The 72,089-nt window shown below is 38.0% G+C and overlaps 2 protein-coding genes and 1 pseudogene across 3 annotated transcripts; 1 reads left to right on the top strand and 2 right to left on the bottom strand.

The window, feature by feature from the left end:
- The first annotated feature begins 9,645 nt into the window (after positions 1 to 9,645).
- LOC140862336 (uncharacterized) lies at positions 9,646 to 10,179 on the top strand. Its single transcript, XM_073265349.1, has one exon. The coding sequence runs from the start codon at positions 9,646 to 9,648 to the stop codon at positions 10,177 to 10,179; it is 534 nt and encodes a 177-aa protein (XP_073121450.1).
- A 25,557-nt stretch (positions 10,180 to 35,736) lies between these two features.
- Positions 35,737 to 40,117, bottom strand: LOC140861741 (glutamate receptor 3.2-like). Of its 2 annotated transcripts, none has more exons than XM_073264758.1 (7): positions 39,968 to 40,117; positions 39,246 to 39,508; positions 37,807 to 39,143; positions 37,445 to 37,722; positions 37,166 to 37,197; positions 36,689 to 37,083; positions 35,737 to 36,400 (listed from the first exon to the last, which is right to left on the bottom strand). In XM_073264758.1, the coding sequence occupies exons 1-7, from the start codon at positions 40,015 to 40,017 to the stop codon at positions 35,921 to 35,923; spliced, it is 2,835 nt and encodes a 944-aa protein (XP_073120859.1). In that variant the 5' UTR covers positions 40,018 to 40,117; the 3' UTR covers positions 35,737 to 35,920. The 2 variants fall into 2 exon arrangements, with proteins under 2 accessions (XP_073120859.1, XP_073120860.1); XM_073264759.1 differs by having other exon boundaries at positions 39,246 to 39,505.
- Positions 40,118 to 55,807: 15,690 nt separating this feature from the next.
- Positions 55,808 to 58,659, bottom strand: LOC140862335 (WD repeat-containing protein LWD1-like; annotated as a pseudogene).
- Between the last annotated feature and the right edge of the window lie 13,430 nt (positions 58,660 to 72,089).

Raw genomic sequence — 72,089 nt, 5'->3', positions numbered from 1 at the left:
AAGCGTTCCTTCCATGCTCCCAAAAAGAACGTGCCCTTGAAGAGGCAAGCTCCGAGTCCCGTTGTGGTAGCCACACCAGTTAAGGCTAACAAGACTAATGACGTATGTCATCACTGTAAGAAACCTGGACATTGGAAGCGTAATTGCAAGGAATATCTTGACCAGAATGGTTCTGGAAAAGGTATGTTCTACATTGAAGTAAACATTTCACTTAACTCTTCTTCTTGGGTATTGGATACCGGCTGTGGCTCACATCTCTGTAATGATTTGCAGGTGATGGCAAGAAGTAGGAGACTCAGAGATGGTGAGACCTTCTTGAGGATGGGCAATGGGGCAAGAGTTGCAGCCAAAGCTATTGGAGATGTTTACTTATTGTTGGACAATGATTTTAAATTATGTTTGAGAGATGTTTTGTTTGTACCAGATTTGGTGAAAAACATTGTTTCCATTTCTATGCTTGATAAAGATGGATATTCTTGTTTATTTGGCAAAGGTGTTTGCAATATTTACAAGAATGAATGTTTAATTGGTACAGGACAATTGGAAAATGATCTCTATAATTTAAAATTAAAAGATATTCCTATGTATAATGTCCAAGAGATATCAACAACATCCAAAAGAAAACAAGATACTCTAAATCCAGCACACTTATGGCATGCTCGATTAGGTCATATATCTTTTAAAAGGATGAACAAGCTAGTGGGAGAAGGCATGTTTGATATGTCTGATATTAATTCTCTTAATACTTGTGAACCCTGTCTAAAAGGAAAGATGACCAAAATTCCCTTTAAGGGCCATGTGGAGCGAGCCAAGGAACTGTTGGATTTGATCCATACAGATGTGTGTGGTCCACTTAGCATCACCACTAAGCACGGACATTCTTACTTCATTACCTTTACCGATGACTTCTCTAGGTATGGGTATGTGTATTTGATGAAATACAAATCTGAAGCTTTTGAAAAGTTCAAAGAATTCAGAAATGAAGTAGAAAAACAATTGGGACAAAGCATCAAGGCACTTCGATCGGATCGAGGTGGTGAATACTTGAGTACTGAATTCCAAGAGTATCTTAGGGAGAATGGGATTCTCTCACAGTGGACTCCTCCTGGTACACCTCAGTTGAATGGTGTTTCAGAACGTCGTAATCGAACTTTGATGGACATGGTTCGGTCTATGATGGGGTTCACGGAGTTGCCGCCATCCTTTTGGGGATATGCACTTGAGACAGCGGCACTGTTGTTGAACAATGTCCATTCAAAGGCAGTTGATAAGACACCATATGAGATATGGATGGGAAAATCTCCAAAGTATTCTTATCTAAGAATATGGGGATGCCCTGCTTATGTAAAACAGATAGTGGGAGATAAATTGGATGCTCGATCCATTTTATGCTACTTCGTGGGATATCCAAGGAATTCGGTTGGATATTATTTCTATCATCCCAAAGAAACAAAGGTGTTTGTTTCTAGGAATGCAACCTTCTTGGAGAAGGAATTTCTATTGGATAGAAAATGGGAGATGATAGAACTCGAAGAAGTTCGAGAAACACCCACGATTGTGAAACCCACACCCGAACAGCCAAGAGAGGAGACACTAGCTCCTAGAAGATCCGAGAGGATCTCAAGACCACCTATGAGGTATGGTCTGCTTCTTGAAGAGGGCCAAGATGAGCCTGACCATGGATGTGATCCAAGGACCTTCAAGGAAGCATTGTCTGATGCCGATTCATCCAAGTGGCTTGAAGCTATGGAATCTGAGATGAATTCCATGTATTCGAACCAAGTGTGGAATCTTGTGGATCCACCTGAAGGAATTGTTCCTATAGGGTGTAAATGGATTTACAAGAGGAAGCTTGGGACGGATGGAAAGGTTCTGACCTTCAAGGCTCGATTGGTGGCAAAAGGTTATACTCAAAGGCAAGGAGTTGACTTTGAAGAAACTTTTTCTCCAGTCGCAATGTTCAAGTCCATAAGGATATTGCTTGCCATTGCCGCATGGTATGACTATGAAATATGGCAGATGAATGTGAAGACAGCTTTTCTTAATGGGGATATTAAGGAAGAAATTTACATGTCTCAACCTGAAGGGTTCACATCTATCGAAAGTGAGCATAAAGTATGCAAACTTCAGAGATCTATCTATGGTCTCAAACAGGCATCTAGGAGCTGGAACCTCAGATTTGATGGTACAATCAAAGAGTTTGGGTTTACTAAGAATCCTGAGGAACCATGTGTGTATAAGAAGGTCAGTGGGAGTGCTGTGACATTCCTAATACTTTATGTTGATGACATTCTACTCATTGGGAATTATGTAGGAATGTTGCAATCAACTAAAGTATGGTTATCGAGTAAGTTCTCGATGAAGGACTTGGGTGAAGCATCTTTTGTATTGGGAATACAAATCTATCGGGATAGATCGAAAAGATTGCTTGGTCTCACCCAGTCCACATACATTGATACCATCGTGAAGAGGTTCTCGATGGATGAGTCCAAGAGAGGACATCTACCAATGTGTCATGGCGTGTCTCTATCCAAGTCCATGTCTCCCAAAAATGATGCAGAGATAGAGACGATGACACGCATTCCATATGCATCTGCAATTGGTAGTATCATGTATGCGATGATATCTACACGTCCTGACGTGGCCTTTGCACTTAGTGTTACAAGTAGATATCAATCGAACCCTGGTCTTCCACACTGGAAAGCTGTGAAAGACATTCTCAAGTATTTGAGAAAGACTAAGAATATGTTCTTGGTTTATGGGGGTGGAGAACTAAAATTGGAAGGCTATACCGACTCTAGCTTCCAAAGCGATGTTGATGATTCGAAGTCAACTTCCGGTTTTATATTCATGCTCAATGGTGCTGCTGTTTGTTGGAAGAGTTCCAAGCAAAATAGCACTGCGGATTCAACCACTGAGGCAGAATATATTGCTGCATCCGATGCTGCAAAGGAAGCTGTTTGGATTAGGAATTTCGTCCAAGAGTTGGGCGTTATTCCTAATGGAGTTGATCCAGTCCCGGTGTACTGCGACAACACTGGTGCAGTTGCTCAGGCAAAAGAACCAAGGTCTCATCAGAAATCCAAACATGTACTGAGAAAATATCACATCATCCGGGAAATTGTGGAACGAGGAGATGTCTTGTTAGACAGAGTCGCCTCCGCAGATAATGTTGCTGATCCACTAACTAAGCCTTTACCAGGACCATTGTTCGAAAAGCATCGCGAATCAATGGGTTTGAAGAATATGGGTAGTTGGCTCTAGTGCAAGTGGGAGATTGTTAGAGTAGGTGCCCGTCGAGCCAATGTGTTGGCCGATGGTCCTTGAGAGAACTCTTGTATGACAATCTTTGTTTTAATAATATTTGACATTATTTTATTTGGCACATCTTTATCTTTATACCCATGCAAGCTGCATAGATAAAGCCCTTGAATATACAAATAGTAGAAAGAATATGAGATGGTCATGTGATGACTATCATGAAACTCATATTTGGAATACTGTATATTCTAAACTGTTCCTAGTCAATTCAGCCGCCATAAAGAAGGATAAAGGCCGCTCGAGCTTGAGACTAGTATTTGCGATGTGAGTACCATGTTTCATTGGTAGGGGACATGGAGATGTCCAAGCATGCAAATAGGTGCTCCTTGTAGAGTGCACTGAACAACCCTCCCTAAAGGATTTTCCAAGTGGTTCTCACTTATCGAGTGGATAAGTCCTAGTTTATGGTTGTACACCATTAGTCCTATAACCCGGGACAACATGGAGACTTTATATGCTAGTGCTTCACTTTGACTTGTTTACCGACTCATCCGGGGTCATCAGGTGGCAATGTTGGGTGTTGTGACGAAACATATAGGAGTCAATGCATTGTAGTCGGGGATTCACCGCTTACCTACGGGTATGGATATCCTATGTTATATCATGCATACGTAGCTTGAAATCTCTGATCAGAGTAAGTGGTAATTAAGAAAGGAGTTTCTTGAATTACACTTTCGATGCAACTACGGCATGACACATAGTTATCGATTCAATGACAACTCTCGATAAACCAATGGTTGTCGAATCGGTCGGGATATATGAGTTGAAGGGACCGTACTGTACGCTAACCATAATTGATTGGTTCTTGCAGGCACTATCATTTGATACCTAGGGAGTCATGTAAGCAATGCTGCTAGATGTTTACATGACTGGTTGGGTACTATCAGACTTGAGTTTTCTGACGTTCTTATTGTCAATGTGTTGATTAATAAGAATGGAGCTATCTAGGGTATGCTCATATAAGGGACTTGTTGATCCTGAATCACATGGAGATGTGAACCCACTGCTAGTTGTATCAGTGAACCATTGAGGGTCACACAAGTACTAGCTTTCTAGATCCCGTTGAGATTAAAATTAGTTCATTGTGTTGAATAACTTATAAAGGAGTTTATAAGTAAAATAAATTAGAAGTTTGACTTCTAAATTGGAGAATGAATGGAATAAGTAACTTTTAATTTGTGAATGTGTTCCAAGATTAAAAGTTGACTTAAAATAATTAGTTTATGAAAATGGTGATTTTCTAAACTATTATTTTGAACTTAGTTAATTAATTCAAGTGTTGAATTAATTTAACACTAGTAGACATTTTAATGTACAAATAATTAAATTAATTCAAGTGTTGAATTAATTAAACACTATTGAGTCTAGTAAAGCTCAAATTAATATAGTGTTGTATAATTATTGATACTAGTGGACTTGAATGGGTTCAAGTGAAATTTAATTAATTGATTAAACTTAAATGGGTTTAAGTTTAATAATTAATTAAAAATAAGTTCAAATTACATTTAAATATATATATTTATATATGTATATATATATAGGCGTGTATATATATATATATATATATATATATATGATATATATATGTGTGTGTATGGAATTTGAAGGGTTGTAAGATGGTTTGAATTTTTCCATGCATGCCTTGCAATTTTTCATGCATGTTTAATTGTACCCATTAAATCCTTAACCATTAATATATTATTATGAATAATATATACATATAACACACAATATTCCATTCCAATTCAACCATAGTGGCCAAACACTCCTTGGCAATTTTCTCCAAATTTTTCTTTCATTTTGAGGAAGAATTAAAATGATATCTCAATGAAAAATCCTCTAAATATTCTAGTGCATATTTAGAGTGGATTTAGATCGTCTAGTCGTGGACCTAATTCGGAGGCTCGAAGAGTTGAATCCATTTTGAGCAAGGAGTGCTCTTGGAAGCTTGTAGATTGAGTCTACCATTTTTCAAGAGCCTAGTTGTTTATCAACTTGGTTGGAGCCATAAATCAATCTTTGAGATTGATAGGTAAAATTCTAAACACCCTATGGTTGTTTGAGTTTTTTGAATACTACACAAGTGCTCGGATTTCTTTTATTAAAAATTTTATATTTCCGCTGCGTTTCCGGGCACGAGTTAACCGATCCCATTCACTCGATTAATAGGAGTGGGCGCACCGTCTGCTCGAATTTTAGATTCTGGATCCTGAAACAAAATTGAAAATTAACAAAAATTAAGCTACAAAAATTGATAAAAAAAATACTTAAAAACATCTAAATAACAAAAATCAAAATAAAATGAAAATAAAAGCAAATAAAATAAAAGAAAAAAGCTTGAGTTGCCTCCCAAGTAGCGCTTGGTTTAAAATCGTCAGCCCGACTTTCACCCGTATTAATTCTTCCCTTTCTCTTTTATGCGCCAAATAAATTCCACGAACCGCCTTTTAAATTTTGCTCTCTTCTCAACCGGCTCAATCAAACACAATTCCTCGATGGGTGAAGTAGGTGTCTTCATGAATAGATTGAAAATTACTCGTTCGCATTCTGCACTCATCGACAATTCACCCTTCTTCACTTCAATTTTTGCATCCACAGTGGCCAAGAATGGTCTCCCAAAAATCAGTGGAGCACCATGATCTGCTTCAATGTCCAAGATCACAAAATCCTCTGGGAAGATGAATTTATCCACCTTAACTAGCACATCTTCAACAATACCCAATGGATATGTGATGATTCTATCCGCCAACTGGAATGAAGTGATAGTAGATTTCATATCTCCCAACTTCAAGGCCCTGTAAATAGATAATGACATTAAATTAATACTGGCCCCTAAATCACATAGTGCAGTAGTAAAATGAGATCCACCAATAGAACAAGGAATATTAAAACTCCTTGGATCCTTAAGATTTTGTGGCATCTTCTTTTGTAGCACCGCACTGCACTCTTTTGTTAGATTGACCTCCTCGTTCTCTAGCAGCTTCCTTTTCTTGGACATCACCTCCTTGATGAACTTAGCATAATTCGGCATTTGCTCCAAAGCATCAGCAAAGGGGATGTTGATATGAATTTTCTTGAAAATCTCCAAGAATTTGGAGAACTGCTCATCAAGAGTCTTCTTTTTGAACCTTTGGGGATATGGAAGTGGGGGTTTGTACATCGGTTTCTGTTTAGGTTTAGGCTCCTTCTCTTCGACCGCTTCCTCAATTTTCTTCTCTTAAACAGCAAGTTCTTGGACTCCAACTTCTTTCCCACTCCTCAGCTCTATGGCATTACACTGCTCCTTTGGATTTACCTCAGTATTGCTAGGGAACTGGCCTCTGTTATTATCTTTCAGTGCGTTCGCCAACTTTTCAATGCTAGTCTCCATAGATTGAAGTACAGCACCCATGTTGGCCATGTGCGTCTCCAAGCTATCCAGGCGAGTCTGAGTCCTCGCCATCCTCTTACCAGATTCCTGCACAAAAGTACTAACCACATCTTCCAAAGAAGGCTTACCCTCATCCTTGTTTGTATTGAACCACGGAGGAGGATTCAACACATTTTTGTTGTTAGAATAAGAAAAATTTTCATGATTACGCAAGCTAGGATGGTTAGTATTAGGTGGAGGATTACCTCGATAATTTCCATAGCCTCTGGGATTTATGTACTGAGCTTCCTCAGGTGGATGATATTTGTGCAGTGATGGAAGTGAGAGGATCAACACTATACACTCCCTTCTTGACTCCCATACGTTCAGATGGCCATTGATAACTATTGATAGTCATTTGTTCCAACATCTCATAGGCCTGAATGGGGTCCTTGGAAAATATGGTACCACCAGCAGCACAGTCCACGAACATTCTTGTAGGCGTGTTCAACCCATTGTAGAAAAGCTCTATTTCTTCCCAATCTACAAAATTATGATTAGGACAACTGTAACACCCCGTTTTTATCTTAATTGATGTTATTTGAGATAAACAGTGATTTCAAATTTCAAGAGCCGACTTTTTAGAGAGCAGGGTCTAATTTGCAGTTTTCGGAATTTTAAGGGACTGAAATGCAAATATGGGTTTTGTTATATTATCTACTTTGACTTAGTCTTTTTTAATCATCTCATCTTCTTCTCCAAACCGTGTTCCATCCATTGAAGCGACCGAAAGCTTTTCCCCAAGCTTTGTGATTTCGATTCTAGCTCAATCCGTCCGTTAGAATTGATTTCTGACTTGATATCTACGATCACAGCGACGAGTGCTCCGTTTGGAAGTAAGTTTATCTTATTTCTGAGAAGTTTGAATTTATCGATGTTGTCAAAATTTGTTTATATTCGGAGAGGATGATTATGAGTTAGCAGTGATCGTATATCTAAGACGGTTCGAAGATCTAACGACGATCGGAATTGTTATGATTTTTCTTGTCATTTTCGAAAATCTTGATTTTGAGATGTGTTGATATTGTGTTGGGTTTGATGTTTGAGGATTGGAATGAGTTTGTTGAGTTGTTGTTTTGCGGTCTGCATTTTCGGTTTGGTCAGTTTACAGCCGTTATGCCGTCAGTTTGAGTTTTGGATATCATTTCGATGTTTTGAGTTATACCGAGCTTAATATGAGTTTTGATATCGATTTTGATCGCTATGACTTCTTCTGATAGATTGAATTGAAGTTCTTGGAGATTGTGATCCTTGCAGTCTTGATCAGTTTGGAAGAGTTGAGCCGGTATAGTATCGATGTCCTTATTTATCGATTGATTTAACTTGACTTGGATATTGATTGAGGAATTTTTGTTTTCAGATTGAAGTTTTGGAACGACAAAGAAGAGGTATAAGATGACTTTGGAATGGAATAGGACGATTAACTCGAATCCGGATTGATTTGAGTGTCCTAGAAGAAATCACATACTGCATGTTTTGACTGCTTATTTGATTATATGATTGAATTTATAGTGAGTGCATGAGATTACATATGCATTCATATTGAGCCTTGATTTATTCAATTTGAATTAGACGATCTAGGGATTGTGGTTGAGTGGCTTGGTAGGCGGATTTACTACCTTGTCGAGTAGCTCACTGTAATGCCCTGGAGTCTAGAGGATTAAAACATGCCATGTCCATCTCGAGAGGGGAGTCGGTGTGATCGTTGGATGTTTTAACCTCGGGATCCCAAACCAAAGAAAGAAGGAAAGAAAGAAAGAAAGAATAGAATAATTGCATTCGATTATCTGAGTCTGATAATCCCGAAGTTTTAAAGACATGCATATCATTTTAATTCAGTTCTTGATTGGATTAATTGATTATTTGAAGAATGAGTTCATATTATGATTTGATATGTTTACTTGATAGCATGTTAGTCTCTTTTACTGGGAATTGTATTCTCACCGGATTATCCGGTTGTTGTCTTTGTTTGTATGTGTACTTGGCAACAGGTGGGGCAGGAGCGAATCAGAGATCGCATGGATAGGTGGTCGAGTTGTAGAAGTGAGACTCGGTCTAGAAGTCGAATCCAGCATGTCAATCTAGTTTATGTTAGAACATGTTTAGTTATCGAACTTCATCGTTTTATTGTTGTTGCATGTTCTCGACTTTGGTTTGGTTGTTGGACTCCAGAACTCCTGTTTTAAATGGAGGAATCAAGTTTGTAACGCATGTTTATGTTTCGGAGTATTGTATGGCTTGATGTTCTTGTTTTTGGTGATTCTAGCACCGGAGCAGCCAGGGAGGCGCGACCGTGCGTCCTAGCATGCACCCACGCCCTGCGCCCCTTTTCGGGCAGGGCGTCATGCGCGCCCTCGCCTCGAAAGGGCGTGGCCGCGCATGAGCCAGGGCGCCGTTCGTGCCCGCGCGGGCCCTTTTATAAAAAAAATGTGTTGGCTTTTAATGCTTTCTTATTTTTAATTACTCCTTTAATTGATGTTTAGAACCGAGGTCTCACATTAAGTGGTATCAGAGCGATAAGTTCCTGGAATTTGTTCTAGAAGTGAGCGGGATAGATCGAGTCCGCTTGACCCTAATTCCTCGCATGTGATTGATTAATTCTATGATTACAGAATATGCGAGCATGCTTTATTGATTGAAAATTTGTTTGAATTTCGTGACTTGATGATTCAAATTAATAAAGCATGACTTGATTGAAATATGAACTGTATTCATGCATTGATCTGAGTTCCATCTATCGAATTGGGAAGATGATCAGAGGTTCGTGACACTGAAATGGTGAGATGTGTATTGAATTATCCATGTTCTAACCCCTGTCAATTTAGATGGGTAATCGAAGAAGGCTAGACATTAATACTCCACTGATTATTCCTACGACAGAAACTCCTCCGGTTATGACTCCTCCGGTGGTATAGATGGATGACACAATCACGCCTATGGAAGCCTTATTGAAGAGGTTCCAATCATTTAGGCCGCCGTATTTTAATGGGAAGGAAAATCCGGTCGATTGCGAGAGTTGGTTGGAAGATATTGATCAGCTCTTTGAGTCGCTTGACTACTCGGATGACCGCAGAACGAGACTGGTAATTCATCAACTTCAGGAAGTGGCAAAGAGTTGGTGGATGACTATCAAAAGAGCCAAAGAGAATAAAGGTACGGCAATTACTTGGGCACTTTTTAGAGCAGAGTTCTATAAGAGATTCTTTCCAGTTTCCTATCGAAAGGATAAAGGTGCCGAGTTTGCAAATTTGAGGCAAGGTAGTATGAGTATCGAGGACTATGTTGCGAAGTTTGACAGTTTATTGAGGTTCGCTCCGCATATTGCCGACAATGAGGAGGCAAATGCAGAACAGTTCATTAACGTTTTGCACCCTGACATCTTTATTCTGGTGAATACTGGGAGGCCAGATAACTTTTCTGATGCGATGGATCAGGCAATGGGAGCATAAGCGGGACTGTTGAGGAAGAGGGAGAATCAATACCAGCCTCAACAGCAACAGCAGAGGCAGTATCAGAATCAACCGCCGATGAATGAGGGTAGTAGCAGTGGTGGTAGCAAGAAGAACTATTTTCGTCCCAAAGGGAAATAGTTCAAGAAGTCGGGAAGCACTTATTCGAGCTCGAGTGGCTCGAGACAGTACAGTTCTGGACAGGGTTCAGGTTCCTCGGGAGCTTCATGTAATAGGTGTGGAGGAGGACACTCCAGCGACCAGTGTAGGGGATTCTTTGGGAACTGTTACATCTGCCAGCAGACAGGGCATTATGCTAGACTGTGTCCACATAGAGGTTCTGACCAATCTCAGAGTGGGAATACCTCTCGACAGTCATCTCAGCCTCAGAGGCAATCGACTGCAGTTCACTCGTTCCAACCTCAACAGCAAAATCGTCAGGGAGGTAACCAAAGTTCGAACCAACCTTCCCGACCGCAGGCTAGAGTGTTTGCTCTGAATGAGGATCAGGCTCAGGCAGCACCTGATGATGTGATTTCAGGTAACTGTAAGATTTTTGCATATTCTGCTTACATTCTAATAGATACAGGTGCATCTCACTCGTTTATATCAGAGAAATTTGTTTTGATGCTTTACCTGTTGAGCCTTTACCTTCATTTGTTTCAGTTACTTCACCTTTGGGTGGAGGAATTGTGTCGAAGAATTTGGTTAGAAACTGTGAGTTGAAGTTTGGAGAAAATTCGATCGAGTTTGATTGTATTGTACTTAGTCTGTCTGATTTTGATTGCATTATTGGGATAGATGTTTTGACTGAGTACAGGGCTACAGTGGACTATTTTCATAAAGTAGTTCGGTTCAGACCAGATATGACAGATGAATGGAGATTCTTCGGTAAGGGTTCTCGTTCTAAAATTCCTTTGATATCTGTCTTATCTATGACTAGATTATTACAGAGAGGAGCCGAAGGATTCCTTGTTTATGCGATCGATATTCTGAAGTCTAGCCCTGAACTGAATGATATACCAATGGTTAGTGATTTTTATGATGTGTTTGCAGATGAGATTCCGGGATTACCGCCTACTCGTGAGATTGAATTTGGCATCGAACTGACGTCAGGTACTCAACCGATTTCTAAAGCTCCGTATAGAATGGCTCCGATCGAATTGAAAGAACTGAAGGAGCAATTGGAAGATTTAATTGCCAAGAGATACATTAGACCGAGTGTGTCGCCTTGGGGTGCTCCTGTTCTGTTTGTGAGGAAGAAGGATGGCTCTATGAGACTCTGTATTGACTACCGTCAACGGAATCAAGCGACGGTGAAGAACAGGTATCCTTTACCGCGCATCGATGACCTTTTTGACCAGTTGCAGGGTTCTTGTATCTATTCGAAGATAGATTTGAGGTCTGGGTGTCATCAACTGAGAGTTCGTGAAATAGATGTTCCTAAGACTGCGTTTCGAACGAGGTATGGCCACTTTGAATTTCTTGTCATGCCGTTTTGTTTGACCAACGCCCCAGCAGTCTCTATGGGATTGATGAACCGAATCTTTCAGCGTTTTCTTGATGAGTTTGTGATTATTTTCATTGATGATATCTTAATCTATTCTAAGAGTCGTGCCGAGTATGCAGAGCATCTGAGAACTGTTTTGCAGATTTTGAGGATAGAATAGTTATTCGCCAAGATTTCGAAGTGTGAGTTTTGGCTTGACAGAGTTGTCTTTTTGGGGCACATTATTTCAGGAGATGGGATTGCTGTTGATCCCAGCAAGATAGAAGCAGTGATGAACTGGCACAGGCCGACTTCTGTGCCAGACATCCGCAGTTTTATGGGTTTGGCAGGGTACTATCGCAGATTTATCCAGGATTTCTCTTCTATTGCGAAGCCGATTACCCAGCTGACTCAGAAGAATGCGCCTTTTGTTTGGACTGAAGAGTGTAAGGCCAGTTTCATTGAGTTGAAGAAGAGATTGACTAGTGCTCCGATACTTTCTATTCCATCTGGTTCTGGAGGTTTCACAGTTTATTGCGATGTTTCTCATCTTGGTCTCGGATGTATTCTTATGCAGAGGAAGCACGTGATAGCATATGCATCGAGGCAGTTGAAAATACACGAGACTCGTTATCCAGTTCATGATCTTGAACTCGCTGCTATTGTTTTTGCCCTGAAGATCTGGCGTCACTACTTGTACGGTGAGTCTTTTGAGATCTTTTCGGATCATAAGAGTCTTAAGTACTTATTTTCACAGTTTGAGTTGAATATGAGGCAGAGGATATGGCTAGATTTATTGAAGGACTTCGACTGCGAGATTAAGTATTACCCGGGGAAGTCGAATGCAGTTGCCGATGCTTTGAGTCGTAAGCTTTGCTCTTTATCTCTTTCAACGATTGGTGTTTCTCGATTGATCGACGACTATTGCACTTCTGGGTTGGAGTTTGAGTCAGATAGAAATCCAATCAGAGTTTGTGCGATTCAGGCCAAGCCAGAGTTGTTTATATCGATCAGAGAAACACAGAAATCAGATGAGAGTATTCAGAATTCGATAGAGAAGGTGAGATCTGGACACCAGTCTGAGTTTCAGGTCAGGGATGATGTTTTATTTGTGAATAGCCGTATCGTTGTGCCTGAGATTGATGAGTTAAGATAGCGTATTCTGAGAGAGGCGCATTGCATTCGGTTCAGTGTTCATCCAGGAGGCCGAAAGATGTATAACGACTTGAAGAGTCAGTTCTGGTGGAAGAAGTTAAAGACGGATGTGGTGAGGTTTGTATCCCATTGTTTGAACTGTCAGCAGGTTAAAGCCAAGAGAAAGAGACCAGGTGGGCTTTTGCTCAGTCTGTCTATTCCGGAATGGAAGTGGGATCATATTTCGATGGATTTCGTCACGAAACTACCCCGATCTATTCGAGGATGCGATTCCATTTGGGTAGTGATTGACCGTTTGACGAAGTCTGCTTGTTTCATTTCGTATCGGATGACATACCGACACGATTAGATGGCAGAGTTGTATGTTAAAGAGATTGTCAGATTGCACGGTGTGCCAAGATTGATTGTTTCAGACCGAGATCCTCGGTTTACTTCTCATTTCTGGAATAGTCTACAAGAAGCCCTTGGTAGTAGATTGCACTTGAGCACAGCATATCATCCTCAGATCGACGGTCAATCAGAGCAGACGATTCAGACTCTAGAGGATATGCTGCGAGCAGTGGTTCTTGACTTTTGGCACTACTTGGCAAGATTCATTGTCTCTCGTTGAATTTTCGTACAACAACAGCTTCCAAACGAGTATAGGAATGGCACCATTCGAAGCGTTGTATGGAAAGAAGTGCAGATCTCCTCTGTACTGGGATGAGATGTCTGAGTCCCCAGACTTGGGACCAGATATGATTCGTGATATGGCTGAGTAGGTAAAGATTATTTGATTGAGAATGAAGACTGCTCAGGACCGACAAGCGAAGTATGCAAATATCCGACGCAGACCTCTATCTTTTGATCAGGGTGACCGAGTATTCTTGAAGATTTTTCCGTTTAGAGGTACTGATAGATTTGGGAAGAGAGGGAAGTTGGCACCGAGATTCATCGGTTCGTACGAGATTTTACAGAAGATAGGCGATCTAGCCTACAGATTAGCACTTTCTCCTTCTTTATCTGGTATTCATGATGTCTTTCACGTCTCGATGCTGAGGAAATACCATCCCGATCCTTATCATGTGCTTCAGCCTGACGAAGCCGAACTTGATGAAACTCTGAGTTACTTTGAGAGACCGATACAGATCCTTGACAGAAAGGAGAAGCAGCTCAGAACCAAATCGATTCCTTTGGTGAAAGTTCAGTGGAGTCGTCACGGAGTCGAAGAAGAGACTTGGGAGACAGAATCTGACATGAGACAGAGATTTCTTGATTTATTCATCTGATGTGAGTTCTTAATTCTGTTCTTGAATTCTTAATTTTCTTCTTATGAGTTGATATCGATGATTTCGAGGACGAAATCTTTTTAAGAGGGGGAGAATTGTAATGCCCCGTTTTTATCTTAATTGATGTTATTTGAGATAAACAGTGATTTCAAAATTCAAGAGCCGACTTTTTAGAGAACAGGGTCTAATTTGCAGTTTTTGGAATTTTCAGGGACTAAAATGAAAATATGGGTTTTGTTATATTATCTACTTTGACTTAGTCTTTTTTAATCATCTCATATTCTTCTCCAAACCGTGTTCCATCCATTGAAGCGACCAAAAGCTTTTCCCCAAGCTTTGTGATTTCGATTCTAGCTCAATCCGTCCGTTAGAATTGATTTCTGACTTGATATCTATGATCACAACGACGAGTGCTCCGTTTGGAAGTAAGTTTATCTTAATTCTGAGAAGTTTGAATTTATCGATGTTGTCAGAATTTGTTTATATTCGGAGAGGATGATTATGAGTTAGCAGTGATCGTATATCTAAGACGGTTCGAAGATCTAACGACGATCGGAATTGTTATGATTTTTCTTGTCATTTTTGAAAATCTTGATTTTGAGATGTGTTGATATTGTGTTGGGTTTGATGTTTGAGGATTGGAATGAGTTTGTTGAGTTGTTGTTTTGCTGTCTGCATTTTCGGTTTGGTCAGTTTACAGCCGTTATGCCGTCAGTTTGAGTTTTGGATATCGTTTCGATGTTTTGAGTTATACCGAGCTTAATATGAGTTTTGATATCGATTTTGATCGCTATGACTTCTTCTTATAGATTGAATTGAAGTTCTTGGAAATTATGATCCTTGCAGTCTTGATCAGTTTGGAAGAGTTGAGCCGGTATAGTATCGATGTCCTTCTTTATCAATTGATTTAACTTGACTTGGATATTGATTGAGGAATTGTTGTTTTCAGATTGAAGTTTTGAAACAACAAAGAAGAGGTATAAGATGACTTTGGAATGGAATAGGACGATTAACTCGAATCTGGATTGATTCGAGTGTCCTAGAAGAAATCACATACTGCATGTTTTGACTGCTTATTTGATTATATGATTGAATTTATAGTGAGTGCATGAGATTACATATGCATTCATATTGAGCCTTGATTTATTCAATTTGAATTAGACGATCTAGGGATTGTGGTTGAGTGGCTTGGAGCTCACTGTAATGCCCTGGAGTCTAGAGGATTAAAACATGTCACGTCCATCTCGAGAGGGGAGTCGGTGTGATCGTTGGATGTTTTAACCTCAGGATCCCAAACCAAAGAAAGAAGGAAAGAAAGAAAGAAAGAATAGAAGAATTGCATTCGATTATCTGAGTCTGATAATCCCGAAGTTTTAAAGACATGCATATCATTTTAATTCAGTTCTTGATTGGATTAATTGATTATTTGAAGAATGAGTTCATATTATGATTTGATATGTTTGATAGCATGTTAGTCTCTTTTACTGGGAATTGTATTCTCACCGGATTATCCGGTTGTTGTCTTTGTTTGTATGTGTACTTGGCAACAGGTGGGGCAGGAGCGAATCAGAGATCGCATGGATAGGTGGTCAGGTTGTAGAAGTGAGACTCGGTCTAGAAGTCGAATCCAGCATGTCAATCTAGTTTATGTTAGAACATGTTTAGTTATCGAACTTCATCGTTTTATTGTTGTTTCATGTTCTCGACTTTGGTTTGGTTGTTGAACTCCAGAACTCCTGTTTTAAATGGAGGAATCAAGTTTTAACGCATGTTTATGTTTTGGAGTATTGTATGGCTTGATGTTCTTGTTTTTGGTGATTCTAGCACCGGAGCAGCCAAGGAGGCGCGCCCGCGCATCCTAGCGCATGCCCACGCGCCTGCGCCCCTTTTTGGGCAGGGCGTCATGCGCGCTCGCGCCTCGAAAGGGCGTGGCCGCGCACGAGCCAGGGCGCCGTGCGCGCCTGCACCTGATGAGGCGCGGCCGCGCGGGCCCTTTTATAAAAAAAATATATATATGTGTTGGCTTTTAATGCTTGCTTATTTTTAATTACTCCTTTAATTGATGTTTAGAACCAAGGTCTCACAACAAAGCCTTAACAAATCTTTGTACCTTTCCCATGCCTCATATAGTTGTTCTGAATCATGCTGTTGAAAGGTAGTGATCTCAATCTTCAACTGGGTGGACTTGGCCGATGGAAAATACTTTGCTAAAAATTTCACAGCCATGTCCTCCCAAGTTGTTATGCTTCCTAGCGGCAATGACTGCAACCAACTACGTGCCTTGTCCCTGAGAGAAAAAGGAAACAAGTGTAAACGTATTATATCCTCAGAAACACCATTTATTTTTACCGTATCAATAATCTCTAGGAAGGTGTGCAAGTGTAAGTAAGGATCAGTCGTGGCGCTTCCATTGAATTGATTTTGCTGAACCATGTAGATTAATGTCGGCTTCAACTCGAAGTTGTTGGCATTTATTGTTCCTCGAGCGATTCCAAAATAGTGAGCCTGGATCGTCGGCCTGAAATGATCTCTGATTGTCACCAAGGGCAATTCATTGACATTTTCTTCAACAATATTTTGTTGTTCTTCTCTCCTAGAACTTCTCAAAGCACGTGCAGTTCTTTCGATCTCCGGATCAAATAGTAAAGAGTTTGCACTTTGAGATCTTCGCATAAACTGCAATTAAGAACACAACAATTTATTAGTACTTAAAATAAAATAAATAAAAGCTCTAAATTAAAACTTAGACTAATTGGTAACAAGACTAAACAAAATCAAAAATTACTTCCCGGCAACGGCGCCAAAAACTTGTTGTGAAAAATGCTCGCAAGCGTACGAGTGTCAAGTTTTAATATAGTGAAAAATCAAGTATCGTTCCCACAAGGAGTAAAATGAAAATATTCAGTACTTGTAATTAAAATAGTCTAAACTTTATCTAGAAAATCAAAATCTCAGAATTTTGCATAAAAATAAAATAATCAAATGAGTTTTTAATAGCACGCACACAACTTTCAGAAATAATCAATCAGAGAAAAATGGTTTAGATGTTTATATTTCACCTGGTTTCAACAACAATCAATCCTAATTAATTAATCTTCATGAATTTCAATCAATTAATAGCCAAGAACACTAAAGTATATTATTCCCTCTCCCGAGTGCCGAATAAAATATATCAACTACAATTCAATTCCAATATCCCTATTAAGAATCTACTTGCAGTGATCTATGTAAAACAATGTTCTTTTTAAAAGCTCTGTTAAAATTATATACTCTCCCGGGCAATATAAATAATTAACAGTTATTTTCTATTGGTCCTATTCAAAATCTCCTCTCCCGAGTGCCAGATTTCAAATAAATATTACAATTCAATTAGTGATCAGATAATTGAAAAGACAATCAATTCTAGAAAAACAATTAATCTAGAAAAAACTTAATTCAATAAAATCAAAAATTCATGAAAGCGTCTACACCAGGTTCCATCCGACTCTAGACTATAAAAATTAGTTCATAATAAAATTCTGAATAAAACAAATCATGTTCAAAAATCCAGACATAAATTCTGAAATAAATAAATAAAAGTAAGTAAACAAATCTGTCGTCGACGCCGTGTCCGGTCAATTGATCTCCGTCTTCGTTCTTCAATTTTCTGCCCAGAATTCCTTCAGAAATCACACGTTCAAATCTATGTTCTCTGATGTGTGTATTGTGGCGGCTCCTCCAATCTGAAGCTCAATAATCCCTTTTATACATGGCAAATAAAAGCCCAATTCAAAGCCCAATAAATTATTTGCCGAAATAATTAAAACGCTGAATTGCGACGGGCGGGCACTCAGTTGAGCTAGGCGGGCGCGCATACTTCTCTGGCTCCAATTCTCAAATCTTCACCTCACAAGCGCGATTGCTCTTCAATTTCTCTCTTTAGCGCTAACGTAAAGCCCATCTAAGAAGCCCATTAACGTCATGTTCATTCCTTTCTTCTTTCTTCTTTTCTTTTTCCTTTTTATTTTCTTTTCTCTTCTAAATTCTTCTTCTTTCACAATAATTCAATAATTCTCTGCAAGCACAAAAACAAGCATAAATCTGCTCGAAACAAACATTTAACAATTAAAATCATATATAAATTAATTGTATAAATACACTTATCAATAGCTCAAGAAACGAGTATCTGTGTCAGACACAATACTCCTAGGCATGCCATGCAATCTCACAATTTCATTAAAGAACAAATCCGCAACATGAGAAGTATCATCAGATTTATGACACGCAATGAAATGAGTCATCTTAAAAAATCTATCAACCACGACAAAAACATAATCCCTCCCCTTCTTAGACTTTGGTAGTCCTAAAACAAAATCCATAGAAATGTCTACCCATGGTTCACTAGGAACAGGAAGTGGAGTATACAATCCATGTGGTTGTTGTTTAGACTTAGCCTTTTTACAAGTCACACATCTCTCACAAATATTCACAACATCATGCTTAATGTGAGGCCAATAAAAATGTTTATGCAAAGCTTCATAAGTTTTAGCCACACCAAAATGTCCCATCAAACCACCCCCATGTGATTACCTAACAAGTAATTCACGAATGGACGATTTAGGAACACATAACTTATCTTCCTTAAACAAATACCCATCATGCACAAAAAATTTATCTTCTGGACCATGCAAACATGACGCATAAATCTCACCAAAATCAAGATCATTAGCATACAACTCTTTTACATACTCAAATCCCAAAAATTTAGAATCTAAATTAGATAAGGGCACGTACCTTCGTGATAGAGCATCCGCTATCACATTTTCCTTCTCTTGCTTGTAATTGATAATTTAGGGAAAAGTCTCCACAAACGCCACCCACTTGGCGTGTCTCTTGTTCAACTTTTGTTGTCCTTTGAGATGCTTCAAAGATTCATGATCCATATGAATCACAAAATTCTTTGGCCTCAAGTAGTGTTGCCACGTTTCAAGCACAAAAACCAAGGCAGAGAATTCCTTGTCGAGGTAGGATAGTTCAACGCTGCTCCACTAAGCTTCTCACTGAAGTATGCAACCGGCTGTCCACCTTGCATCAAAACACCTCCGATCCCTACACCTGATGCATCACATTCAATTTCCAAAGTATTATTAAAATCCGATAAAACAAGTAAATGAGCATTAATTAATTTTTTTTTGATAATATTAAAATAATTCTCTTGCTCCTCGCCCCAATGTAATGGAACATTTTTCTTGATCACCGCAGTCATAGGAGCCGCCAAAGTTCTGAAATCTTTCACAAACCTCCTATAAAAACTTGCAAGACCATGAAAACTTCGAACTTGACCAATGAAAGTAGGCGTTGGCCAATCTCGAATTGCACTTACCTTGTTCTCATCAACTTTGACACCTTGAGCACTCACAAAAAAAACCAAGAAACACAAGCTCTTTTGTACAAACACACACTTTTTCAAGTTAGCATACAAGTGTTCAGCTTTTAGTGTGATTAGCACAATTCTCAAGTATTCAACATGATCATCCAAATTTTTTCTATACAACAAAATATCATCAAAATACACCACAACAAATTTTCCAATATATACACGCAAGACATGATTCATTAATATCATAAATGTACTAGGTGCATTAGTTAATCCAAAAGGCATAATCAACCACTCATATAAGTCATATTTAGTTTTAAAATCAGTTTTCCACTCATCACCCTTTCTCATCCTAATTTGATGATATCCACTTTTAAGATCAATTTTACTAAAAATACTAGAACCATGCAATTCATCTAACATATCATCTAGTCTAGTATAGGATGCCTATACTTGATGGTAATGTTATTAATGGCTCTACACTCCACACAAATTCTCCATGAACCTTCTTTCTTAGAAACTAACAAAACAGGCACAACACAAGGAGACATAGACTCACGCACAAATCCCTTATCTAAAAGATCACTTACCTACCGTTGTAGCTCTTTAGTTTCCTCCGGTTTGATCCTATAAGCTGGATGATTTGGCAGCGCACTTTCGGGCACTAGATCAATTTGATGTTCAATTCCCCTCAAAGGTGGTAATCCTTGAGATAAGTCCTCCGGAAATAAGTCTTCAAATTCTTGCAAAAGAGAGACAACATTGCTCGGAAGATTTTCGACTTTATCACTTGTGTCAAGGAGTAACTCCTTATAGAAAAATCAACACAAGTGGAGCATGTATGCAAAATCTCTCGCAACTCACTCTTTTGGGCCATACATATTTTTTATCGGCATGTTTCCTCTCAATTTTTTTTCATCTTTTTTTCTTTCATTATTTTTTTCTAAGGTCATCTTACTTTTTTATCACTCTTTTTTTTTGGCCTCTTTTCTCTTTTTCTTTTTCAAAAGATCCTCTAACACTTGCTTTGGAGTCATAGGTAACAATACAATAGGCTCTTTTTTCAAAGTAAAAGAATAACGATTTTTAAAGCTATCATGTACCACCCTCCTATCAAATTGTAATGGCCTACCCAACAAGATATGACAAGCTTGCATAGGCACCACGTCACACAACACTTCATCCACATACTTCCCAATAGAAAACAGTACCACAACTTTCTTGGCTACCCTTACCTCAGAGCTATCATTGAACCACTATAATTTATAAGGTTGAGAATGCTTTATAGTAGGCAAACTCAACTTCTCCACAAGCTCATAACTCGCTACATTAGTGCAACTAGCACCATCAATAATAACACTAAACACTTTATTATTCACAAAGCATCTAGTATGAAATAAATTTTCTCAATGATTTTCTTCCTCCTCTTTTAGTTGCACATTCAAAATTCTCCGTCAAAAGAGGTCAAGAAAGTGAAGAAAATGAAGGCCTTTTTTGAAGCTTTGATGTGTGTGCGCCTATATCTTGGCGTGCCCGCGCCTTGTTATGCGAAAGTCCAGCGTGCCCGCGCCCTTCAAGATGCGCGCCCACGCTGCCGGAAGTTGAGTTGACGAAGATGATGCAAAACTCGAGCGCCCCCGCGCTGTGTCCTGAATATTGTTAATAGGAGAATGCGAAACCATCGCACTCCCGCGCCACCTTCTTGATCGCCCGCGCGTGCAAATTTTACACACACTTCGACATGTTTGTGTGTGTTCGGGAATTTGTCTTATTTTGTGATATATTTTCCTATTTTGAGTTTTTTAAGCTTACTAGGAAACTTTTAGGAGATATCTTTGATATCTTTAGTTATATTTTGCATTATTTTGCGATATCTTTTATTATTTTGTAGTTGTATTATAAATACAACAAAGACATTCATTATTGAATAGAATCCATATTTTGATTATTCAAACCATAAAATTCTATCTAGAATTTTGTTGAATCTTTTGCTTTGCCTAAAATCAAACATATCAAAGTGTCAAAACTTTGTGGAATTTGTCGATCGATTTTCACTTGGGTTGTCAAAGACAGGTTCCTTTGAAGGTCCAACTGAATTATTGGTTGTTTTCTATCGTGATTGTTTGTTGCTAGTTTCAAGTAAACTATAGGTGAATAATCCAAAATTCGTTACTTGTTTCAAGATCGGGAAACTTCTTTGATTTCTTTTTGTTATCGGATTTGAGGATGCAATTCAATATAATCGTGTTTGCCTTCCATACAACGAGAATTCATATCATTTTGTATCAAAGCCAAAGTTTTGAATCAAGTAAGTATCCTATCTTTTTGTTCTTCGTGTTCTTCGCTCTTCATATTTCGTTCTTCATATGAGTCTATTATGTTTCAAATTTCCAAGTTATTTCCGTGTCAATCTTGTCGCCCAAGTTTTCGTGTCTTGTGCTACAAGTTATCTCGAAAAAGAAAAAAAAATCGGTAAAAAAAAACAGAAAGACCAAAAAGCTTCAAAAAAAATAAGAGAAGCAAGATAACTTGTGGTCAATTCTTTGTCCTTGTTCATCCTTGGTTGCAAGCCAAATTTCAAATTTTCCAAAAAAATTTCTTCTTCTTGTCTTTTGTGCAACTCTTGTGAGTCAATTTCAAGCGTCTACAAGTCTTGAACTTGAGTGTTTGATACTTACGTCAAAAAGCAAAAGCCCTTCTACATAAATTTTGAGTGAAAAGAAAAAGAGTGATTGAGTGAATTCTTTTGGAGTGACTTGTGAGAATTTGTGTGAGGAATTTTATTACTAACAAATTTCTTGCAGGTACGATGAGTTCTAATAGTCAAAATTTTTCTCAAAGTCAAATGGATGATTTGTCTAAAATGATGAGGGAAGTGATGAGGGCCGAGTTGGAGGCAGTGCATGAAATAATAAGTAAACTTGAAGTTAGTGGGGGTGAGGAAGATGAGAGTTTGAGTGAGAATTTAGGTAGGAATAGGCGAGATCAAGTGGGTGGAAGAAATAGAAGAGAAGCGGTGCGAGGGATATACATTGATGGGGGTCGAAAGGATGGAAATATTAGTGGGATTAAGATGAAGATTCCTTCATTCCATGGAAAATATGATCCGGAGGCTTATTTGGAGTGGGGATGAGAGTGGAGTCCGTGCTTGATTGCCACAACTACAGTGATTCGAAAAAAATAAAATTGGCGGTTTTTGAATTCGTGGATTATGTTCTAATTTGGTGGGATCAACTTGTTATCTCTAGGAGGAGGAATCGGGAGCGGCTTATTGAGACGTGGGTGAGATGAAACAAATCATAAAAAAAAGGTTTGTGCCTAATTACTATTATCGTGATATGTTTAAGCGTTTGCAGAATTTGAATCAAGGTTCGAGTGTTGGAGAACGCGGCGATCAGATCAATCAGGATTGATACCCGGTGCAGCGGAAGTTTAAAATTTTTTGTATGGAACGATTCCATAATAGGTATCAACCTTACGATTAAATTGTGTGTGTAAAAATTAAATAACAATTATAAAATTTTTACCTTTAATCTCGAATCGAGATTTTGGACACCAACAGATTTCTCTGCTCTCGTTGTATATCCCTGGAACTGATGGACGAACTGTTCTTCAATCAGGTCCACGAACGGATATTCAATCCCTCTGATAGATTGCACTAGAAAATCTATCAGAAGTTTCTACGAAGAGATTAACGAATTTGATCCGTTAAACCAGACTGCAAATTCAGAATTCACAGGCTGGATTTTACCGAGTAGAGAGGGAGGGGGGCGGCCACTATTGATAGAAAATACTTAGGTTTTCGAAAATTGTGACCTGTTGTGTGTAATTTCTGTACTGCAATAACTTATTTATAATGTAGGCCACTAACAGCTTAGGGCCCATTAGTCATAAGTTCAAGCCCGACAAGCAAAGCCCGCATGTTCAGAAATTAATATAAAATTCATCGTGACTCCGATTGATAAACCGATTTCACCAATGTGCACAGAAACCATTTCTGCACCTTTTAAAGTCAAGATAAATTTTTCTGAATCCGAATTCAGTGGTTTCCAAAAATGCCCATCCCTATGTCATTTTAGGAAATCTCACTCCTCTACTCATAATTAAGAAGTCCAACTTCTTTTTTCATTAAATTTAACTCTTTAAATTTAACTATCTCAACGGGGATTAAAAATCCATTACTCTGTGTGACCCTCAATGGTTCAGGGATACAGCTAGCCGTGGGCTCACAACTCCTTGTGACTCGGAACAACAATTTCCGACTTGCCCATCGAATCATGGTAAGAGCGCCTAGCAACATCGCCCCATGATTCCCTAGGTATCACTGATAGTGCCTACAAGAACCAATAGATTTTGGTTAGCGTACAGTACGGTCCCTTCATCCAAATATCCCGATCGAATCAACAACCATTGGTATATCGAGAGTCGTTCGAGATTCGATAACTATGCAATACATCTTGAAGATCAAATAGTGACATCGCATGTGCTACTAAGAAACAATTTCTTAAACCACATCATGTACTCTGGCCAGAGATTCGTCACACTAATATCTCCTCAGATCGCATAGGATATCCACACTCGCAAGTATGTGGTGAATCATTGACAACAAAGCATCGAATCCTATATGTATTGTAACTGTACCCAATCCCGACACCTCATGACCCCAATAGAGTCGGTAAACGAGTCAAAGCACAGTACTAGCATATAGAGTCTCAATGATGTTTCAAGTAGTAAGGACTAATGGTGTACAACCAAAACCGCGGACTATATCCACTCGATAAGTGATAACCACTTGGAAAGTCCAGATAGGGTAGTTCGATCATTCATCATATGAATATCCATTTGCATGCTTCGAACATCTCTATGTTCCTTACCAATGAAACGTGGTACTCTGCATCGCAAATGCTAGTCTCAAACTCGAGCGATCCTTATCCTTATTATCGGACGGCTCAATCGACTAGGAACAGTTTAGAATATACAGTGACTATAAGATGTGTTTCATGATAGACATCCCCATGTTCTACCACATCTTACATACACTATAGTATATTCAAGGTCTTTATCAAAACAACAATAGTATATCACAATATAACAATATGAAGAAAGATAAAGTCATTGCCATTAATAAAAGTGTAAATAATATTAAACAAAAGATTGTTTATACAAAGAGTCATCAAAGCCCTTAGCCACAAGTTGGCTCACCGGGCACCCACTCTTTCAATCTCCCACTTGCCCTATAGCCAACTAGTCATACTACGTAGACCCATTGCTTCGCGATGTTTGTCAAATAATGGTCCTGGCAAGGGCTTAGTAAGTGGATCAGCGATATTGTCTGCAGAGGCCACTCTTTCGACAGTGATGTCTCCTCTTTCCACAATCTCCCGGATGATGTGGTATTTCCTCAGTACGTGTTTGGATCTTTGATGAGACCTTGGTTCCTTTGCCTGAGCAACGGCACCCGTGTTGTCACAGTACACCGGGACTGGACCAACAACTTCAGGAATGACGCCCAACTCTTGGACGAAATTCCTCATCCAAACGGCCTCTTTAGCAGCAGCTGATGCTGCAATGTATTCTGCCTCAGTGGTGGAATCCGCTGTGGTGTCCTGCTTGAAACTCTTCCAAGAGACAGCACCGCCATTGAGCATGAACACAAATCCAGAGGTTGACTTCGAGTCATCCACGTCACTTTGGAAGCTAGAGTCGGTATAGCCTTCCAATTTTAGTTCTCTTCCTCCATATACCATGAACATATTAGTCCTTCGTAAGTACTTAAGAATGTCCTTCACGGCTTTCCAATGCATTTGACCGGGATTAGCTTGATATCTGCTCGTGACACTCAGAGCAAATGCTACATCCGGTCTGGTAAATATCATCTCATACATGATACTACCTATGGCTGACGCATATGGTACATGTGTCATTTTCTCTATCTCTTCATCCGTCTTGGGACACATAGACTTGGATAGAGAAACTCCATGACACATGGGTAGATGTCCTCTCTTGGACCCATCCATTGAAAACCGTTTCAATATGGTGTCGATGTAGGTTGATTGAGTGAGTCCTATCATTCTCTTAGATCTATATCTATAGATCTGTATCCCAAGAATATAGGATGCCTCACCCAAATCCTTCATCGAGAATCTACCTGATAACCATATCTTTGTTGACTGCAACATCCCTACATCATTTCCAATGAGTAGGATGTCATCAACATAAAGTACCAAGAATGTCACAGCATCCTTAACTACTTTCTTGTACACGCATGGTTCCTCCGGATTCTTGATGAAACCAAAATCTTTTATTGTTTCATCAAATTTCTGGTTCCAACTTCTTGATGCTTGTTTTAGACCATAAACTGATCTCTGAAGCTTGCATACCTTATGCTCGCTTCCCATGGATGTGAACCCCTCAGGCTGCTTCATATTGATTTCTTCCTTAATGTCTCCATTAAGAAAAGCAGTCTTCACATCCATTTGCCATATCTCATAGTCATACCATGTAGCTATGGCAATAAGGATTCTTATGGACTTGAACATTGCAACTGGTGAAAAAGTTTCATCATAGTCAACTCCTTGTCTTTGAGTATAACCTTTTGCCACCAATCGCGCCTTGTAGGTCAATACCTTACCATCAGGCCCAAGCTTTCTCTTGTAGATCCATTTACACCCTATTGGAACAATTCCATCAGGAGGATCTACTAAAGACCAAACTTGGTTTGTATGCATCGAATCTATTTCCGACTGCATAGCTTCAAGCTATAAATTTGAATCCGCATCAGAAATTGCTTCCTTGAAGTTTCTTGGATCACATCCAACATCGGGTTCATCTTGATCCCCTTCAAGAAGAAGACCATATCGAATAGGAGGTCTAGAAGTTCTCTCGGATCTTCTAGGTATAGGCGTGTCCAGCAATGGTTCCTGAGGTGTAGGATTGTTATTTTGTATTTCGGGTTCTTCTCGAATTTCTTCGAGTTCCATCATCTCGCCTTTCTTATCCAATAAGAACTCCTTCTCCAAGAAGGTGGCATTCCTTGAAACAAACACCTTTGTTTCAGCAGGATAATAGAAATAATATCCGATTGAATTCTTCGGATACCCTACAAAATAACATAAGCTGGATCGACTATCCAACTTATCTCCCACTGTCCGCTTCACGTAAGTAGGACATCCCCAAATCCTCAAGTACGAATACTTAGGAGCTTTGCCATTCCATAACTCGTATGGTGTTTTGTCCACTGCTTTAGTGTGGACATTGGTCAACAACAATACCGCCGTTTCAAGCGCATAGCCCCAAAACGAAGGTGGAAGCTCAGTGAAGCTCATCATGGATCGAACCATGTCCAACAAAGTTCGATTACGACGCTCCGATACACCATTAAGCTGTGGTGTCATAGGAGGAGTCCACTGTGAGAGAATCCCATTCTCTTTTAGATAGTCCAAAAACTCGGTACTCAAGTATTCTCCACCTCGATCCGATCGAAGTGCTTTAATACTTTTACCTAGCTTGTTTTCTACTTCAGCCTTGAATTCTTTGAACTTTTCAAATGCTTCAGACTTATATTTCATTAAATATAAATACCCATACCATGAATAATCATCAGTAAAGGTAATGAAGTAGGTGTGGCCATATTGAGTCCCAACTCTAAATGGACCACAAACATTTGTATGGATCAAATCCAACAGATTTTGACTACGCTCAGGTTTCCCCTTAAAAGGAGATTTAGTCATTTTTCATTTTAGGCAGGATTCACAAGTAGGTAGAGAGTTAATATCAGACATATCAAACATGCCCTCTCCCACTAGCTTGTTCATCCTCCTTGAGGAAATATGACCTAGCCTAGCGTGCCAAAGGTTTGCCGGGTTTTGGCTATCGATTTTCCTTTTGTTTGTTGTTGCCGGTTTATCAACATAATTTATTGGAACGTCTTTCAGTTTTAAGTTGTATAGATCGTTTTCAAGTTGTCCATTTCCAATCAAACATTCATTCTTGTAAATATTGCAAATCCCATTCACAAAATTGCAAGAATAACCATCTCTATCAAGCATAGAAACAGAAATAATGTTTTTAATCAAATCCGGAACAAATAAAACATCTCTTAAAAGTAACTTAAAACCGTTCTGCAAAAATAAATAAACATCTCCCACGGCTTTAGCTTCAACTCTGGAACCATTTCCGAACCTCAGCTGGGTCTCACCCATTCTAAGCCTGCGACTTCTTGTCATCACCTGCAAATCATTGCAAATGTGAGATCCACATCCGGTATCCAATATCCAAGAAGTAGTATTAAGTGAAACATTTATTTCAATATAGAACATACCCTTCGCAGTTCGCAACTGCTCTAGATATTCCTTGCAGTTACGCTTCCAATGACCGGGCTTCTTGCAGTAATGGCAAACATCCTTGGATTTTTCCATGTTTGAAGCCTTTGTCTTGCACTTCTTCTCGGGTTCAATTTTCTTGGGTGGGGCAGAACGTTTCTTACCCTTTGTACTTGGCCCCTTCTTAGCAGAAGAAGAGGAGCCCACCAAGAAAGCCGGTTTATCCTTCTTTAATGTGGATTCATATGTCACAAGCATATTGACCATCTCTTCAAGGGAGGCCTCTATCTTATTCATAATGAAATTTACCACAAATCCGTCAAACGAAGAAGGAAGAGACAGAAGTAGTAAGTCCACGTTGAGTTCATGCTCCAACACCAAATCAAGGGTTACCAACTTCTGTATGAGCCAAATCACTCGTACCCCATGATCACGGACCGATGTCCCTTCACGCATGCGACACGTCATTAGCTCCTTTACAGTAGCGAACCTTTCAGCCCTCGATTGAGCCCCAAAAAGTTCCTTGAGTTGAACGTGAATGTCAGCAGCATTCACGGTGTCCTCAAATCGCCTCTGGAGTTCATCAGACATCGAGGCTTGCATATAGCATTTGGTCTTGATATCATGGTCCCACCATGTATCAAGCTTGGCTAACTCCTCCGGACTTACGTCAGCTGGTGCTTCCTTCGGAGGAGATTTTTCTAACACATAGAGCATCTTCTCCGAAGTCAAGACATTCTTCAACTTACGGAACCATTCCGTATAGTTTGCACCAGTCAACTTATTTTGTTCGAGGATCGAGAAAAGTGGATTACGCGAATTCATCTTATGAAATACTGAAAAGAAACAGACAAATATCAGTGATTGTTTAAGCAATTTACTAAGACATAAAATAGGCGAAATTTATTTTATGAATCTCACTCCCACTATTTTAACGATTTCACTACCCTCTAGTGAAAACGGGAAACTGTTTTCCTTAGTGAGAACATGGAGTCCAATTGACAAACTTATGGTCCCGAATAATATCAACCAACCATAATTTTCAAAAGGTAGAGCCCAATTGCTTCCAAAGCAACCTCCACATTTTTTACCTCATGTCCAATAAGGGCCCAATAATATGACGCCGTTTATTGTGACATGTCAAGATGACCCATCAATATTAAGTTGTGATGGACGGTCGCCATGTGGATCCCCCAATAATATGAGCCGATCCCATGGGAGTTCCACCCAACTTACAACATGTGTCGATCCAATGTACAGCTTTCCGACGAACGGGCCCCCCCAATAATATGAGCCGGACCGTATCCGCGGGTAGCATCTCATACATTGATCGTTGATGGAAGGTAGGAACATTTAAACAAATTTAAATTTCCTTTATTTATCTTGATATCAATTTTAAATCATATTTAAAATGAGGGATTTTAATTATAAAAATTTGTCTCATCATTTTTTAAAATTTTTGTATGCTTGCCGGATTCACACAATTATGTCTAAAACATGCATACAACTATAATATCACATATTATATAGGATGATCGATTCCATTTCTAATCGACCCGTGGTTGCCAATCACGAGTCTTAGTCCAATCCTATGTAATATGCAGTATGCAATGCAATCCTATTACATTTGCTTATAATTTACATTTCTTCTGTCTTTATTGTCTGCTGGGCCCACCTCCATCTTCAAATCTTGATCTCCCACTAAATCTAATGTATTTACAATAAATAACAATGACAAGTAGGGGATACATTTTTAAGGGGTGGGAACGGGCCATAAACCAAGCCCACTTTTATTACATATGACATTCATATTGGGCCATAAACCAGGCCCATTAATAAAACCAACAACAATAAAACAAATGTAAATTCCTAACATACACCTACAAAATTGGTCATGGCAATCGATCATCCTTATCCAATAACATTTAATTCAAAATTAATTTATTGGATAACATGCAATGGCAATTTAAATTTAAAAGGATAAAATCATATTTCATACATAAAATCTTATTTTACATACAAAATCATATTTTATCTTTTTATCAAATAAAATCATATTTTATCTATAAAATCCAATTTTATACATAAAATCATATTTTACTCAATATATCCATAAGATCATATCTTATCATCAATTGTACCAAAAATAATTAATTTCAAAATTCAATTTAACGGATAAAATATTTAAATTTTCCAAAAATTCAAATTTATCCAAAAATTAATTTTAAAATTTTCGGACTCGAACAATTCGATCCGACGCCTCGTGAACCAATCAAAAACGATTTTCGATCGGACCAAAAATAGAATTTTAACATATTAAAATTTAATTTAAAAATTAAAAAATTAATTTTTCCGCGGGCCGCTTGGGACATTCCCGGGCTGCCCGCGCCCCGTAGGGCTCGGGCCGGGCAGCGACGATCGCTGCCCGGGTTTTTGCCCGAAAAAAAAAAATTATTTTTAAATATTTATTTTGTTTCAAAAACCGAGGCTTAAAAAAAAAATTTTTTTGTACAATCGATTAATTTAATCGCTTGATCTGAGCAACCTGTCTCTGATACCACTGTTGGAGAACGCGGCGATCAGATCAATCAGGATTGATACCCGGTGCAGCGGAAGTTTAAAAATTTTTGTATGGAACGATTTCATAATAGGTATCAACCTTACGATTAAATTGTGTGTGTAAAAATTAAATAACAATTATAAAATTTTTACTTTAATCTCGAATCGAGATTTTGGACACCAACAGATTTCTCTGCTCTCGTTGTATATCCCTGGAACTGATGGACGAACTGTTCTTCAATCAGGTCCACGAACGGATATTCAATCCCTCTGATAGATTGCACTAGAAAATCTATCAGAAGTTTCAACGAAGAGATTAACAAATTTGATCCGTTAAACCAGACTGCAAATTCAGAATTCACAGGCTGGATTTTACCGAGTAGAGAGGGAGGGGGGCGGCCACTATTGATAGAAAATACTTAGGTTTTCGAAAATTGTGACCTGTTGTGTGTAATTTCTGTACTGCAATAACTTATTTATAATGTAGGCCACTAACAGCTTAGGGCCCATTAGTCATAAGTTCAAGCCCGACAAGCAAAGCCCGCATGTTCAGAAATTAATATAAAATTCATCTTGACTCCGATTGATAAACCGATTTCACAAATGTGCACAGAAACCATTTCTGCACCTTTTAAAGTCAAGATAAATTTTTCTGAATCCGAATTCAGTGGTTTCCAAAAATGCCCATCCCTATGTCATTTTAGGAAATCTCACTCCTCTACTCATAATTAAGAAGTCCAACTTCTTTGTTCATTAAATTTAACTCTTTAAATTTAACTATCTCAACGGGGATTAAAAATCCATTACTCTGTGTGACCCTCAATGGTTCAGGGATACAGCTAGCCGTGGGCTCACAACTCCTTGTGACTCGGAACAACAATTTCCGACTTGCCCATCGAATCATGGTAAGAGCGCCTAGCAACATCGCCCCATAATTCCCTAGGTATCACTGATAGTGCCTACAAGAACCAATAGATTTTGGTTAGCGTACAGTACGGTCCCTTCATCCAAATATCCCGATCGAATCAACAACCATTGGTATATCGAGAGTCGTTCGAGATTCGATAACTATGCAATACATCTTGAAGATCAAATAGTGACATCGCATGTGCTACTAAGAAACCATTTCTTAAACCACATCATGTACTCTGGCCAGAGATTCGTCACACTAATATCTCCTCAGATCGCATAGGATATCCACACTTGCAAGTATGTGGTGAATCCTTGACAACAAAGCATCGACTCCTATATGTGTTGTAACTGTACCCAATCCCGACACCTCATGACCCCAATAGAGTCGGTAAACGAGTCAAAGCACAGTACTAGCATATAGAGTCTCAATGATGTTTCAAGTAGTAAGGACTAATGGTGTACAACCAAAACCGCGGACTATATCCACTCGATAAGTGATAACCACTTGGAAAGTCCGGATAGGGTAGTTCGATCATTCATCATATGAATATCCATTTGCATGCTTCGAACATCTCTATGTTCCTTACCAATGAAACGTGGTACTCTGCATCGCAAATGCTAGTCTCAAACTCGAGCGATCCTTATCCTTATTATCGGACGGCTCAATCGACTAGGAACAGTTTAGAATATACAGTGACTATAAGATGTGTTTCATGATAGACATTCCCATGTTCTACCACATCTTACATACACTATAGTATATTCAAGGTCTTTATCAAAACAACAATAGTATATCACAATATAACAATATGAAGAAAGATAAAGTCATTGCCATTAATAAAAGTGTAAATAATATTAAACAAAAGATTGTTTATACAAAGAGTCATCAAAGCCCTTAGCCACAAGTTGGCTCACCGGGCACCCACTCTTTCATCGAGGAGTGCAGAGGACTACTCCAAGGAGTTGGAGATGACTATGATTTGAGCTAACATTGAGGAGGATAGTGAGGCAACCATTGCTCGATTCCTATGCGGTTTGAATAGGGAGATTCAAGATCAAGTGGAACTTCGACATTGTGTGGATCTTGAGGAGATGGTGCAATTAGCTATGAAAGTGGAACAACAACTCAAGAGGAGAGGCATGAGACAAAATCCTACGGTTGGAGGTTCTTCTAATACTTGGCGTCCAAACGTTGGCAAACGAGAGGATGTCAAGCCGTGTCCAAATAAAAAATCGAAACCAAGCAAGAGACACCAAAGCAAGGGGTGCAAGGTAAAACTGAAACTCCTAATAATCGTTCTAAAGATATCAAATGCTTTAGATGTCAATGTGTTGGTCATATTGCTAGTCAGTGTCCTAATAAGAAAATTATGATTGTGAATGCTTGTGGTAAGTTTGAGTCAGAGAGTGATGAGGAGAACTATGATGATATGCCTGCGTTGGAGGATCCCGAAGAAGAAGGATATGATGTGGTTATTGGAGAGTTGTTGGTGACTCAATAAGATTATAACATCCTCTAAATTGAGTATCAAAAATTTCAATGCCCTCTTGGAAATTTATCATCAACGATTGAAGTGCTTCCTTAAATCTCTTAGCTCGACCTCTCGTAGTTGGTCCTCTTGGAATTTTCAACGGGTCCTTGGCTATTTGATCAACATGCGAGCCATCCATGATCGCATCAGAACACTACTCAGTCAAAGGCGCCATAGTATGTAGCACGCTGGGCCGTCGCATCAGAAAGTGGCTCCCATACCATACAACCGCGGACATATCCGGATCCAAAACCATGACATCCATCCACAAAATATAATTGGGCTGAGCGACCCCTCTACTGGTTATCTTAATGAAAATTATAGGCTCAACGTGCCAATGAATGCAGCATAATATCCATGACATAATAAATTCACATATAATCAATACAACATAAAACATGCAATCAAATAATAAGCATACTCAACCAGGGTATCTCGGATAGTACGTCAGTACCTCAAATCATGCAACTCAAGTAACCTAGCCAACCAGGTACTCAAGTCCGAGCTTATAAGCATATAATCACTATACCACTTATAGCTTACAAAAAGCCTTAACTAGACTAATAGCTACTCACAAAAGCTAATCTGAGTCTAGTACAATACATGCGTCCTTCGTAAGCCCACCGGTCGCGACAACCCCAAAACTTGGGCACAACTTCGCTACAACCCTGGCAGTGCTTCGTCGCTTCCTGACCCTCGAGAAGAACGCTTAAAATCCCTTAAAAGCTAATTAGAATGGAAGAGGAAGAGGAAATGGTGCACTTTGAAACAAGGCTCTCGGCTTATATATATAGACCAAAGATCGGATGGTCCGATCCCAGTTCGGATCGTCCGATCTTCCAAACAACCCCCTCCGAACACATGTCCTACCTTCGGACTGCTGGCTGTTGATATAGTTCGAATCGTACGATCCTAGCTTTGGATCGTCCGAACTTCTGATCATGTTCAATCAAATCTCTTATCCCTTACCTAAATGAAATCAGATCGTCCGATCTTCATCTTTGGATTGTCCGAACGCTTCGGAGCTTTTGAACTCAAATCATGCTTCTAAACAATTCGGATGGTCCGATCCTTTTGCATGCCTTAGTTCAGATCGTCCGAACTCCCCACTACTTGGGATCTCTCTTGGACCATTTTTCGAACGTCTTGAATTCGATTTTCTCCTCCTTTAACCCATTAGAGAATCTCATAATCATGTTTAAAACATTCTAAACAGACTTAGTCTTTATAATAACTAGAATGGAAATCGGGCTACTATACATTTCCTCTTCTTCTTTCTTTATCTTTAAGATATTAATGGTTTCAAAAAAAAATTTGAAAGATATTAATATATATAGATAAAGAAATAAAATTTTTGATTTGATATCATTCCATGTTCTCCACAACTATGTCAGTATTTGGGAGAACTTCTAAGAAGCACTTCTCAGCTTTTCTTTAATAAAATTTTGAAATTTTGTTAAAGAAAAGTTGAGAACTACTTCCTAGAAGCACAACACTACCTATATCTCCTTAAGCTCAGTAATTATCCCTCAGACCCCGAGCTTTCCTCCAATTCCACAAAATATCTTGACCCCTTCAGTCACTCTCTAACTACCTGGCCCCAAGACCTCCGTTAATTCCCGACCACTATGACTAATCCAACCTGCTACCCAAGTCTGGGATCCGAGCTTGGATCCTCAACACTTCTCGTAACCTTACCATCTCATCGTGATCTATTAGGTTCTCAGCTTTTCTTTAATAAAATTTTGAAATTTTGTTAAAGAAAAGTTGATAACTACTTCCTAGAAGCACAACACTACCTATATCTCCTTAAGCTCAGTAATTATCCCTCAGACCCCGAGCTTTCCTCCAATTCCACAAAATATCTTGACCCTTTCAGTTACTCTCTAACTACCTGGCCCCGGGACCTCGGTTAATTCCCGACCACTATGACTAATCCAACCTGCTACCCATGTCTGGGATCCGAGCTTGGATCCTCAACACTTCTCATCGTGATCTATCAGGTTCTCAGCCCTCTTACCACCCACTCAGTCCTGGCGTGCTGCTCTCCCCAAGCCTTTGGGTCTGCGGTCACCCTTTCCAGCGGATCGAGCATCTCCTCGCCCTCAGCGTGGGTCCTCAGGTCCTCGGTCTCCCCTTTGGATGAACTGGGCGTCTCTCCGTAGTCCCCCTAGGTCATCGGGTCTCTGGCCCTGATCCGAGAACAAGGTCAATTTTCCCTTGGGCCTGGACTCAAGCTAATGCAGGGGTATCCATATCTTTGTAGTGGATAAAGGAACAATAGTAGCTTCCGCGGGAGCACAGTACATATATACAAATACATTTTGATGTGCAAATTCTTACAATAATAAATATTTAAATATCATTTACATTGGTACATATGTTTACAGCAACCACCTTCACACAATTATCTTTTCATCAATAACACAACATATCAAAGTTTCATTGTTAGAATCACCAAAACAAATTTTACAAATATCACTTTTCACAAAATAAAATATATTCTATTATATTATCTTACTATATTATTAAGTTTGTGTGACTTATAAAAACTACTTTGGATGTCATTTTAATTTTTTGTAAAAAAAATTTCATTATACCCTCACACCCCACATAACTGACAAAAAATTGTCTCAATGTCCCATTTCCTCCCACGTTGTAATCGATTTTTCCTCTAACATCCTTCCTCCTCTTCCATTTTTTTTCTCTGTCAAACTCGGATTTCCTCTACCGACACATTTACCCAGTTGGAGTCTTTACCAAATTATATATTTACGGAACATGCATCGCGTGTGTCATGATGGCTTGTATTATATAAAAGATGAGCATACTATACTAACTACCTTTAAAAACACCAAAATATATTATTCTATAATTACCCCTACTTATCCACTATCCCACTAACCTCCCAATCACTTCATGTTTTGCTTTCAAAAAACAAATACATATAAAAAATAAAAAATAAAAACTTCTTATTTTACACACGTTTTGCGTGTGCATTTTTTCACTAGTTTTAATGATACATCTCTATCTGCTATGTATCCTAATATAATACATCATGTATGATATAAACAGTTGCCTTGAGAATATATTTCTCATCTATTTACGACTACTGGAGAAATTTTTTATGTTCTAATTTCATGAAAAATTCAACCATAGTGAAAATAAGTATTGCCATTAGGCCTCTGAACTAAAATTTCAGATTTAGTTCCAATTGAAGATCCACGTTCTTCACAATCATCTCTGGATATCCCCACCGAGTGCTTCCTTTTCAGCCTTCTCCTTGACTCTTCTTCCTTCTCATCGACAAAGGACAAGAATCTTTGGATTCGTTTGGACCGTGAATTGTTTGGTGTCAAGGTTTCTGATTCGTGAGCAAAATATCGGTTGAACTTTCTTATAATCTTGCATAAATAGATTACGAGAGCAAGTAAACATGCTGTTCCACATATAATGAAAAGTCCCCAAAAGCTATCTAACTGAAATCTGTCTGATCCTGCAGTATCTGCCTGGCCGCAACCTCGTCTTTTCAGCCATTTGTCCCGTATTTTTGGGAGTTCACCATTTTCTGATAACGTTGCGATCGCGGTGGACATGTCCAGTGCTAAAAGGGAGTCTCTTGGAAATGCCTGAAAAAGTAGACCGAAGTTAACTAACATCCAATAAAATGGAACAATGATAACAAGCTATGAAATCTTTTGATTTCACATAAGAAGTTTTGTAGAACCAAATGTCTGCAGTTGTACCAAAGCTACAATTAATTATAAGTTTTGCTGCTGACATCTTTTAAATTAACAATATAAATGTTAGAATAACTATGTTTTCATTGATGTATCATATATGCAGCAACGTCAGACAATAGGGGTAAGACAACTATACTAAACAGATTTTGCCTCTTAAAATTTCGAGATACTCACAAATCCCCATCCACTTTTCGTGAACTCCTGTCCCACAGCTTGGAACTTGCAGTAGCTTGAGAGGAATAGTTCCATGTATGGACGTTCATCTACGATTGCAGTAACTCTTCTGTTCGTTAAGGCATCTGCATATTCTTCTGGTGATCCGAGAGGAACGAGCCTCGATTTAGGGATGTTGAGTTCCTCATTTAAATAATCTTCAGAAAAAGATCCAACTTGGAATCCTATTCGGTCATTGCTTGTTATCAGAGACTCGATTCCTCTGATTGATGGGGCCAACTGTTGCATGGTGAGGATAGAAGTCAAGCTAGCAGTGTAGCTGGAGGTGATGATTAAAACGACAAAAAGCCAGATGAGCAGAACCATTCGACCAAGTGTGCTAATTGTATTTTCTCCTGAAATACAGACAATGTCCTAACATTAGTAGAATGGGCGATATTATGGCCACGTTCATTGGATTTACTGAAGGTTACTTACTGTGAGCAAAGAACATAGTCGAGAAGCCAAACCTGAAAGAGGACAAAAGCGGAAGGGGTAAGATTTTGAACGCTGGAGAGAACATAGTTGAGAAATTTGAATGGCACACATGGAGGAGACTAAATGAACTAGAGCAGTCAATGAACTCTACAAGGATAAAAGGAAACAGAATTTTCCCGTAAAGTTCAAACACCAAAATATGTAGAGCCAAAGTTACGGTTCGGACGTGCTCATGTAACAGTCAAGACAAGGATAGAGCCAAAGCTAAAATGAACTGACCATAAAATTGTGATGAGTTGTTTCTTGGGTGGACCACGGAATTCGTCATTTATTCTGTGCTCCAAAATCCAAACTACAACTGCTACCATAACAAAAAACGCCCCTGTGACCGCCCACATTGGTGCAGTAAATGGCCGCAAGAAAGCCCAAGCACTTGAGCGCTGCTTTCTTACTGGTACCACCACAAGAAGCCCCGACTCGATGTAAGGCTGAGTAAAATCAACAATTTTTGTGCGGTTTGTTACAATAGTTATGTCACCAACAGCTGCATCAAAGACCTGCATACAGCCAAATATGCTAAAGTGCATATACAAGTTCAATTCAAACATTAGTTGCTTGTAACTTTTGCTATTTATGCTTACACCAGTTTTGATCAAATTTACCAACTCTGTGTAGCTGGGATTCTTATGTCTATCTCCGAACGGGATGAATTCATAAGACAGTGCATAGGGAAGTAACTGTACAGCGGCAAGAAAAACATCAATGCAATATCCATGGATCTCGTTGGTTTTTTCATCCTTCGAAACAAATTCCTTGTAACCGACTCGGTCTGGTATTCCAATTCTCAACGGTCTTCCGTAATGCGGAAGTACCCATCCATGCGGCTTGACTGTCGTTCTTCCAGGCCACACAACACTGGCTAATTTTTGGCTCGCACTCGAACGATTAGGTGCTTTTTTGTAAAGAATCTCTGGAGGCACTATAGAAAGACCGGAGTAGTTAGACCAATAGCCTATATGCTTGTAACCCTCTCCAATTACATTGAGTATATCAAAAGCTGGACGTATCATGGATTTATCTGGCTGGAATGCTATTGGGCCAGTTAGACCATACATGTTTGTTTGTAATATGTTGGCAAGAATTTGTTCCCCTTCATCGAATGTGTGTAAGGCACCAATATTCAGGCTCCGTCCCATGCTACTCAAAATCGGGTTATCTGAGAAGGAAATGTTACCACCACGTTCAAGAAATTCACCCACTGCATTAGCAATCATCAAGACAGTATCATAAGCATATAAGCCATACGGATTCAGCCCTATCGAACCATTACTCAAGTTTTTCCATCGAGACAAGAAAGCCCTTTTTCTTGTAGAGTCTGGCGTGTATGGGCGTAGTGTGAGAACCCCTTCTATTGTTTTGGCAGATTCTCCAGAAACCGGTTTGGAATCTAACACTGTAGAGAGCCAAGCTGTAGCGATCCAAACATATCCCTTCTCCATCATTCTCTGGCTATGAGCCAAATCAAAAACCATACGGCCAACTGCAGCAAAAGCATGCACAACAACTACTCGGGATTCAATCAGAGAGATCTTAACTAACTCGTTCATGATTTCCTCACGAGTAGCTAATGTTTCAGGAGAAAGCACTGCCTTGTAGGTGATTCTACAAAGCCTCTCGGCTAACTTATCCCCTAGAGCAACCATAGATCCCCGGCTCTGATCATCATCTGTGTAAATAACTACCACTTCTTTATAATCAAAATAACTAACCATATCAGCTATTGTAGTCATTTGGTAAAGGTCGTTTGGTGCCGTTTGAACGAAGTACGGGTATTGAAGTGAGGAAAGACTAGGATCCAAAGCCGTGAATGACAGCATTGGGACATGGAGTTCATTTGTAAGGTGTGACAAAATATGAGCCATTCCAGAGGTTTGAGGCCCAATAACAGCTACGATACCAGTTGCCATGTACTGCAATCCTGTGTTTGTCAAAGGAATTACTCAAACTTCATCCACGTATTTTATTCTTCAACAGTAACAACAATCATTCGCGAAAAAATGCAAGAAAAAGCATGAAGTACCTCCAATGATACTTCGAAAACCACTAAAATTCGCATCTGATACGGTGAGAACTAGCTGTCTCCCCCCAAGAATTCTTGGATCAGAATTCACATCTTTAACAGCAGCGTCCATGGCAATCTTTGCCACTCCCCCATTAATACTTCCAAGGGTTAAAATAGCCCCAATTGTCACATTACCTGGTCTTGAATTCTGTTGTGAGAATCCCACAACAAAAAGAAGAGATAAAGGCACCACCACCCTCAGCAAAATGAAATTCATCCTGCTAAATTAAGATCAAAACCGATATGACAATCATTAACAGAAAATCTCACTCTAAATTCCGCAACCAGACTACATGTAGTTAAAGAATTAATATGCCACCTAAACTAGATTCTCAGAATTCCCAAGTTTCAAAGCAACAAGCAAACAAGAAAGCCCTTTTGAACAGAAGAGAGACACGGCAAAAAAGCGGGAAACAAGGCCTAACTCATAGCAAAACATATTAACAGATTCAAAAACATTAGCTCCACTCAAACTGTATATTCTATAACATCAGGGGACCAACACCACAAAAGTTGCAACCACTAGTGGAATTAGCTTGTGCCCCACTAGCTCAACTGTACAAAAGATGAATTCGACGCGTGATTTACTTCCAAAAATTGATAGCATCAAATCCAAAAAAGTCGCCCGTCTCCCGTGCGAGGGCAAAAAAGATAACTGGAATAGTTGGGCTTCCACTTACATTCTCTCTCTCTCGTACAGATTCTTGCACTTTCTGCCTCCAAATTCCATTCCACTACTGTTGTTATGTGTGGGCTCAAATCGATAATTCTCCGAAACCCACCATTATCGTCGTTCCAAAAGCTTCATGGCTTTTCTACAAGTCCGAGTCGTTTTGGTTTACAAGTAATAATACAAGTATGATACTGTTTCTACAGTAACACAGCCAGCTAAAAAAAAATTATTAGCCATGGTTACTAATAATACATGTATGATACTGTTTTTCAAAATCAAGTGCCCAAGTTATCAAATTTGATCAAATTAAAGTTTCCAAGAATTTATGTACCACGTTTGGAGGTTTTTTTTCAAAAAAAATCAAGAACGGGTATTGTGTCAAAGACTCCGACTCTTATAGCATGGTCTTGAGTCTCGAGTCAACTCAATTTATATGTACAATAAAAAATAATAATTTCAAAGTAAGTAAGATAAGCTAGTGTTATATAAATTATAATTTACTAAAATAAAAGTTTTTATAACATTTTTCATTAGCTAAAATTAGGTTTATTTTTTTAAACTTGATAGGCATTTTTGGTACTTAAAAAATATGACATAAAAAAATATATGATTACTCTAAAATTCTCATGCATTATAAAGCATGTTCAAGAATGAGATGAAGTTGAACAAATGAATTTCAATCTCATGTTGTTAATGTTGATAATTTCATCTCATGGTCATACAGTAATGAGATAATAGTAAAATATTAATTTTTTATTTCATTTAATAATTTTGTATTTAATGAATATAAATAAATTGCACTTTTTTTCCAAAAAAATTTACAATTACATTTAATTCAAAAAAAAATAAAACTTCCACATAATTAAGAAAAACAAAAAAAACACATGTTTTTTAAAAGAAAAAAACAACAACAATGCAACAATACACATAATTAATTAATTACTAGCGACCGAGATGATTAAAGTTTAAAGTATATTTTAATACAATATAATGACGTTTTATAATGAAAATATTGTGTGTGATATGTACTTAATTACATTAAATATAGTCATCGGTGTACCTTGACAATTTTTTTAGAACAATAATTATATTGAAATCAATATCACCAATTCACCATCACTATGCAAACATAAAAAAAAAATCAATAAATGATTTAAATTGAATATCTACCATTTTATAAAATATTAAAAGAAAAAAATATTCATCTTCACCTATACATTGCAACATGTTTTCATCCACTAATTGTCACTTATTTATAATAGCTAGACATAAAACAATTAAATGTATCATCTCATAAACATGAGATATAATTATTTGAATCAACTGTTCAAAACTTGTCTTCTTATTTGCGACGCTCGTAAAACTGCAGGAATAACAATTATAAACTGAGAATTTATTCTATTATATTGAAGTAATATTTAGTAAGCATAATATATAATTTATGTAGTACTATTTTTATGTCAATATTATTGGCAGGTCTGATTTTTTTTCTATCAATATATAAATAAGGGTAAAAATGAAAGAGCATAATGCAATAATAAGTAAGGTTATTATTTTTTTTCTTTCAACTATAAGCACATATGTACCTGAACAATGTTGTTTCTTCTATCTGTCTTCGTTTTGCTATGCCTTTCTTTAAAATTAATGGGAACAAAAATTGTAAAACTTAAATAGACATTAAACACACTGCATCTATAAAATTTTAAAGAGTATATGTTGTCATATCTTTGTTAGATCTCATCCTTCAATCCAACCAATTCTCTTCATACTATAAAAAGAAATTAACAAAAAATGTACTCATAACTTTCTACGTTAAATAAAAAAGATAGACTGCATAATAAACTTGCTTACGTATGTCTCTTAAGTTTTCGAAAAAATTTTAAAATCAAACGTCCAAAGTCATTTATCTTCATCCCAATTGTGATTTTCCAGCCCAAACCAATTATCCGCGTCTTTGTAGGCTTTAAAATTATCAAAGTCAATGTTAGATGAGACTTATTTCTAAAATTATACGTAATTAGAATTAAAATATACCACATGCAATAGAGCATTCAACCGCAATACATTTTGTTGATATCTTGTAATAGCATCCACATGCACGAACTGAATATTTCTTGTCGCTTCAGCGTTGAACTGCATCTTGAGTTTTATGTTGTCGTCTGCTATTCAAAAAAAAATGAGTTGTATAAATTAGTAAATAGATTTTTTTTAATGGTATTAGGAAAAGGAATGCATGATATCTCACATTTATGTTTTTCTCATCCATTTGGTAGTAGTATGTCTCTGTACACAACGTTTTTCGTGTACACCCCTGATCGATTTTGTAACTTCTCATCTTTTACTAAAGTTTGTGTTGATCTTTGAGAAACTCCTCTAGAAAGTGCGACATATAGTTGATCATGACTAAACACATGATTACGCAGGAAAATACCAACATTTGGTATTGTTTGACCTTGTACCTTGTTTATGGTAAGAGCAAAACTTAATCTTACGGGCCGGGGTATTGTCTGCGTGTAAGTTCAAATGGCAGTCCTGAATTTTCTTCACCTTTCATAGGCATTCGATGAAGAAAATATTGTGTACCCTTTTGAGGACTTGTTATGATTTCTGCATCTATGAAGTTTCTCCCAAGATGCGGCATATTAATCTTGTTCCATTGCAGAGTCCGAGTTCAAATGCAACATTCCTTAAGCATAATTGGACATCCTACTTTCAATGTGATTCGATGAGGTGGCAAATCACTCGGACAAAGAGAATTCAAAAACTCGATCTTCTTGGAAAAAATTGTTGTTATCATCTTCTACGGAGTCCCAAGATGTGTATATTTTTTTTCTCCGAGAAATTTTAAAATGAGAATTTCATTGATTTCATCAACATCTACATATTTTGTAGTGATAATAGCTCTGTCAACCATGTAATTTGCATCATGTACATGGTCTCTCATATTTGGAAAAACAGAATCAATCAATTGATGAAATGAATTTTCACTTTCTCATGGTATAATCATCGAATTTGGCAACTTTATAAAAATTACCACTTATATTATGTGAGACCTCGGTTCTACCACTTAATGTGAGACCTCTGTTCTATATATCTAATCTCGGATTAAACAACAAATAAGCATACAAGATTCAAGATTAAAAGCAAAGATTTTTTTTTTTAAAGGGGGGTGTGCTCGGTCTGCTAAAAAGTGCAGACCGAGCGCCCCCTGCTGCAGAACAAGCAGACACCAGAAAAACAAGGAGGCTTGACTCCAACTCTTCCAAAACAAAATCATGTATTAAAACGCAACTCAAAAACGTTAAAACACATGCATAATCCAATACAAGGTAGTTCTAAAGTTATACAATCTTCAACTAGTAGAACATGCTTCAATCTAACTTATTCAAAACAAAACCACAACTAGAGTTCGAATACAATCTAGGTTCGATTACAAATTCGACTCCCAAAATACCAAGTCTCACATCTAATCAACTCGACCCTTAGTCATGCTGCCTCTGTCTTGGTCCTGCCCCACCTGTTGCCAAGCACACAAATAAAGAAAAGAAAACAGCCGGATAATCCGGTGAGAATAATATTCCCAGTAAAAGAGACTAGCATACAATATCACATAATATATCAAAACAAGATATATAATCAAATTCCACATAATATTCAAGTAATTCATTTCACTGTGGAATAAAATGATATGCATGGCTTTAAAATTTTTGGATTATCAGACTCAGATAATCAAAAGGAATTATTCTTTCTTTCTTTCTTCGGTTTGGGTTCCCGAGGTTAAAACATCCAACAATCACACCAAACTCCCCTTTCGAGGTGGACGAGGTATATTTTAATCCTCTAGACTCTAGAGCATTATAGTGAGTTAATCGACACTTGTAGTAAATTGCCTACCAAGGCCACTCAACTATAATCTCTAGATCGTCTAATTCAAAATGAATAATCAATCGGCTCAATATGAATGCATATGAAATCTCATGCATTAAAATATCAATTCAATCATAAATTCAAATAAGCATATAAACATGCAAGTATGTGATTTCTTCTAGGACACTCGAATCAATCCGGATTCGAGTTAATCGTCATATTTCATTTCAAAGTCATCTTATACCTTTCTCAAACGTCGATGCTCCAAACCTGGAACAACAACGATTCCTCAATCAAGATTCAATCAAACTTCTTAGTCGATAAAAAGAAAATCGATACTATACCGGCTAAAATCTTCAAACACTGGCTTCAATCAATCTATCAAAAGAAACCATCAAGATCAATATCGTCATTCAATCTCTCAATCAAAACAACGAAACGATATCCAAACTTCAAACTGATTGCATAACGGCTATATTCTGATAAACCAGAAATGCAGACAGCATAATATCAATCCAAACAACTCATATCAATCATCATTCAAACATTCAAACTCAAATCCAAAACATCTCCAAATATAGATTTTCGAAAATGGCTTCCAAAAATCATAACAATTCCGAACGTCGCTCTATTACAAAACCGACAGGTAATAAACGATCAGAACTCTGCCAAGAACAACATACTCAAAACTCAATCGATTCTAACAACATCCAAAAAATAGAATGCATCTGATCGTAGAAAAACTTACTATAGAACGAAGCTCTCGCAGCCGTGATCGCTAATCTGCCTTCAGAAATAAATTCCAACGGACGGATCGAGCGAAAAGTGAAATCAAAAAGCTTGAAGTTCACATTTCTCTCATCAATGGAGGAAGAAGGCAAGATGGGGGAAGAGAGAATGGAGGAGACCAAGTCATATCCCTTATAAATATCTAACAAAACCCATTTTTGCACTTTTGTCCCTAAAAAATCAGAAATTTGCAAAAAGGACCTTGATCAAAATCAAGTCGGCTCTTGAACTTTGGAATCTCCGATTATTTCAAATACAGTCAATTAATAAAAAAAAAATGAGGCGTTACAATTCCCCCCCTCTAAGAATAGATTTCATCCTCGAAATCGAATACTGTTCAATCTTGAAAGCTAAGCGATAAACCCAAATCTGCAAGAGAATTCATCTCTCAGACAATAAGTCCAGAAAACGTTGTCTCAAAACGGACTCTGTCTCCCAAATCTCTTCTTCAAGGCCATAACAGCTCCACTGCACTAATAAAAACTAAATCGGTTTGTCTTAGAACTGCTTCTAATTCAGGTCGAAACTCTGAATTAGTCGTCTCAAGCAATTTGTCATCTCGACAAATTCGGTCTCATCGGCTAAAGAGCAAAAGAAATTATGATCTGGTAATCCAACAACAAGGATGTGGTGATAATGCGCATCAAAAGACGAAAAACACTTCATGAAAACCAGAAAGAGACGAAATAAAACAAGTCTGTAGGCAAGATCGCCCATCATATCCGAACTCTAATGATATTCACTCAATCTCAGGGACGATTTCTCTCTCTCTCTTATCATATCTGACTTTCCTCTGAAAGTTGAAATCTTCCGAAACACCGGTCTTACTGATCAAGATACGAAAGTTTGCGTCTAAACGTCCGCATACTTTGACTCTCTAATTCAAGTTGTCTTCTTTCTCGACAGACAATTCTTCATCTGTCCTAATAACATTTAATCAAATCTGGTCTCAAATCAGGTGACTTAGAGAAAACTTCTTCTCAATTCAATGAGATTTTCAATCCTGCTCGAACATCTCATCGAAATATGCCATTAGAGATTCTCATTTCTTTTTATGCAACTTATTGAAAGTAGACCATTGAGATAGTTATCTGACAGCGGTTAAACAAGGTCTTCATAGGAGTTAGCAACAATCGTCGGCTAGTGCAATCATCAATCACCATACTCCCAATCTTCTCTTCCCTGGCTCAGGGAGTTTCATAACTTCCTCTAATTCGAACCATGGACCTTCAGGATCGGTACCATGTTTTACCACATCTGGTAATACTGAGCTTAAGATATGGCATGTACTGCTCATACAAGAACTTTTCTAAATAGTTCGGCAAAGCCTCTAAATCCATATCATCTGTTCTGGTTGTCCGTCGTTCTAAGGATAATCACTGCACTCAGATGTACTCGAATAACAAAAGTCTCTTCGAAGAATATACCACAAGAAGGGTATAACAAAAACCTCTGTCTGAAATGACCAAATTCGACATTCAACAATCTGACAAAAGTTCTGACCGAAAAATCTAACATCTGATCATGTCTGAGAATCATTCTGTAGGGAATAAAATAGTAGATTCATCAATCGGTCAATCAAACTCGGATGGCAATTCAAACTCAAACTGACCATAGTAGTCTCGTGACGAATCCATCAACCATGATCTTGTTGGAACACTGTCGTTCTTCGGATCGAAAAGAAAGTGATATCCGGTGCAGCGGAAGTTTTAAAATTTTTTATATGGAACGATTCCATATCATGAGTATCAAATTCATACGATTAAAATTAAAACATAAAATTTAAATCATATAAATTTTACCTTAAATTCTCGAAGCGAGATTATGGACACCAACATATTAATCTGCTCTTGTTGTATATCCCAGGAACTGATGAACAAACAATTCTTCAATCAGATCCACGAACAAAAGTTTAATCCCTCTGATAGACTGCACTAGAAAGTCTATCAGAAGTTTCTACGATGAGATAGAACAGATATGATCTGTTAAATCAGACTGCAAATTCAGAAATTTGCAGACTGAATTTCGAACACTGTGAGGGAAGGGGCGGCCAAATTCTACAGAGGAGGCTCTCTAGGTTTCGAAATTTTGTGACCTGTTCCGTGTAATTTCTGCACTGCAATAACTTATTTCTAATGTGGGCTGCTAACATCTTAGGGCCCATTAGTCTTAAGTTCAAGCCTGACAAGCAAAGCCCGCATGTTCAGAAATTAACATAAAATTCATCGTGACTCAGATTGATAAACCAATTTCACCAATGTGCACAGAAACCATTTCAACATCTTTTAAAGTCAAGATAAATTTTTTGAATCCAAATTCAGTGATTTCCAAAAATGTCCATCACTATGTCATTTTAGGAAATCTTACTCCCTCTATTCTTAAATAAGAAGTTCAACTTCTTTATTCACTAAATTTAACTTTTTAAATTTAATTATCTCAACGGGGATTAGAAATCCATTACTTGTGTGACCCTCAATGGTTCAGGGATACAGCTAGCCGTGGGCTCACAACTCCTTGTGACTCGGAACAACGATTTCCGACTTACCCAACGAATCATGGTAAGAGCGCCTAGCAACATCGCCCCATGATTCCCTAGATATCACTTATAATGCCTGCAAGAACCAATAGATTTTGGTTAGCGTACAGTACGGTCCCTTCATCCATATATCCCGATCGAATCAACAACCATTGGTAAATCGAGAGTCGTTCGAGATTCGATAACTATGCAATTCATCTTGAAGATCAAATAGTGACATCGCATGTGCTACTAAGAAACCATTTCTTAAAGCACATCATGTACTCTGGCCAGAGATTTGTCACACTAATATCTCCTCAGATCGCATAGGATATCCACGCTTGCAAGCATGTGGTGAATCCTTGACAACAAAGCATCGACTCCTATATGTGTCGTAACTGTACCCAATCCCGACACCTGATGACCCTAATAGAGTCGGTAAATGAGTCAAAGCACAATACTAGCATATAGAGTCTCAATGATGTTTCAAGTAATAAGGACTAATGGTGTACAACTAAAACCGCGGACTATATCCACTCGATAAATGATAACCACTTGGAAAGTCCGAATAGGGTAGTTCGATCATTCATCATATGAATATCCATTTGCATGCTTCGAACATCTCTATGTTCCATACCAATGAAACATGGTACTCGGCATCGCAAATGCTAGTCTCAATCTCAAGCGATCCTTATCCTTATTTGTGGATGACTCAATTGACTAGAAACTGTTTAGAATATACAATGAACATAAGATGTGTTTCATGATAGTGATCTCTCTATATTCAATATCTCATCTTACTTTAGTATATTCAAGGTCTTTATCAAAATAGCAATAGTATATCATTATATAATAATAAGATAAAGTGAACGCCATTTAAAGAACGTATATTATATTAAACAAAGATTGTTTACAAAAAGAGACTCTCAAAGCCCTTAGCCACAAGTTGGCTAACGGGGCATCAACTCTTTCAATCTTCCACTTGCCCTAAAGCCAACTAGTCATACTACGTAGTCCCATTGCTTCGCGATGTTTGTCAAATAATGGTCCTGGCAAGGGCTTAGTAAGTTGATCAACGATATTGTCTGCAGAGGCCACTCTCTCGATAGTGATGTCTCCTCTTTCCACGATCTCCCGGATGATGTGGTATTTCCTCAGTACATGTTTGGATCTTTGATGAGACCTTGGTTCCTTTGCCTGAGCAACGGCACCCGTGTTGTCACAGTACACCGGGACTGGACCAATAACTTCAGGAATAACGCCTAACTTTTGGACGAAATTCCTTATCCAAACGGCCTCTTTAGCAGCAGCTGATGCCGCAATGTATTCTGCCTCAGAGGTGGAATCCGCTGTGGTGTCCTGCATGGAATTCTTCCAAGAGACAGCACCGCCATTGAGCATGAACACAAATCCAGAGGTTGACTTCGAGTCATCCACGTCACTTTGGAAGCTAGAGTCGGTATAGCCTTCCAATTTCCGATCTCTTCCTCCATAAACCATGAATACATTCTTAGTTCTTCTCAAGTACTTAAGAATATCCTTCACGGGTTTCTAATGCATTTGACCGGGATTGGCTTGATATCAGCTCGTGACACTCAGAGCAAATGCCACATCCGGTCTGGTAGATATCATCCCATACATGATACTCCCTATGGCTGACGCATATGGTATGTATGTCATTTTCTCTATCTCTTCGTCAGTCTTGGGACACATAGACTTGGATAGAGAGACTCCATGACACACAGGTAGATGTTCTCTCTTGGACTCATCCATTGAAAACCTTTTCAATATAGTGTCGATGTAGGTAGCTTGAGTAAGTCCTATCATTCTCTTAGATCTATCTCTATAGATCTGTATCCCTAGAATATAGGATGCCTCACCCAAATCCTTCATCGAGAAACTACCTGAAAACCATATCTTTGTTGACTGCAACATCCCTACATCATTCCCAATGAGTAAGATGTCATCAACATAAAGTACTAAGACTGTCACAGCATCCTTAACTACTTTCTTGTACACGCACGGTTCCTCCGGGTTCTTGATGAAACCAAAGTCCTTTATTGTTTCATCAAATTTCTGGTTCTAACTTCTTGATGCCTGTTTGAAACCATAGATCGATCTCTGAAGCTTACATACCTTATGCCCACTTCCCATGGATGTGAATCCCTCGGGCTGCATCATATAGATTTCTTCCTTAATGTTTCCATTAAGAAATGCAGTCTTCACATCCATTTGCCATATCTCGTAGTCATACCAAGCTGCTATGGCAATAAGGATTCTTATGGACTTGAACATTGCGACTGGTGAAAAAGTTTCATCATAGTCAACTTCTTTTCTTTGAGTATAACCTTTTGCAACCAATCGTGCCTTGTAGGTCAGTACCTTACCATCAGGCCCAAGCTTTCTCTTGTAGATCCATTTACACCCTATTGGAACTATTCCATCGGGAGGATCTACTAAAGACCAAACTTGGTTTGCATGCATCGAGTCTATTTCCGACTGCATAGCTTCAAGCCATAAGTTCGAATCAGCATCAAAAATTGCTTCCTTGAAGTTTCTCGGATCATATCCAATGTCGGGTTCACTTTGATCCCCTTCAAGAAGAAGACCATATCTAATAGGAGGCCTAGAAGTCCTCTCGGATCTTCTAGTAATAGGTGTGTCTTGTGATGATTCTTGAGGTATAGGATTGTTATTTTGTATCTCGGGTTCTTCTCGAATTTCTTCGAGTTCCATCATCTTGCCTTTCTTATCCAATAAGAACTCCTTCTCCAAGAAGGTGGCATTCCTTGAAACAAACACTTTTGTTTCAGTAGGATGATAGAAATAATATACGATTGAATTCTTCGGATACCCTACAAAATAACATAAGGTGGATCGACTATCCAGCTTATCTTCCACTGTCTGCTTCACGTAAGCAGGACATCCCCAAATCCTCAATTACGAATACTTAGGAGCTTTGCCATTCCATAACTCGTATGGTGTTTTGTCCACTTCTTTAGTGTGGACGTTGTTCAACAACAATACCGCCGTTTCAAGAGCATAGCCCCAAAACGAAGGTGGGAGCTCAGTGAAACTCATCATAGATCGAACCATGTCCAACAAGGTTCGATTGCGACGCTCCGAAACACCATTCAGCTGAGGTGTCATAGGAGGAGTCCACAGAGAGAGAATCCCATTCTCTTTTAGATAATCCAAGAACTCGGTACTTAAGTATTCTCCACCTCGATCTGATCGAAGTGCTTTAATACTCTTACCTAGTTTGTTTTCTACTTCAGCCTTGAATTCTTTGAACTTTTCAAATGATTCAGACTTATATTTCATCAAATATAAGTACCCATACCTAGAATAATCATCAGTAAAGGTAATGAAGTAGGTGTGACCAAATTTTGTACCAATACTAAATGGTCCGCAAACATCCGTATGGATCAAATCCAATAGATTTTGACTACGCTCAGGTTTTCCTTTGAAAGGAGATTTAGTCATTTTTCCTTTCAGGCAGGACTCACAAGTAGGTAGAGATTTAATATCAGACATATCAAACATGCCCTCTCCCACTAGCTTGTTCATCCTCCTTGAGGAAACATGACCTAGCCTAGCATGCCAAAGGTTTGCCGGGTTTTGATTATCAATTTTCCTTTTATTTGTTGTTACCAGTTTATCAACATAATTAATTGGAACGTCTTTTAATTTTAAGTTATATAGATCGTTTTCAAGTTGTCCACATCCAATTAAACATTTATTTTTGTAAATATTGCAAATCCCATGCACAAAATTGCAAGAAAAACCATATTTATCAAGTATAGAAATAGAAATAATATTTTTAACCAAATCTGGAACATATAAAACATCTCTAAAAAATAACTTAAAATCATTCTGCAAAATTAAACAAATGTCTCCCACAGCTTTGGCTTCAACTCAAGAACCATTTCCGAGCCTCAGCTGGGTCTCACCCATCCTAAGCTTGCGACTTCTTGTCATCACCTGCAAATCATTGCAAATGTGAGATCCACATCCGGTATCCAATACCCAAGAAGTAGTATTAAGTGAAACATTTATTTTAATATAAAACATACCCTTCGCAGTTCGCAACTGCTCGAGATATTCCTTGCAGTTACGTTTCCAATGACCGGGTTTCTTGCAGTGATGGCAAACATCCTTGGATTTTTCCACGTTTGAAGCCTTTGTCTTGTTTTTCTTCTCGGGTCCGGTTTTCTTGGATGGGGCAGAACGTTTCTTACCCTTTGTACTTGGCCCCTTCTTAGCAGAAGAAGAGGAGCCCACCAAGAGAACCGCTTTATCCTTCTTTAAAGTGGCTTCATAAGTTACAAGCATATTGACCATCTCTTCAAGGGAGGCCTCTATCTTGTTCATATTGAAATTCACCACAAAATCGTCAAACGATGAAGGAAGAGAGAGCAGTAATAAGTCCACATTGAGTTCATGCTCCAATACCAATTCAAGCGTTACCAACTTCTGAATGAGCCAAATCACGCGTACCCCATGATCACGGACCGAAGTCCCTTCATGCATGCGACACGTCATTAACTCTTTTACAGTAGCGAACCTTTCAGCTCTCGATTGAGCCCCAAAAAGTTCCAGCTTGAGTTGTACGTGAATGTCAGCAGCATTCACGGTATCCTCAAATCGCCTCTGGAGTTCATCAGACATCGAAGCTTGCATATAGCATTTGGCCTTGATATCATGGTCCCACCATTTATCAAGTTTGGCCAACTCTTTCGGACTTATATTAGCTGGTGCTTCCTTCGGAGGAGATTTTTCTAACACGTAGAACATCTTCTCCGAGGTCAAGACAATCTTCAACTTACGGAACCATTCCGTATAGTTTGCGCCAGTCAGTTTGTTTTGTTCGAGAATAGAGAATAGTGAATTGCGCGAATTCATCTTAATGAAATACTGAAAAGAAACAGACAATAATCAGTGATTGTTTAATTAATTTACTAAGACATAAAATAAGACGAGTTTAATTTTATGAATTACACTCCCACTATTTTAACGATTCCACCACCCTCTAGTGAAAACGAGAGAATTATTTTTTTTAGTGGGAACATGGAGCCCAATTGACAAAACATGGTCCCGAATAATATTAGCCAACCATGCTCTTCAAAAGGTAGAGCCCAATTGTTTCCAAAACAATCCCCATGTTATTTACCTCATGTCCAATAAGGGCCCAATAATATGACGCCGTTTATTGTGACATGTCAAGATGACCCATCAATATTAAGTTGTGATGGACGGTCGCCATGTGGATCCCCAATAATATGAGCCAATCCCATGGGAGTTCCACCCAACTTACAACATATGTCGATCCAATGTACAGCTTTTCGACGAACGAGCCCCCCAATAATATGAGCCGGACCATGCCCGCGGGTAGCATCTCATACATTAATCGTTGATGGAAGGAAGGAACATTTAAACAATATTTAAATTCCCTTTTGTTAATCTTGATATCAATTTTAAATAAAATTAAAATGAGGGATTTTAATTTCGAAAAATTTGTCTCATCATTCAAAATTTCTATGCTTGCGGGATTCATACAATTTAGTCTAAACATGCATACAACAATAATATCATATATTATTTTAGGATGATCGATTCCATTACTAATCGACCCGTGGTTGCCAATCACGAGTTTAAGTCCAATCCTAGGTAATATGCAAGTATGCAATGCAATCCTATTACATTGAGCTTCCAATTTACATTTTTTTGGTCTTTATTGTCTGCTGGGCCCACCTTTGTTTTCAAATCTTTATCTCCCACTGAGTCTTATAAATTTACAATAAATTTCGATGACAAGTAGGGGATACATATTTTAAGGGTGGGAATGGGCCATAAACCAAGCCCACTTATATTACATATGACAATTCATATTGGGCCATAAACCAGGCCCATTAATAAAACACAACAACAATAATAAAACCAAATGTAATCAACCTAACATACACCTATAATATTGGACATGGCAATCGATCATCCTTATCCAATAATTTTAATTCCAAATTAATTCATTGGATAACATGCAATGGAAATAAAATTTAAATAGATAAAATCATATTTCATACATAAAATCTTATTTTATATATAAAATCATATTTTATCTAGTTTATCCATAAAATCATATTTTACATATAAAATCCAATTTTATACATAAAATCATATTTTATTATCAATTGTACCAAAATTAACCCGAAGCCTTCCTCGTCGGAGTACGTATTTTAATTTCTAAGGAAGAAATATTCATGATATGTCGTAGAATGAAAAAGACAAGTTTTAGAGAAGCTTCCCTGTATTTGAGTCTCATTAAAAAAAAATAACATTCAACAAAGAAAATAAGCAAACAAGACAAGTTTTAGAGAAGACACCTCTGCACTAAACAAACTTGAAATCTAAGTCAAAGAATGTTACCAATTTATTTATATTTACGTTATCTTCTATGTTATTTGCGGCCATAAAATTAATATAAAAATTTATTTTCCGGTAAAACTTAAAATAATAATGTTTCTCTTTCCAAAACAGATCACTGGAGATCTCGATCACCTGGCTCTCAAAAAATATCGTGTCAGCAAATATCAGGAAATGAATTAATTAAAACATATACACTAATATGAGCATCTTAAATATAAAAATTGAACATAGCTTGCCTCAGGACAGAGTCCATTAATACGGATTCCTTGTCGCTTGTAAAAAGCAAGTGATATCGTGAATAACACAACTCCTCCTGAGAGGGGAATTTTCTCTTAACAGATAAATATATAGTGGTGAAGAAATACAAGGAAAGCCACCATGTACCTGATCCAAACTCGATTATATGCATTAGTTCAGATGCAAAATCGACAAAACATGAGAGAGGTGGCAGGAAAGAAGCAAACAAAAATAATAATGCCCAGATACCATGGAAAATTAATTATTAATCATAACATTTATATTTAGCTTGCTTGATCCAGTCCTGTTGTCCATCAAGAGTAACTTAAAGAAAGGAAGCTGGAGAACGTACGGATTAGTCCAGTTAAAACATAAAAAATAATAATAAAAAAATAAGCTGAGGATTATAGATGCATTATTATCCAGGTAATATTATACCTTCCGAGCTTGCTTCTCCGATTTCTCTTGCTCCTTTTTCTGTTATTTGCAAAAAGTCATGAGAAAAGTAGATTCATAATCTTGAAATTCAGTAAACCAACATGCATTCTTTCCAATAACCAAGTAGCAGTAATATGCATCTATATATCACAAGAGAGAGAAAGGAGGTCAACATTTGATAAAACATTTAGCATTAATAATTGACTCGAGTTTTAGTTATACATCATCAGCTGTCCATATCTTTTAACTAATTAACCCAACATTAATATACATACTTTCCCACCAACCAAACGGTATATATCTCGGCCCAGTACATGTTTCCAAGTATCTCAAGTTTCTTGTAAATGCTAAAAGATGTGTAGGCATAAATAAAAACTCCTACTGTGTCGATAAATATCAATGTTCACAGGCAATTCAATATCCTTGTGAATTCCCTTCAAGGAAGAGAAAAATAAGTTGCAGTGATTGCCAAGATACCAAAACCAGGCTAATATATGTATACAATTTGAGAAAATTACCTTGATATAGATGCTTTCAACAGCCCTGGCCTCCTCACTCAGGATTTTGCCACTACTACACATCCTACGAGATACGACATATATAAGAGAAATTTGAGCAGCCATATCACAACAGATTTCCTGCTAACAATAAATCCGTGAGTCAAAACAAAATATGCTTGTTTGTAAATTCATAATTTACTTTGGTTGTCAGAAGGTCAAAACAGAATACGAAAATACATTGGTAATTGATCATAATTACTTTGACTATATATTAAACTAGGATAGATTTCTAACACAGGTTCATCATACATTTGGTTAATTCATTTATTGTTCTATTTTACGTCTTATCCTATGAAATCAATAGCCCCACAGACTGAGACAAAAAAATTGAAAAGTTATTCAATAAGAAACAAAAACGAAGAAAAATAAGGTTGAGTTGAACACAAAAACACTGCTGTAATATGACGTACACGAGAGAAAAATAAATAAATAACTTGAGATTAATCAAATCCCTTGCCAGAAGAACAAACAACAAAGGTATGTACGTATGTATATATTGGAACAGACTAAAGCGTGTACCTGGACATTGTATTTTCATTACTTTGTTTTTAGATATTACAGTCACTTCCTAACTATTAAATAACGTGTAAGTGTGATCGAGACTCACCAAGATAGACTGCAGTTCCAATCAAATTGCCACCAAATTAGTATCACACCATGCATAGAGAACAAGAAACATTATCAACACTAAGAAACTGAACCAAAATTGTTAACATAGAATCCATAAATTTGCATTTAATTCAATTTATATTTATATGTCAAGAAACATTTAAAATACTAACCTTGTCTGCCTTTCTTGTTTTGTGACTCATGGATAATATTACATGATTCACTGCTCTGTACTGGTAAGAAAGTCCTAAGCACCCAAAAGGCAAAATGAATCCAATGGTCCCAGTAAAAAAAAATAAAGAAAAAAACGGATACATACAAACAAATAAAATGAATCCAATGCTCTCGGCATCCTCAGCATCGATGGCTCTATCAAGAACTCCCCCAGGCATGGCGCTGTGACCTATCATCGGATGTCCAACACTACCACCTTACTGCTGTCCATGATGATTGTAGCCATGTACCTCGGATCCTGCTTGTTCCACCCAAGCCTTACTAATGGAGTGTCGGGCTCTGAACTTTCGTATATAATCGTAGAATGCTCCTTATCACAAAGGTCAAACACCCTAACCGATCCATCGGTGGAAACGGAGGCAAAAACCCCAACTCCGCCCCACGAGATATCATAAACCTCCTTATCGTGCGCAATCAACTACGTATCGACGACTTCCTTCTCGATGTACCAGATGGTGAAAGTCATATCAATACTGGAAGTCCCGATTCTCCTGGGTTCGGCTTCGTTCCAGTCAAACGAGGTCAAAGGGCTGGAGTATTCGCTGTTGCGGTTGTTGTTCAACAAGCTCTTGAGCTCGACGCTGCGGCCATTGTCGAAATCGGAGATTTGCCATATGCGGAGGAAATCGGAGGACGAGGCAAGCAAATCGGGGCAGTGGCAGTCTTTGTCGGGTATGAAAATGATTTTGGTGGGAGGATAGGGTTGGTCTAAGGAGAGGGCAGGGTCGGGTCGGATCTCACCGGTGGAGTCGTCGAGCTGAACGATTTCGACACGGTTGGGATAGTGCTCGAGGAGGCTTGGTCGTGCAAGTACCGAGCTGAAGCCTTGCGATTCCAACCATAATCGAGATCTCCAAGCACTAAGCAACCTACTCCGGTGGACGTCGAACCTTCTCCGATGACGTACAGCAGTGGCGAAGAAAAATCGAAGGGAGAAGAGGCGATTTTGGGGATAGGTTTTCTTTTTTTACGGTAGGTTTTGTTTTTTTTTATAATAATAATTATTATTATATCAATAAAATAATAAAATAATTTAAAAAGTGTTATAAAAGACAACGGTTTTACGAAACTGTTGTCTTTTAACCTAAAAAAAACGCTCATAGACAACAGTTGATAAAAACCGTTGTCTTATGTCCAAAATAAATGCTTATAGACAACAGTTTTAAAGAACTGTTGTCTTTTACCCCCAAAAGACAACGGTTTTAAAAAAACTGTTGTCTTTTTTATTGAGAAAACTCCCAAAGACAACAGTTTTAATTAAAACCGTTGTTATATAGTAAAAAACAACGGTTTTTAAATAAAACCGTTGTCGTTTAAGTGTTGTTAATTAACATTTTTCTTGTAGTGACCCCCAAATACTTCAACATTAATATGAAAATCATATTTCAACAGAAGCCACTTATTATAAGGGACAACCAAACCGTTGTCAATGATGACTTGATCATTGTTGTTAGATACTATTCGTGTACCTTTACGTCTATGATACAAAGGATATGAGTCATTATCTCGTGAACTATATGTGACAAATGGCATTGGAAAGTTCTTTTTGCACTTACCATCTTTCATACATGGACTATGACGATTGATTAAACCACACGGTCCATGTATCATATGGTGTATAACCGCTTCATATAGACTGGGTTCATCTCTTTGTGAAGGTATTTCAACACGCACAATTGAGTTAAAATCAGTTGGAGTATGTAGCTTATCACTGTTGTCAAATATAACCAATATATGAGCACGAGGCAGTTCCTTTTTTTGATATTCGATGACATATGAGTTAGAGTGAACTCTTCCTAGAACTCCTCTATCCACCATGTCTTTCTTAAATTCATCGAATTTTAATTTGAATATCCTTGTAAACAAATCTGGGCAATCCTGGGGAGATTATCCAGGAAGTATTTGCTCTTTTATTTCATGCCAATTAAGATTGCATGTCATTATAAGCATTAAATCTGGCTTCCCATATGTTTGTACCAAAGTCATAGCATATTGGTATCGTTGATACATATCGCGTGGGATTCCAACGAATGTTGATGGGAGTACTATTCTGTGACCAACATTTTCTGTATAATATATTTGTTAGAACATAGGAAATAAATAAATCTTAAAAATATGTTAGGTTAAAATTAGCATATTATACCTGTGTTGTTCTTGCCCCCATCTAAACAATCTTGTAGCCCTTGATAAAGGTCAGAACGAATGTTGTGTTGATTTGTACGGATCCACCTTAGTCTATGTGTTTCAATCTTTACATAGTTGTCAACTACGTATTGTTGAAAGATCCGACCTCCGCGAAGTAGTAATGATGAAGAATCTTTTCGTATCTAGTACAAAATCAGAGTTTTCATGATTTTATTGATATAAAAAAATTTTAAGTTGCTGAGAAAATAATTTTTTGAGTAAGTATAAGATGTAATCTTATTCTAGTAACTTGTAGCATGTATGCGTAGTAGTTTAAGCATGTAACCCGGGTGCCATCGTTGTTTCTGCTGTTTGTGTCCCAACCACATACGTACCATATGGCAGTAGGAGAGGATATTATAGGGGATCATAATAACCAACGATATCTTGGATATTCATAAGATGGCCACCAATTCCTTGTGTAATAATGTCACGACTACTCAAGTTGTACGAACATTCATTGTCAACGATAACAGCCGAAACCTGAGATGTTGTTGGTAAATTGTATTGACGTTGATTAAGTTGATGTTCCTTTATGATAAGCTTGCAGCTAGGTATGTCTTCACGTCTGCCAATTGGCCGAAATACATGCACGAATGGATTATATAGATCTAGGATGTTTTGTGTTTTTATGAGCAGCTCTCGTCTCTGTCCTTGGTTTTCTTCAAGTCTATTATCTATTTCATAATATGTGCCTGCAATCCACATCTGCATGTAACTCGGCCTAGAATTTTTTGTTGGTAGAAGACTTCCAATAGAGTGATATATTGACTCATGAGCACAAAATGTATAAATTCCATTAGCCCTAGTTGCCAAAGTTTCATCTATACTTACTCTCATCGACGTAAAAGAGAAAACATGATTATAAGCTTTGATATGCTGCAAGAAATGCCTACTCTGTTCATTGTTTTCAGCATATAACTCTTGAAATTCAATTGAAGATTATATAAGATCTAATTTTGTACACACATTTTTACAGCATAGTTGAGAATTTTCACCATGGAACTACAAAGTTTGAAAATATGGACAATGTGTTGGAGTGGACAAATGTCATTGACCATTATGTTGACTCTCATGGACATTTCCTTGCCAAATTATGATATCGACGTGGGTGTGAACCTCATCGGTCATTAGCAATTATGTTTTTTTCACTATTTCTTGTTCCTGTAGTTATATATAGTTGAATCAACTAAAATATACATACATGGTATGATGCAAATTAATTTCTAATATAAATATATGTACATCCAAGTATTTGACTTGATTTTACATATATATATTTTTAATTTTGTATATATATATATATATATATATATTGACTAGTAAAATGATTAAACTGTATGTAGAGTGATGATAAATAATTGATAATTAGATTATTTTTGTGTTTATGATTAGATTGATATTTAAATTAAAATTATGATTGCTAATTTTTCGTTGTTGGGAGTATTATTTTAAATCTTCATTTTATTACAAACATTCAATTTTACCCGTTTGGTTTTATTTTTAGTAAATTAATTGATTATTTCAATTTATATAATAAAATATACTACTTGTTAAATAACATCATTAAATATAAGAAAAATACACACCTCAAGTATTGAAAACAGTTTTTTATAATTATTTTTTTTCCAGTTTTAATAAAGGTATGATATTTATTTTTTTTTATTAATTTCAATTTTTATAAACGAATGATATTTGATTCTTATATATATTGTAATTTATTATTCGACATAATTTAAAATTATTAATTAATTATAATATATTTTAAAAATTATTATCAGAAATGTTGATAATTTATTTCTTACTTTTAAAAAATTTATTTTATTGTTATATATATATTTTAATTTATTTTTTGACATAATTATAAAATTATTAATAAATTTAAATATATTATATCTTATAAAATATATTATAAGTAAATGTAGATTATTGATTTCTTATTTTTCAAAATCTAATTTAATCATTTAATATAAGAATATATCGCAAAAAATAATTATTATTAAAAAAAATCGTATTGTATTTAACATATATTAGATTTTATTTAATTTGTTTTACATATGTATTGAGTGTGGCTTGGTCGCTTGTACTTTATTATGTTTCTTGATCGACAATGTATCACAAATCATTGTTTAGTTTTAAAATTATGTAATCGTTAAGGATTAATTAATTTGATTTAATAAGAGTTTTATACACTTTCGATTTAGTGTGATATAAAGAAAAAGAATACGAAATCAAAATTAAAGTGGAAATAAAATATTGCTTAATTCAGTTACACGTATAATAATAAAATTTTAATAAAAATTAAAAGAGAGCTGATATATTGTCGATCAGAATATAAAACATATAACTTGCATCAATTATTTTTTTACATGTAGTGGAGTACCTTGATGATTGTTTAGTATAAGTCGCGGACAGGTACTAGTACCTTCTTCTTCAAAATTTGTAGTCATTATTTGATAAGGTATTGTCTGTGTACGATATGCTTGTACCACACCAATGTCTGAAATTAAAAATGAATGTTAAATTATGATTAAAATTATTTTGTTTCATAAGGTAAATATTCAATATTACTTGTGTTTATAACATAAAATATTATCTTGCATAAATGCAGATTTATTTTATAGATATTTGAATAAAAAATTAATTCAAGTGTTATATACCATCTTCATGCGAAGACCTTTCAATTCTGACGTGTGAGGAATCTGAATGAAATGAAGTTATAGAATTTTCAGTCCTTCTCCGGTAAGCTTCCCTTCGTCGAACTAAATATGTAGTCCATGCATTAGACGCCATTGAACGTTGCCTATGTCTTTCTGATATTCTACAATGTGGTGATCGTTGTTGAGAGTTATTTTGTTGACCTTCTGAATTAGATGTGTGTAGTTTAGGAAAAATAATAATCTAGAAATAATAATAATAATAATAATAATAATAATAATAATAATAATAATAATAATAATATAGATAGATAATAATATGTGATTAATTATTAATTAAGATACATAAAATGTATAAATATCAATCCATATGGTATACAACATGTGGCGACCCCGGGCTCGTCTACTTTATTCCAATGGCTCAACCCAAAAGCATTAGAACTAAGCACAAGTAATACAAAAGAAACAAAGAAAAAAAATATTTTTTTTTTAAAAAAAATGGCCCTCCGCTCGATCGGTTAAAACTGACCGATCGAGCGGCCAAGAAATCCCAAACCCTCGGGTTTGGAATTTCTTATGCACCGCTCGATCGGTCAAAATGCACCGATCGAGCGGCCCCTACAGTGCAGAAATCTGCCGATTTTTATGGTGCTGTTCTTGGCTAAATCCTTGCCATCTAACAACATGTAATTCAATATAACAAGGCTACACATACTAGAACAACATGTACAAGATACATGAAAACCTTATTCAAAAGCCAAGCTTACAAGAGACTACAAGTATTCAAGCTAACTTCAAAGTTACATTCACTAGATTGGTACAAAACACAACCAACATATGCTATAAACATAAACTCAAGTTCTTGACAGCACTTATACATTCTTTGCCCGGAACGTCACTTCTCTAAACTTTCAATCGCTCAAGACCTTCTACGACTCGGCCCTGCATCATCTGTTGTAATGCACACATAAAACAAAACAACAGCCGGATAACCCGGTAAGTATAAAACTTAGTATGAAACCACGAAAACATATATTTGAACACATATAGCAAGTTTCATGCATTTCATTATAGAGGACAACCTAAATACCACAAGGCAGTTAGCTACACAATAAAGATTCAATACCTAATGAACGACTCGGTTTAGATGCTAAAACGCACCACTCATCATCAGGCTCAAGCTCATCACTGATGCTTTAACCGAAATCGATCTATCAATGATAAATACTCGTCATTGATATTTGATATCGAAGTTTATAACTCATCAATGATATCGACAAGACTTGAATAAATGTTAGGCTCACATATATAACAAGATGACATAACCACAATCATCCTATTTTAGTTCAGCAAGCATAACTAACAATCTAAACATGTATGTCAAGTATTGTGTGATTTAAGGAAATCAAGAAGGTAAACTCGTCTCGACGAACATCCCCAACTTGATCATCATCGTGTCATACCTTAGTTTTGATAAAGAATGAGCTAGATCCACAACCTGCAAAATACACAATTGCAAATCACAATTATGCTCAAGCTAAACTCAAGTATCAAAGTCTAAAGCTCACCAACTTGATCAATATCTCCTGGTTCAAAACCGAAACTCTCGAAGCTGTTATCCTTTGATTAATCTGAAATGAATGGTATTCAAGGCCATAACATCAGCAAAAACTCAGTTATACCACAGCTCAATCACAAGGATACAAAATCTATCAATTTCGCGAACCGGCGGCGTAATGGTAACAAAATCGATAATTCTAACAACCATATAAGTCTCATATACATATCATACCAACCAAATATCATCAAACCCAGCCAAATCAGATAGCATAATTTTTGAATAAAAGCTGGAAATTCATATCAATTTCAAACGACGTTCGTTCTTCGGTCCGACTTTGATACAATCACGCATACAAGCTCAAGAACGCATAGCCATAATCGAATTTCAAGTTCTCCCAACAATATATTTTCGAAATAAACAGAATCAATATAATACTTACATCACAACGAAGCTTTTGTTGCGAGGATTCCAAAACTGTGCTCAGAATTTTATTCGGATACACGGTTCTTGCACAATCAAAGTTTGAAGATGAAGATTCAAGGAAGAAAATGGAGTATCGGTTTCTTGGCTGAAGAATTACAATATTCTGATGCACTTGAAATGATATACACGTACAAAGATTATCACAAGACATGTGTCCTCTACTAATCAAAGAAATTGCATTTTGGCCCCTCAAAACTTCACTATTTGTAATTCCATCCTTATGAAATCTTTTAACTAAATTTCCATCCTAAATAATTTAAGAATATTAGAATTTAAATTCAAACTCCAAAATTCTCAAATTAAATATACTCGGATTAAAATTAAATAATCTCTGGCCTTACAATTCTCCCCTACTAAGATATGATTTCGTCCTCGAAATCGCATGTATTCTGAACACATAAGATAATATAAGAGCAGAAATACTGAATAAAACTCACATCAGTGAAATAGCTCTGGATAACGCTGTCTCATATCCTGTTCTATTTCCCAAGTAGCTTATTGCATTCCGTGTCTACTCCATTGCACCTTAACAAGTGGAATGGATTTGTTTTTGAGCTGCCTTTCCTTGTGATCAAGTATTTGAATAGGACGTTCAAAATAGCTCAATGTTTCATCAAACTCAGCTTCATCTGGACGAAGAATATGGGAAGCATCGGACTCGTACTTCCTCAACATAGACACGTGAAATACATCGTGAATACCTGACAGTGCCGGAGGTAATGCTAGTCGGTATGCAAGATCACCAACTTCATCAAGAATTTCATAAGGTCCAATAAACCTCGGTGATAGCTTACCCCTCTTTCCGAATCGAACTGTGCCTCGAAATGGAGAGATTTTCAGAAATACTCGATCACCCTGTACAAAATCCAAAGGTCTACGCCTCACGTTCGCATATTTTTCTTGTCGATCTTGCGCTGTTCTCATTCTGATCTGTATCAACTTCAATTTTTCAGACATCTCTCTGATCATGTCTGGTCCTGTAACTGGTGTTTCAGAAAGATCATCCCAAAACAACGGCGATCGGAATTTTCTACCATACAGTGCTTCAAATGAAGCCATCTGAATGCTTGATTGATAACTGTTATAGTAATGCCCCGATTTTATTATAATTGAGTTTAATCGAGATAATCAGATTTTTTAGTGATTGAGGATCGTTTTGATATTTAGCAAGGGGTTACTTTGCAAGATTGGAGAAATAAAGGACTGAAATGCAAAAGTGGGATTTTTATATATTATCCTTGCAAGTTGCCTCTCCCCCCATCACTTCACTCTCCATCCCTCTCCCTCCTCCTCCCATTTCGTACGTACTGAAGCAAGCCATGGGAGATGCCATTTTGTGCTTTTCATCCGTCCGATTCGCTCGATCCGACCGTTAGATTTTCATTCCGAGTTGAGATTCACGATCACCGCAACGAGGGCTTTATTTAGACGTAAGTTTTGCTACGATCTCTTGAACTTCGATTTTGTTGAGTGGTAAAAATTTGATAATATTGGAGTATGTTATTCTTGAGCTAGCATAGATCGTGTATTCGAAGTCGGTTTGGAAAAAGAACGAAGTTTGGATTTTATATGATTTTTGAGGCATTAATTCGAAAATGGTGATTTTGATTGAAGTTGGATTTGAGTTGTTTTGATGGATTGTGGTGATGATTGAGTTATGGTTATTGTTGTTTGATGGTTTGTATTTCCGGATAGTCAATTTATAGCCATTATGCCGTCGAAATCGAGTTTGAGTTATCGGTTTTGGTTCGGTTTGATTTGTATATCGAATTTGATTGAGTTTGAACTCCGAGTTGATATCGAATCCGTGTCTCGATGTTTTGACAGTTGATTAGAGATTGGAATTGGAGGACTTGGAGATCGGTTACCAATCGAAGAGTTGGAAGACGGTATAGATTGTTTGATTTATCGACTTTGAGTTTCGAATTGTTTAGAGTTTGAATCGAGTTGTCTCTTGTTTGACAGGATTGATTGAAGCTTCAAGAAAAAGGTAAAAGTCGACATTGAAATAAATGGGAACAAATACTCGAGATCGAATTATTCTCGAGTTCCCAAAAATCACATACTACATGTTTATTTGCTTGAGTGAATTTGATTGTTATTCTATTTTCGCTTGCATTCATATTGAGCCGACTTTCGATTCATTTTGAAATTAAATGTTTTAGGGATCTATATTGAAGTGGTTTTGGATTTCGAGTTTTTTCAATTGCCAGAATACTTCTTATAGTTTCTCTGAAGTTTAGGGGATCGAGTTGATCGACTTCCACCGCGAAAGGGTGCGTCGGTGAGTTGTCGTGAAGACTTGACCTCGGGATCCCAACCGAGTACCGATCGATTTTATGATTATCTGACTTGATAATCTTGACTTTTAAATTCATGCATTCATTCAATATCATTTCGATGTTATGATTTATGTTGACACATTTCGATTGAAGTGTTTATTTGATATTGAGTGCATGTCTCTTTTACTTAGAAATTATATTTCTAACCAGATTATTCCGGCTATTGTCTTTGTTTTGTATGTGTAACTTGGCAACAGGAGGATCAGGAGCTGGATCGAGTCGTCCTGGTTAGCTTGGGGTGAGATTGATAGAAGTGAGACTCCGGGTCATAGGGTCGAGTCTATTTGGAATTGTATTAGTTTTGTTGAGTCGGTGGAACTCATTTATAAAACTCGACTGGTTATTGTATTTTGGGCAGAACCTAGATTTGACATGTTCTAAATATTGATTTGTATTATGTTTGAACTTGGAATGTTTAGATTTGCCTTGTTGGTTGTTTTTGCAGGCTCCTCGACCCTCTGCCCATTTTGCCTGCGCGCGCGCGAGGTGATCGCGGGCGAGGCATCACCTCTCACGCGCGCAAGGAGATTGAAGAGGCTCGGGAGATTTTTCCCGCACGCGCGCGAGCTCCCTTCTCGTGCGGGCGCGAGCATCTCCGCGAGTCTTTGCTCGCGTAGCCTGCGCGCGCGCGAGGTGATGGCCTCGCGCGGGCGCGAGGCTTCTTTTAAAAAAAAAAAAAATTTGATTCGTTTTCCGCGGATTAGTGTGTCAATTATGATTAATTATTTGAGTTTAGAAGATTAGAAACGGGGTCTCACATTAAGTGGTATCAGAGCGATAAGATTCTTGGAGTCGAACTAGAGTAAGCGGGGTAGATCGAGTCCGCATGAATTGAACTCTCGCATGTGATTGATTTATTTAAATGATTATTTTAAATATGTGCAAGCATGCTTTATTAATTCTTGGATTAATTGAATTACATGAGTTGTGGTTTAATTTATAAAGCATGAATTATGTGATATATATCTGTCATTGTATATCGTTGAGATTCATGAGTTTTCAGAGCGGAGTTTTGGATACCGAGGTATTGAGATTGAGTTTGAGATATTGTGTCCTAACCCTTGGTATCAGATGGCACCTCGACGATCTTTGAGAAGGAATCAACCACATTTGACTCCTCCTTCTACTGAGAATCCACCGCTAGTGATAACTCCTCAGAATGATCAGGTTAGTACTAAACTGGATCAGTTTGATGCAACTGCAACCCCGATGGAGATTTTACTGAAGAGATTTCGATCGTTCCGACCGCCTACCTTGACGGGTACCGAGAACTCCGTTTCTTGTGAAAGTTGGCTAGATGAAATGGATGAGCTCTTCGATTCCCTCGACTATACCGATGACCGCAGAATCAGGTTAGTCAGTCATCAGTTGCAGGGTGTTGCTAAGAATTGGTGGACCACAACCAAGAGAGCGAATAAGAACCGAGGCACCGCCATCACTTGGAGCTTGTTCAGGACTGAGTTCTTCAAGAGTTTCTTTCCTGTCTCGTATCGAAAGGAAAAGCCGAATTTGCGAATCTGAAACAAGGGAACTTGAGCATTGAGGACTATGTGAGTAAATTTGATAGTCTCTTGAGGTTTGCTCCTCACGTTGCAGATAACGAAGAAGCCAAGACCGACCATTTCATCAATAGATTGAACCCTGAGATATTTACCTTGGTCAATACCGGAAGACCCAACAACTTTGCTGATGCTATGGATCAAGCAAAGGGAGCCGAAGCCGGATTCTTGATGCAATGAGGTAATCAGGTAGCTCCTCAGCAGCAGCAGAGATCTTTTCCGAATCAGCCTGTTCAGTTTCAGCCTCAGCAGTCTCAGTATCAGTACCAACCTTCTCAGCAGTCGAATTAGTCTCAGAGGGTTAAGGGAGGCAACAGTGGCAGAAACAGGAGAGATTAGTATCGGCCGAAGGGGAAGAATTTCAAGAAGTCAGGTAATAGTTCATCGAGTTCCAGTGGCTCTAGACAGTTCAATTCTGGGCAGAGTTCAGGGTTTTCTGGAGCTTCGTGCAGCAAGTGTGGAGGACGTCATCCCAGTTATCAGTGTCGAGGCGTGTTTGGTAGTTGCAATATCTGCCACCAGCCGGGTCACTTTGCTAGAGTTTGTCCTCAGCAAGGATCCGATAGAGCTCAGAGCGGCAGTTCTTCACAACCACCAGCTCAGCCCGAGAGATCAGCTTTTGCAGTTCATTCCTTTCAACCTCAACAGCAGACTCGTCAGGGAGGTAATCAGAATCAGAACCAACCTCCTCGAAAGCAGGCAAGGGTGTTTGCCTTGACAGAGGATCAAGCCAATGCAGCCCCGAACGACGTGATAGCAGGTAACTGTTCGATCTTTAGTTATCCTGCATTTGTGTTGATTGATACGGGTGCTTCTCACTGTTTCATCTCTGAAAAATTTGTCATGACGCATGATTTATTTGCTGAGCCATTATCTGATGTTGTTTCTATTACTTCACCTTTGGGTGGAGGAATTGTTTTGGTGAGAATGGTCTGAAATTGTGTAATAGAATCCGAAGGGAATTCGATTGAGATTGACTGCATCGTACTTGGATTATCTGATTTTGACTGTATTGTTGGGATTGATGCTCTGATCAAGTATAGGGCTACAGTAGATTGCTTTCAGAAAGTGGTTCGATTCAGTCCTGAGATGGCAGATGATTGGAAGTTTTTCGGTAAGGGTTCTCGATCCAAAATTCCTTTGATTTCGGTGTTAACCATGTCTCGTTTACTTCAAAAAGGATCAGAGGGATTCTTGATTTATGCAATGGATGTTCAGAAGTCTAGTCCTGAGTTGTCTGGGATACCGGTGGTTAGCGAGTTTCCTGATGTTTTTCCAGATGAGATTCCTGGTTTGCCGCCTATTCGAGACATCGAATTTAGCATTGAACTTACACCAGGTACTCAGCCTATTTCGAAAGCACCTTATCGTATGGCTCCGTTAGAGTTGAAAGAATTGAAGGGACAGTTAGAAGATTGCCAGGGGATACATCCGACCTAGCATATCGCCTTGGGGTGCACCAGTGCTTTTTGTGAGGAAGAAATACGGTTCTATGCGACTTTGCATCGACTACCGCCAGTTGAATCAAGCGACGGTCAAGAATAAGTATCCTCTACCAAGAATCGATGATCTTTTTGATCAACTGCAAGGTTCTTCAGTGTATTCGAAGATAGATCTGCGATCAGGGTATCATCAGCTGAGAGTTCACGACGAGGATGTGCCGAAGACAGCTTTCAAAACCAGATATGGGCATTTCAAATTCATAGTCATGCCATTTGGTTTGACCAATGCTCCAGCAATTTTTATGGATCTGATGAATCGTATCTTTCAGCGGTATCTAGATGAGTTTGCCATCATCTTCATCGACGTCATTCTGATCTATTCTAAGAACCATTATGATCATGCCGAGCATTTGAGTATTGTGTTGCAGACTTTGCGAGCCGAACAGTTGTATGCTAAGCTATCAAAGTGCGAGTTTTGGTTGGACTGAGTGGTTTTCCTAGGTCACATTGTATCAGTAGATGGAATATCTGTGGACCCCAGTAAGATCGAAGCAATTATGAATTGGCAGAGACCGAAATCAGTGCCAGAAATCCGAAGCTTCATGGGTTTAGCGGGGTATTATCGCCGATTTATCGAGGGTTTCTCTTCCATTGCTAAGCCGATTACTCAGTTGACCCAGAAGAATGCACCGTTTGTTTGGTCCGAACAGTGTGAGGCTAGTTTCATTGAGTTGAATAAGAGATTAACCAGCACTCCGATCTTGTCTATTCCATCAGGTACTGGAGGTTTCTCTGTGTACTGCGATGCTTCTCACCGTGGTCTTGGATGTATTCTCATGCAGAGGAAGCACGTCATAGCTTATGCTTCGAGGCAGCTGAAGCCTCACGAGACTCGTTATCCGATCCATGATCTCAAGCTAGCTGCAATCATTTTTGCTTTGAAGACTTGGCGCCATTACCTTTATGGTGAGTTGTTTGAGATATTTTTTGACCACAAGAGCCTGAAGTACTTGTTTTCCCAGTCCGAGCTAAACATGAGACAGAGGCGATGGATGAATCTACTTAAGGATTTTGACTGTGAGATCAAGTATTACCCTGGTAAGTCGAATGCGGAAGCAGACTCTCTTAGCCGAAAGCTTTGTTCCTTGTCTTTATCGACGATTGGTGTGTCGCAGTTGATTGAGGATTGTTGTACTGCTGGTCTAGATTTCGAGGTCGATAGGAGATCTATCAGAGTCTTTGCTCTTCAGACCGAGCCAGAGTTGTTTCAGTCAATTAGAGAGGCTCAGAGATCAGATCCGAGTATTCAGAGTTCGATAGAGAGAGTCCGATCAGGTCACCAGTCAGAGTTTCAGGTCAGAGATGACGTTTTTTTTCATGAATAGACGTATTGTTGTGCCCGATGTTTCTGAGTTGAGATAGCGTATTCTACGAGAGGCGCATTGCAGTCGGTTCAGTGTTCATCCTGGAGGCCGGAAGATGTATAATGACTTGAAGACTCAGTTCTGGTGGAAGCAGCTTAAGGGAGACGTCACGATATTTGTGTCCTGTTGTCTGAATTGTCAACAAGTGAAAGCCGAGAGGAAGAAACCAGGTGGATTATTGCACAGTTTGCCTGTTCCGGAATGGATGTGGGATCATATCTCAATGGATTTTGTCATGAAGCTACCGCGTTCAGTCAGAGGTTGTGATGCGATTTGGGTTGTGATTCACCGGTTGACAAAATCTGCTTGTTTCATTCCTTACCGTATGACATACCGTCACGATCAGATGGCCGAGTTGTATGTCAGAGAGGTTGTGAGATTGCACGGCATGCCAAAGTCGATAGTATCAGACAGAGATCCGAGATTCAATTCTCACTTTTGGCACAGTTTGCAGGAGGCATTGGGTACTCGTTTGCACTTGAGCATAGCGTATCACCCTCAGACCGACGGTCAGTTCGAGCGTACGATCCAGACTTTGGAGGATATGCTTCGTGCTGTAGTGCTTGATTTTGGATCAGGTTGGCAGGAGTCCTTGCCTCTAGTGGAGTTTTCGTATAATAACAGCTTCCAGGCGAGTATTGGAATGGCACCTTTTGAATCTTTGTACGGGAAGAAGTGCAGATCTCCGTTATTTGGGATGAGATTTCAGAATCACCTGAGTTGGATCCAAATATGATTCGCGATATGGCAGAGCAGGTGAAGTTGATCCGAGTCAGAATGAAGACAGCCCAAGATCGACAGGCCAAGTATGCGAATGTCAGACGCAGACCACTGTGTTTCGAGCAGGGAGACCGTGTGTTTCTGAAGATTTCTCCTTTCTGAGGCACTGTCAGATTTGGGAAGAGAGGAAAGTTGTCGCCGAGGTTCATTGGCCCGTATGAAATTATGGAGAAGATATGCAATCTTGCCTATAGGATTGCTCTTCCTCCGTCTCTTTCAGGCATCCACGATGTGTTTCACGTTTCGATGCAGCGGAAATATCATCCGGATCCGTCTCACGTTCTTCAGCCGGACGAGGCCGAACTTGATGAGACTCTGAGTTACTTCGAGAGACCGATTCAGATTCTTGACAGAAAAGAGAAGCAACTCAGAAACAAGTCGATTCCGTTGGTGAAGATTCAGTGGAGTCGTCACGGAGTTGAAGAAGCGACTTGGGAGACCGAATCCGATATGAGGCAGCGATTTCCAGAGTTGTTCGATTGAGGTGAGTTAGTCTTCAGTTTGTTTCGTTTTGTTTAGTCTGTGATCTGTCAGATTTCGAGGACGAAATCGAATCTTATAGGGGGAGAATTGTAAAGCCCAAATTTTATTATAATTGAGTTTAATCGAGATAATCAGAGTTTTTAGTGATTGCAGATCGTTTTGATATTTAGCAGGGGGTTACTTTGCAAGATTGGAGAAATAAAGGACTGAAATGCAAAAGTGGGATTTTTATATATTATCCTTGCAAGTTGCCTCTCCCCCCATCACTTCACTCTCCATTCCTCTCCCTCCTCCTCCAATTTCGTACGTACTGAAGCAAGCCATGGGAGACGCCATTTTGAGCTTTTCATCCGTCCGATTCGCTCGATCCGACAGTTAGATTTTCATTCCGAGTTGAGATTCGCGATCACCGCAACAAGGGCTTCATTTAGACGTAAGTTTTGCTACAATCTCTTGAACTTCGATTTTTTTGAGTGGTCAGAATTTGATAATATTGGAGTATGTTATTCTTGAGCTAGCATAGATCGTGTATTCGAAGTCGGTTTGGAAAAAAAACGAAGTTTGGATTTTATATGATTTTTGAGGCATTAATTCGAAAATGGTGATTTTGATTGAAGTTGAATTTGAGTTGTTTTGATGGATTGTGGTGATGATTGAGTTATGGTTATTGTTGTTTGATGGTTTGTATTTCCGGATAGTCAATTTATAGCCGTTATGCCGTCGAAATCAAGTTTGAGTTATCGGTTTTGGTTCGGTTTGATTTGTATATCGAATTTGATTGAGTTTGAACTCCGATTTGATATCGAATCCGTGTCTCGATGTTTTGACAGTTGATTAGAGATTGGAATTGGAGGACTTGGAGATCGGTTACCAATCGAAGAGTTGGAAAACGGTATAGATTGTTTGATTTATCGACTTTGAGTTTCGAATTGTTTTGAGTTTGAATCGAGTTGTCTCTTGTTTGACAGGATTGATTGAAGCTTCGATAAAAAGGTAAAAATCGACATTAAAATGAATGGGAACGAATACTCGAGATCGACTTATTCTCGAGTTCCCGAAAATCACATACTACATGTTTATTTGCTTGAGTGAATTTGATTGTTATTCTATTTTCGCTTGCATTCATATTGAGCCGACTTTCGATTCGTTTTGAAATTAGACGTTTTAGGGAGCTATATTGAAGTGGCTTTGGATTTCGAGTTTTTTCAATTGCCAGAATACTTCTTATAGTTGCTCTGAAGTCTAGGGGATCGAGTTGATCGACTTCCACCCCGAAAGGGTGCGTCGGTGAGTTATCGTGAAGACTTGACCCCGGGATCCCAACCGAGTACCGATCGATTTTATGATTATCTAACTTGATAATCTCGACTTTTAAATTCATGCATTCATTCAATATCATTTCGATGTTATGATTTATGTTGACACATTTCGATTGAAGTGTTTATTTGATATTGAGTGCATGTCTCTTTTACTTAGAAATTATATTTCTAACCGGATTATTCCGGCTGTTGTCTTTGTTTTGTGTGTGTAACTTGGCAA

This window comes from Henckelia pumila, chromosome 4 (genome assembly GCF_033568475.1).
Source record: "Henckelia pumila isolate YLH828 chromosome 4, ASM3356847v2, whole genome shotgun sequence".
Lineage (NCBI taxonomy): Eukaryota > Viridiplantae > Streptophyta > Magnoliopsida > Lamiales > Gesneriaceae > Henckelia > Henckelia pumila.
This window is presented reverse-complemented; position numbering and strand designations above follow the sequence as displayed.

Excerpts from the sequence above, each read along its gene's own strand:
- LOC140862336 (XM_073265349.1), top strand. The coding sequence starts at position 9,646 with ATGGATGACACAATCACGCCTATGGAAGCCTTATTGAAGAGGTTCCAA.
- LOC140861741 (XM_073264758.1), bottom strand. The coding sequence starts at position 40,017 with ATGGAATTTGGAGGCAGAAAGTGCAAGAATCTGTACGAGAGAGAGAGA. Across the intron at positions 39,509-39,967 it reads CTGTACGAGAGAGAGAGAAT|CAGGATGAATTTCATTTTGC; the intron begins GTAAGTGGAAGC and ends ATCTTAATTTAG. Across the intron at positions 37,084-37,165 it reads GACTATGTTCTTTGCTCACA|GAGAAAATACAATTAGCACA; the intron begins GTAAGTAACCTT and ends TCTGTATTTCAG.